The sequence below is a fragment of the Pongo pygmaeus genome, chromosome 11 (assembly GCF_028885625.2).
Source record: "Pongo pygmaeus isolate AG05252 chromosome 11, NHGRI_mPonPyg2-v2.0_pri, whole genome shotgun sequence".
Classification (NCBI taxonomy): domain Eukaryota; kingdom Metazoa; phylum Chordata; class Mammalia; order Primates; family Hominidae; genus Pongo; species Pongo pygmaeus.
This window is the reverse complement of record NC_072384.2, coordinates 55,204,781-55,276,869: the sequence shown is the minus strand read 5'-3', so window position 1 is coordinate 55,276,869 and position 72,089 is coordinate 55,204,781.

Here is a 72,089-nt window from a genome sequence, read left to right as displayed (position 1 = left end):
TCCTATGGGTCCCCAGCCAATCCCTGCCAGCCTCGTGCTTCCTTCTTTGTCTGTGCCCCAGCTTCTTCCTGTGAGTTTGTCATAGGCTCCAGCACTTTCCCCTTGATAACTTTTTTTTTTTCCTGAAGGAAACTGGTATCTGATGTTTCTAGTCAACCATCTTGAAAAGAGAAAGAAGGTTAATCTAATTTTGACAAAGATGCCAAAACCATTCAATGGGGGAAAAATTGTGTTTTAGGTGAATGGTATTGAGAAATTGGATATCCATGTACAAAAGAATCATATTAGATTATATCACATCATATATAAAAAGTAACTCAAAAGTTTTTCAAATACTTAAATGCTAGAGCTAAAACTGAAATTCTTAGAAGAAAGATAGGGCTACATCTGCACAAGTGCAGATATGACAATGGTTTGTTTACATATGGCATCAATATATGAGCAAAACAATATGAACAACAAAAGAAAAAGATAAATTGGACTTCATCAAAAATTTTTAAAAAGCCTTGCGTCAAACTATGCTAAATGCCTAAGCTCTTTGAATTTAATATGTAGTGTTTCTTCTGTCCTCCAGCATCTGGAAATCTGCAGACTTCGATGCACAAACAATTAGACATAAGACACAACATAATGAAGTATTTGTTTTCATAGAGGTTCATAGAAATTCATAAACAGAGGATGAAGAAACACAGAAGACAGAGGAAGGATTTAGTTTTGGGGACATGTGCTAATGGCCATGAAACAATTCTGAAATGTAAGTAACATTTCATAAAGCATAATTTTTTTGGCCCTTATTTTCTGCTTTTTTCAGTTTATAATGATGATAGAGAACATCAGTTATCATAAATAGCATTATAGAAGGGTTGTAGCTAGTTTATATCAGATAATGATTTTACTGTCTTTACTAAATCTAAAAATATATTAAATATATTAAAAGCAACAATGATTAGAATAACATTTTCCTGGTACAATGATAAAGAGATCCATGAATTCACGGTCCAGAAATATATTCAAGTACACTCAGGCAGTGCATAAAGATGTTTTGGTCAATGATAGATTGCATATAATGTGGTGATCCTGTAAGAAGATAAAGGAGCTGACAATTTCTATCTCCTAGTGATGGTGTAGTCATCATAATGTTATAGTTCAATTACTTTATTTTTAAATAAATTTAGTGTAGCCTAAATATACAATGTTTATGAAGTCTACAGTAGTGTTCAGTAATATTCTAGGCCTTCACATTCAATCACCATTCATTCACTGACTCAGCCAGACTCCTGCAGGCTCCATTTATGGTAAGTGCCTTATACAGGTATACCATTTTTAAAATCTTGTATACTGTATTTTATGTACTTTTCGTATGCTTAAAAATGTTTAGATACACAAATACTTACTATTTGTTAAAATTGCCTACAGTATTTAGTGCAGTAATATGCTTCACAGGTCTGTAGCTTAACAACAACAGGCTGTGCCATGTAGCCTAGGTGTAGGCTATACCATCTAGGTTTGTGTAATGCACTCTAGCATGTTTGCTCAATGATGAAATTGTCTAACAATGTATTTTGTAGAACATATCCCCATTGTTAAGTGACGAAAGACTGTACATATAGAAATAAAAGTTCTCACACCAGTGGGGAAGAGATAAATTTTTAAATAAATGATTGTTTGAATAAAAGCATTTTGCGTGAAAAACCCTTAAAATTTGATGTTCAATTTGTCCCTTACAAAATAGGTTCTCAGTGGATAAAAGATCTAAGTGTATAACATTCAATCCTAACGTAGGTAAATGTGGGAAAAAGACACTGAAATGTTATTTTACCTTTTACTCTAAAATAAGTTACCTAAATTAAATTGAAAATATATGTAAATAGTGTCTTTATACTTTTTTTTTTTTTTTTTTTTTGACGGGGTCTTTCTCTGTCTCTTAGGCTGGAGTGCAGTGGTGCAAACACAGCTCACTGCAGCCTTGACCTCCCAGACTCAAGTGATCCTCCCACTTCAGCCTCCCAAGTAGCTGAGACTATAGTCACATGTCACCACACTCAACAAATCGTTTTAAATTTTTTGTAGAGATAAAGTCTCACGGTGCTGCCCAGGCTGAACTTGAACTCCTGAAGCTCAAGTGATCATTCTGCCTCTGGGTCCCAAAGTGCTAAGATTACAGGTGTGAGCCACCATGCTTGGCTGTCTTTATATGTTTAATGAAAGTAAATTTTTTATAACTGTGTCCAAATGCCTAGAAGCTCTCAACATCTTTCTTACCTGGGCTATTGCAATTTCCTGATAAATGTTCTCTCTACTTCAGCTTTCATTCTTATCTCCTGTGGTCTATTCCTTGTGGTGCAGCCTGAATGATCCTTTGTAATGTAAGTCAGATAATGTCACCCCTTTGCTCGAAATCTTCCAGTGGCTTCTCACATCACAGCCTAGCACTCACGGATCCCCTCAGCCTTTGGCCTCTTTGCCGTTCTTCACATGCTCTTAGTAGGATCCTGCTTCATCTGTTGTTCCCCTATGTAGTTCACTTCCTTACTTTCTTTTAGAGTCTTATTAAGTATCATCCTCTTAGAGAGGCCTTTCTTGATTGCTTTATATAAAGGAGTAGCCCCCTCCCCCAAACACTTTTTTACTCTCTCTCTTGCTTATCCTCATCCTTTGCATGACATAGGAATCATATATATATATATTCCTATGTCTATATATATATTTAATTGAGACAGGGTCTCATTCTGTTGATGGTGTCTTTCTCTGTCTCTTAGGTTGGAGTGCAGTGGTGCAAACACAGCTCACTGCAGCCTCAACCTCTTTGGCTCAAGTGATTCTCCCATTTCAGCCTCCTGAGTACCTGGAACTACAGGTGCACACAACCATACTGGGATAATTTTTGGAGAGATGGAGTTTTGCCATGTTACTCAGGCTGGTCTCAGACTCTAGGACGCAAGTGGTCCACCTGCCTTGGCTTCCCCAAATGTTGGAACTACAGGTGTGAGCCACTGCTTCTGGCCTGTAAACATTGTTTTTAATCCTATATCTTTGCCTCCTAGGAAAGAGTATAGGTACTTAGTGATGAATAGATCTGGGAAAACTAGTAATTTTTGACTATATAAAACTTCTAAAATTGTTAAGAAAAGCAGCATAAGCAAAGTGAAAGGATCAATATTAAACTGGGTAATTTTTTTCAACCCCACTGATAGAAAAGGGAAATTGAATATAAAAAGAGCTCTTACACATCCTTTAGGAAAAAAATAATACATATATAAATAGATAGTGAAGATAAAAAACAATAATAATTGTCATAACATATAGGATAAGATCTGTAAACTCACTGGTAATCAGGGAAATGGAAGTAAAAATGCCATTTATCACCATTAAGTTTACAGAACAATGAAAAAGTATGCCAGTCTACGGGGCTGGCAAGGTTTTGGGAAAATAGAATACTTATACAGTCTTGGTGTCAGGTATTGAGGTACTTTAGTAAAACTAGACTGGAGGACAATTTGGAAATAGTTGTCAACATTTTAAATGTGTATCTAGTGTACTTTTAGAAATCTTCATGATGGAAAAACTCAGAAGTACACAGCATTCATTTGACATAGGACTGATCACTCAGTTCCTTGAAATAGTACAAATATGGAACCAATCTATATGTCCTAATGATAAATCCATTTCCTGGGACAGCATGCTCATGTATTTATTCAAGCCTCTGTTCAAATATCCCCTCCTACTTTCTTGATCACCCTATCTAATGTAAGCTCCAGATTTTGTTTTGTTTCACAATGTGTGTAGAGTACTCAAATATTTGTTAAAAGAAACCTATGAGCACTGTCATGAAAGGATAGTCATATGTTGTCGAGAAAAAAGCAAGTCATAGAATGATGTGTTTATATTCTTAATTTGTAGAAAAATCTGTGTGTATGAATGTATTTGTTTTTGTTTAGAAGATACCTGCAAAAATGTAAACCAATCTATCATCAGCAATGGTTCCTTCAAAGGAGTAGAATGGAGGATTTAGCTCTTTTACTTTACGTCCTACTGAACTGATTTATTTTTTAAGAAGAAGCATGTGTTTATTTGACATTTAAAAAATATCAAAGAACAACAAAATGCTGACTTAACTTTAAAATAGATGGCAAAACTTATAATTATTGATATCCTTTAACAGTTCCAAAAGAGAGTTGATGTTTGAGATTATAAATTTATTCCAGTAAATTTTCTCTCCAGGGAGTAAGTGAGTGAACTAGGGAGAAAATGTGCTCATGAGTGCAGTGGATACACTTGTGAGCATGCACAAAGGTGTATGCACGTGATATGTTGCTTCTTACTCTATTCCCACTTAAGAGGTGTGGGGCCTTTTGGGTCCAAAGACAGAGCAGTTGTAATATTCATAGGGAAGAAGGGCACCCTAACATTTTCAATTTTTATTCCTACACCCAGCATCTCCCCATCATCAAAAGAGCTGTATTTTTAATAGAAAAGGTGAGAATTGACAAGTGTTCAGTATTTCAGTAAGACTCTATTAATTTTCAGAACTGACATTACAATCTATGTTTTCTCCTATACTTTGCTTTCCTATACTTACCTATATGAAACTTATTTTGTGCCAATACATAGTATATTTTTAAGTCGGTTTAAAAATATTAAGGATTTAATGTGAAATTTTCATTCTCCTTGATATGTATTCATAATATATTCTCTGAATTTCTTACTAGAACTGAAAGAGAACCTTTGAAACACCCTTTAGGTTGAGAGCCTGGCTTGTAATCTATAACAACAAATGGTATTACAATGAGGTAGGAAGTCTACTACATCTGTTTCTATTATTAGGATTGCTACTGATACTAATAATTATCATTAGTATTGCTAACATTTATTGAGTGCTTGGAATATACCAGAAACTATTCCAAGTGATTCATGTAATGACTCAATATATGTGTAAAGATTTAGAACTGTGATTGATGCATATTAAATGCTCACAAATGTTAACTTTTATGTACAATAAGATTATTATGTACAATAAGATAAAAACTATTATTATTGTGCATAGGTGAAAACTAAGAATATTTAAGTAACTTTCCCAAGGTCGTGCTTCATGCTGCTAACAAATGACATTACTAAGATTTGAACCAAGTTTGTATGACTCCTGTCCATATTCTTAACATTAATTCCACACTTATTTTCAGCAAAATAAATATTACATGTTACATTGTGTCATGTAAATGATGCATATTATTTGAATCTTAAATTAAGATAGGAGCAGCAAGAACACTGAGAAAAAATTAGTTCTTTTGCTGTATTTTGCCAGAAAATTCCAAAAAAGTCAAAAAACTCATTCCTCTAAACATTTAAATAAATTATTTTAAAGCATACTTGAAAAGCATTCTCGTGTTTGGGGTAAGAAAGTATGCTTTAAGTGTAACAGAGCAGAGCCATATTACACAATAATCTGGGACTGAAAAGGAAAGGACAAGAATTTATTTAGGCTCGTGGATTGTAATTACCCTATTAGAATATTAATTCCATTTGTCTTCCTTTGAAGGATGTTTCATCTTTTGTTTTACTCCTTGGTGGTATATCCAATTACTGAAAACAGGATGTGCTTATAAAAAAATTCAATTCCCAGCATTGAGGAACAAATGCACATCTACTACTAATTGTTGTCATTGAAATTGAGTACCACAGAACACCAAAACAGCAAATGATGATGTTAATAATTTAAAAGAAAAAAAACCCTTACTATATTGTGTAACAAGAAAAACAGGGAGACCACATTTCAGGGTTTAAGTTTTCCTCTCTAGAACTAAAATGACTTAATTAGGAGAAACTTCGGAATTAGTTAGTTGTACTTGTCAGTTCCATTCCATCTAATCTTGCCAAATATACAGAGCTGAAAAAATGCTCGTATATTTACTGGACGTCGTTTCACTGAAAATGCTCAAGTTCACATACCCACTGCCCATCTGAATTACAGCAGCATTATTCACAATAAACAACTTCTTCCTTTTAAATGTTTCAATATAGACAGCCTAGAGTCCTTGATATAGAACTCAGTGTACCTATTGCAATCCATTGTCAAAAGAGGAAAAAAAGGAAGCCACTTTAGCATTTTTGAGTGAGGTATTATAAAATCAATCAAAAACAAAAAATCAAAGACTAAACGAGACAGTACCATGCTTTCAATGAGGTCTCTGTTTATATTCTATTGGACAGTAGAGAATATTATTAAGCTTATACACAAACAGATACCATGAGCTTTCTTATCATGGATTCCTATGACAATGTGTATAAGAGACATTATTTACTTAATGCACTTGTTGATGTTCTACATACTGTAGAGAAAATATTGCACTTTATTATTTCTATTGTGATCTTGCCTTTTTGAAGTAACAGGGCTGTCTCTGATGTTTTGTTTGGTGTTCCAACCCCCAAACAAAAACAAGCAAACAAAAACTCTGAATTTGTCATGCTTTAAGATCCCATTGTGTGACTCATCAGCCAGCCCTTTTCTAAGCTTTAGAGAATTTAGTTCTTTGCATGCCTAAGAATTGTGTATTTCATTGCAGTCATGTCCCTTAATGACAGGGATGCATTCTGAGAAATACATCATTAGGTGATTTTGTCATTGCGCAAACATCCTAGAGTGTACTTACACAAACCTAGATGGTATAGCCTACTGCACTCCTAGACTATATGGTATAGCCTGTTGCTTCTAGACTACAAATCTGTACATCATGTTACTGTAGTGAGTACTCTATGCAATTGTAACACAGTGATAAGTATTTGTTTGTGTAAACATATCTAACATAGAAAACCTACAGTAAAACTACCATATTGTAATCTATAGGACCACTGTCGTATATACGTATATACGTGGTCCATGGTTGACCAAAGCATTGTTAGGGAACTCATTACTGTATTTTAACTACATACATCTTTTCTTTGTAATGAGTGCAAAGGGGTATCTTAGATGTGAAGCTTCCCATATGCAGGGATTGTTTCTGTTATTTATTCTGTATATAAGCCCTCATGGTCCTTAATACATGTTTTTTTGTTGAAGATACTAAAGAGAGGAAAGAGGATGACATCAGATTAAATGTGGTGTCAACTATTCCGGAATGAAAGATAATTATTTCAGGTTTACTCCTGTTACATTAGGTAAGAGAAGCAGTTGAACTCATGGTGTGCAAATTAAGTAGTTGTAGTTGTTAAAGTTTAGAGCAGGATTTGGTAAAAACGAGCCTACTTTTTGTCTCATTTTAATTGATATTTGTTAGATTTATACTTATAGGTATCCTCAGATCTTATTTCTGAAATCCAATCTTTTTGATAACCCTCTAAACTTTGTGATATCTTGAAATTCAAGAAGTATGTCTCTTCTCATTTTCCAATAGACACAAATGCAAGTGAGAGACTAGTAATGGTAGGAGATGTGTGTGACATGCTTCTGAGTGGTATCAGTCCAGTCTTCTGTATTCACATTGGTTGTGACTGTTCAACCCACCCTCTATCCAAATGCTTTGGCAATCAGCCCCTATTGCTTTTACCTTAACCAATTGTTCCAATGTCAGTCAAGACAGGTCTTTTCTGTAAAGGCAAAAAGCCTCCAAATCTCAGCAGTTGTATTACATTTCTACTACAGTCCACAAATTATTACCAATTCATCAGCTCAAAGTGAAATACATTTATTATCTCACAGTGTTAATGAATCAGAAGTCTCAGCACAATTTACTAGAGTTTTCTGCTTAGAATGGCACAAAGCTACACACAAGAAGTTAACCAGGCTGTGTTCCTTTCTAGAGATTGAGGTCCTCTTCCAAGTTCACATAGTTGTTGGTATAATTCTGTTCTTTAAAATTTTAAGACTAAGGGTCCAGCTCTTTTGCTGTCTATTGGCTAGGGGATGCCCTCAGGACCTAGAGACATTCCACAGTTTCTTGCTGTGTGCCCTTTTCCTTGGGCAATTCATATCATAGCAGCTTCTAAGGGCACCAAGAGAGTCTTTCTCCTGTTGTCTGTAAGACAGAGTCTGTTGTAACAACATAATACAGTCATGGGTATGACATCCCATTATCTTTGCCATGTGACATAACCTATTCAAGGAGTTGACCATCCACTTACCTTTGCTATGTTCTCTTGGTAAGACCAAGTTATTGGTTTTGCCTACACTCAATGAGAATAGATTATATGAGGGCACAACTCATCGGGGTTCACTTTAGGACATGCCTTCTACAGTGGTTTATCAAAATAAGGGTTTATTTCTTGTGCCTGCAAAGTCTGCTGCAGTTTTGAGTCGCTGCAGGGTAGTTTTCCACCATGTAGAGACCCAGCTGGCTGGGCTGCCTCATGAGATCTTGTGAAACTTCATCTCAACTCAAGATCAGATCACTATGGCAGGAAAATAGAGTGCTGGAGAGCTTCACACAAAGAGTTAAAATGGTCACACAGAATCATGACCAATTGGCCAAAACTAGCCCCAAGTTCCTACCTAACTGCAAAAGGACAGGATGTCTAATCTGCCTCAAATGCCTAAGTGATGCTAAAGGTCTAACCCCAATATGAATATTTGGAGATAGGGCCTTTAAAGAGAAAACTAGGGTTAAATAAGTTCATAAGGTAGGGTGCTAATCCAATAACTGGTGTCCTTATGAGAAAATAAAGTGACATGGGATGTGAGCTTATAGACAAAAGGTCGTGTAAGTATAGAACATAAAGGTGGTTGTCTGCTAGCCAAGGAGAGGAGGGCCTCAGGAGAAACCAAACCTGCCAACACCTGAATTTTGGACTTTCAGCCTCCAGAACTGTGAGAAAATACATTTCTGTTGTTTAAGCCACTCAGTCTGGGTAGTTTGTTATGGCAGCCCTAGCAGACTAATATACCACCTAAGAAAAAGAAATGTAATTTAGCCTAATGTTTAAAGCTCTATAACTCCCTTTCATCCATTTGCTTATTTATTTTGATAGCCACCCTGTGAATTATGTTTTTGTTTTATTTTAGCTCCCATTTTACAGATCAGGAGAAAGAGACTCTCAAGAGGAAAAGTAACTTATGCAAAGTCACATAGTTAACAAGTGGATCAAACAGTCTGGTGGAGCCCCAGTACACTGCTTTGCATTCTAGGGTAATCCAGATTTTCACCAATGATTTGTCTCAGGCAAAATTGGTTACTTAAGTCTATAAACATTGGCCTTTGGCCATAGACAGATGGCTAAACTAAGCTTTCTACCTTGGGTTTACTAAGATTAGCCCCATAGAAACTTCAGTTTACTTGGAAGTCCCCAAGCAGCGTTAATTTAGCAACTGTTTACTAACTGTTAACTCAAATTTTCTGTGATCTTAGAAAACAATATTTGAGGCAACCAATTGTAGTAACAATATTTTCTAGTGCTACTATTATGGTACACATCTTAATGGCTAGATGTCTATGAGTAAAATACCAAAGGATCTCAGCTTGGAGAAGTTTTGTTAGTAGAATTATAATATAAATATGACTGGGGAAGTGAATGCTTCTGCAAAAAAGGAGATGATTATTTAAATAATAAAGAAATGCCTCCTATTCCCATTGAAGGTTTGGTCTTGTTAAGTGCATTCTTCCACAATGTGGGCAATCACTAGTTTCTGTGGTACATTTAACATAATTAATATAGGCATTTGTATTTGCAAGAATCTTTCCTCTTTCCTTTGTTCATGCCATGAACCTTATTCACCTTCATTTTTCTATTCTTAAAATATACTTTAGTTCATTAAATATTCAGAGCACCAAATTTGCTAAAATGCAGAGTTTATTCATGATTCATAAATAGCATTTTTCTCTCTTTTTCCTATTGTTTAAAGCAGTTTAATATATTCTTCCCAGTGTCTCTGTTTTAATACATTTAGCATTATTTGTCTATAGTTTTTATAAGATTTTCCAAAAACTTTTCAAACTTATGTCTTCTAATCCACACCACTGCATCCTAATAATATTATCTATAGGACATGTGTGGTATCTGTTTTGTCAGATTATGGTAGAAATTCATTTTCTATCCCCTATCACCATCATCACAATGAGCCATTCCAAGACTTTGATGTGTACTTGAAGATTCAATGAGCTGTATTCCATACCAGAAGATCATCTGGGACTACAGTCCAGTCTCATATAGGAACACCCATGAAAGCTGTCAGTTCTTGCTTCAGTCCAAACAGATTGCATTTTCCAAAATGCAGATGCACCTTAGGCAGTCCCCTAAAAACTCCGGAAAGTGGTCAATCACTATTTTCCAGCTGGGTCTGTGAGCGTTGGTGTATTGCTTTAGGTTAACAGATTGCTGCTATGTTAATGAAAACACATACAAACTGCACTTGCAGTCTTTTTTTTTCTTGAATAAGTGCCCATTAAAAATAACTATATGATAATTAATGAGGAAGGAAAATAGTACTGTGTAGATGGTTTGTCAATATTGTAGTTAGGTCATTCATCTGTGGAGCAGTGGTATTCACCTACTTTCTCCTTTGTTACAGAGATGTACAATTAATATTTCGCTTTGTATTTTAGACACTCTTGCAAGCATTATTTTAAACAGGCAAACAGGGACCACTTCCAAGATAAAGAAAGTCGCCATTCTTTTGATGATGAATTCATAATGAAGGGAATCCTCATTCCAAATGGACTTCTATAAGGCACCATTCCCCTGAAATTAATGTTCCTAGGTATGTGGGGAGAACTAGTTAATGAATGTTAAATTAAGTAGTAACATACTTAGAGGCAGGGTGATGTTTACGTGACACTAGTTTACTTTAAAACACTCCCTATTGACCTTTACAAAAATAATATGATAGCAATTTGAGATGAATATTTACAGTACGTGGAAATAGTTCTGAAGGGCTAATTCCCAAACCACTGTTTGCAAAATGTCTTGCTTCTTTGATCTACATTTTCATAGGCTTTTTAAGGCAGAGATTGGTGAGATTGCCAGTTCAACAAGAAAATTTCTTACTTGAGAACAGATGGTACCTGCAGCCTTTAAATGGCAGGAATCAAGTAGACCAGGTTACTGAAAAAAATCACTAATTTTGTGACATGATAACATGTACATCCAAACTACTAGCTACATTTCCAGAAAGCTTGGAAATATATAAATCCAAAGAGAATGTATCACTTTAAGTGAAAAATCTATAAATAGTTAATACTAGGTACTTTTACATTTAAAATGCTCCTTTAAAAACTATTTCTATTTATTGATGAATATTGTCTTTACAGCTGATAGCTCTTTTTTTGGGTCTTATGTATTTATAAGTTGGGGGAAAATATTTTAAATCAACGCTGTAATGTAAGCATAGTTAGAGAGCTAACATGAGGATTTTTACTTCATTTACATTCATTACATATTATCAGTTTAATTACCTTCCTCAAATAATACCAGTATGAAGGAAAGATGCTGAAGAAGGCGTACTTCTATGATGATTTTATTGATTGTGACTGATGGATGGCATCAACATTTCATAGTGAAGAATCATGGTTTTGTTACATCAGGAAAATTAAATTGGGAGAGTTATTTTCTTTCCCAGTGATAGTGGCAGTTAGAATATTTCACCTGTAATGAGATGTGTGCGTTATGTGCCATCGTGAACCACGGCTCAGCCATTAAATATATGTAAATGAAGAGAAACACAAGAGAGCCCCGGCATAATAACGTGCAGAACAGAGAAATGGATCCTGGAAAGTGATTAATTTATTTGATGATGCCTCAAGTGAGGAATTTTAGGTCACAAATGAAGTGACAGAATGACAAATTACCATTTTAAAGAATTTACTGGGCATCATTACTGAACAATTGTCAGGTAGTTTATGGTGGCTGAGAAGATGGTATAAATATAGATCTTTTCCTTATCTGAGATGAATTATTAATCACCTTTTTAAAAATCTTTGTGAGTGATGGTTGGCTGTCTGATTGGAAATAATGTGTTCTACAATTTTAACTAAATTCTAATATGATATGTAACAGGAATCTTTACAATTAAAGTCTCAGTGGAGAGTGGTAGGAGGTTTACAGTCAATTGCAGTTTTAATGTGATAGAAGAGGATGAATCCACTAACATATTTCAATAGATTTCCTTAGGTATATTATCCCTGCTGTGATGTTATTCAAATGTTTACAGTTTATTTTCATTCGAAAAATGACATTCAGATACTTAAATTGTTTTCCTTGGTTTATTAGTTAATGAAAATGAAATTCTGGTAATTACTATAGTTTTGCAGCCTGCCACATTATTTAAAGTGAAGTGACTGGCTTTGTCAGCTGCATTGTAAATGTGATCTTCCTGTGTTTTGTTCAATTTTTATTTGCGTTATCTGTGTCTTGTCCCTTATCTTTCTACATGTCTACGTGTCTAATACCAGTAACGACTAGAATGTGGAAGAAAAAAATCAGAATTTGAAATAAAAATGTTTTCTCATTTGTTTTTATGTTTGATAATAAAAGAATATACTAACCTACTCTGGAACAGCACTAACAATACCAAAGATAAAAACAAAACTCCTCAATATAAGGTGTACTAAAATTTCTAAACGTATTTTTAAATGCCTGGATGTGTCATGCTACTTAAAGCGGAGTTTATATGTCCACTCATGTTTGATCACATCAAATGTACCTCAAAGTTCCTTATTTTTGATGAGTAGAGAAAAGGGTGGTTTTTTAAAAAGTGTATGTTAGATATTTAACAGTAGAAATGTCTAGAGAACTATTTTTAACAAGCATGTTTCTAAAGCAAGCAAATATAGCAGTTGCTGTTTGCTTTCTGGATTCAAAGGACTTAAATGACTAATCTTTCACCTAGAAAAAAGCTTGAGATTTTGCTCCTTTTTATGCTATTATGTGCACCTCCTCATTTTAATCTTGATTCCTTTTAAGAGTATATGAACCACTTAAATAGGTATTCCCTGTGTTACCTATGATATCTAACATTGCTGAACTGGAAAGAAATTTAAATTTTGAATGTACATGCCACTTTTCAACTCATTTTGCTTTGATTTTTTTTCCTCAACCTGGATGGTAGAACATTACTGAAACTTTCTGTCATTTAAAGAAGAAAACAAAAAGATTTATTGTACTTTTGATTTCTTGGTCCAATTTATATGGTGTGCCCATAAAGGGCACACTGCATTTAAGGAACATTTTAGGGATGGCAGTGCTTCTTATGTGTGGTGTTTTCCTTTTACATAAAGGATGCTTAGGTTTGCCCTGATGCCCGGAACAGCACATTTCAGGTTAGTCTACACCAGCATTTCTCCGTTAGAGATGACTGTCACCTTTCGTTGGTTTTTCATCCTTGCTTGCCACAGAAAATGCAAACATGCAAACAAATGAATGAGGGCATGCCCCTCTAAGGAAAATTCAAATCCTGTATGAGGTACTATAGTGAGATTGGACTTGTTTAACCAGCATAGTTCAGAGTGATCAAGACTGTGTTGGAGGAGAAGATGATTGCTTTATGTGAACTGAGCCCTGCTGCCACACTTTAAATACTTTTCATCTTCTGCCAGTTTGCATCAGCTGTCAGAGGAACATGCAAAAAAGGAAATGAAAATGCATTTGACTCCAAAACATTTAGAGAGCAAAAGAAAAGATCCTTAAAGTGAAGAATAGATTTTACTTTATTTTATTTTATTTTTTATTTTTTCGACTTTTTAAAATTATTATTATACTTTAAGTTTTAGGGTACATGTGCACAATGTGCAGGTTAGTTACATATGTATACATGTGCCATGCTGGTGTGCTGCACCCATTAACTCGTCATTTAGCATTAGGTATATCTCCTAATGCTATCCCTCTCCCCTCCCCCCACCCCATAACAGTCCCCGGAGTGTGATGTTCCCCTTCTTGTGTCCATGTGTTCTCATTGTTCAATTCCCACCTATGAGTGAGAACATGCGGTGTTTGGTTTTTTATCCTTGCGATAGTTTACTGAGAATGATGATTTCCAGTTTCATCCATGTCCCTACAAAGGACATGAACTCATCATTTTTTATGGCTGCATAGTATTCCATGGTGTACATGTGCCACATTTTCTTAATCCAGTCTATCATTGTTGGACATTTGGGTTGGTTCCAAGTCTTTGCTATTGTGAATAGTGCCACAATAAACATACTTGTGCATGTGTCTTTATAGCAGCATGATTTATAATCCTTTGGGTATATACCCAGTAATGGGATTGCTGGGTCAAATGGTATTCTTAGTTCTAGATCCCTGAGGAATCGCCACACCGACTTCCAAAATGGTTGAACTAATTTACACTCCCTCCAACAGTGTAAAAGTGTTCCTATTTCTCCACATCCTCTCCAGCACCTGTTGTTTCCTGACTTTTTAATGATTGCTATTCTAACTGGTGTGAGATGGTATCTCATTGTGGTTTTGATTTGCATTTTTCTGATGGCCAGTGATGATGAGCATTTTTTCATGTGTCTTTTGGCTGCATAAATGTCTTCTTTTGAGAAGTGTCTGTTCATAGCCCTTGCCCACTTTTTGATGGGGTTGTTTGTTTTTTTCTTGTAAATTTGTTGGAGTTCATTGTAGATTCTGGATATTAGCCCTTTATCAGATGAGTAGGTTGCAAAAATTTTCTCCCATTTTGTAGGTTGCCTGTTCACTCTGATGAACAGGTAGTTTCTTTTGCTGTGCAGAAGCTCTTTAGTTTAATTAGATCCCATTTGTCAATTTTGGCTTTTGTTGCCATTGCTTTTGGTGTTTTAGACATGAAGTCCTTGCCCATGCCTATGTCCTGATTGGTATTGCCTAGGTTTTCTTCTAGGGTTTTTATGGTTTTAGGTCTAACATTTAAGTCTTTAATCCATCTTGAATTAATTTTTTATAAGGTGTAAGGAAGGGATCCAGTTTCAGCTTTCTACATATGGCTAGCCAGTTTTCCCAGCACCATATATTAAATAGGGACTCCTTTCCCCATTGCTTGTTTTTCTCAGGTTTGTCAAAGATCAGATGGTTGTAGATATGTGGCATTATTTCTGACAGCTCTGTTCTGTTCCTTTGACCTATATCTCTGTTTTGGTACCAGTACCATGCTGTTTTGGTTATGGTAGCCTTGTAGTATAGTTTGAAGTCAGGTAGCGTGATGCCTCCAGCTTTGTTCCTTTGGCTTAGGATTGACTTGGTGATGTGGGCTCTTTTTTGGTTCCATATGAACTTTAAAGTAGTTTTTTCCAATTCTGTGAAGAAAGTCATTGGTAGCTTGATGGGGATGGCATTGAATCTATAAATTACCTTGGGCAGTATGGCCATTTTCATGATATTGATTCTTCCTACCCATGAGCATGGAATTTTCTTCCATTTCTTTGTATCCTCTTTTATTTCATTGAGCAGTGGTTTGTGGTTCTTCTTGAAGAGGTCCTTCACATCCCTTGTAAGTTGGATTCCTAGGTATTTTATTCTCTTTGAAGCAATTGTGAATGGGAGTTCACTGATGATTTGGCTCTCTGTTTGTCTGTTATTGGTGTATAAGAATGCTTGTGATTTTAGTACATTGATTTTGTATCCTGAGACTTTGCTGAAGTTGCTTATCAGCTTAAGGAGATTTTGGGCTGAGACAATGGGGTTTTCTAGATATACAATCATGTCATCTGCAAACAGGGACAATTTGACTTCCTTTTTTCCTAATTGAATACCCTTTATTTCCTTCTCCTGCCTAATTGCCCTGGTCAGAACTTCCAACACTATGTTGAATAGGAGTGGTGAGGGGGGGCATCCCTGTCTAGTGCCAGTTTTCAAAGGGAATGCTTCCAGCTTTTGCCCATTCAGTATGATATTGGCTGTGGGTTTGTCATAGATAGCTCTTAGTATTTTGAGATATGTCCCATCAATACCTAATTTATTGAGTTTTTAGCATGAAGGGTTGTTGAATTTTGTCAAAGGCCTTTTCTGCATCTATTGAGATAATCATGTGATTTTTGTCTTTGGTTCTGTTTATATGCTGGATTACATTTATTGATTTGCATATATTGAACCAGCATTGCATCCCAGGGATGAAGCCAACTTGATCATGTTGGATAAGCTTTTTGATGTGCTGCTGGATTTGGTTTGCCAGTATTTTATTGAGGATTTTTGCATCAATGTTCATCAAGGATATTGGTCTAAAATTCTCTTTTTTGGTTGTGTCTCTGCCCGGCTTTGGTATCAGGGTGATGCTGGGCTCATAAAATGAGTTAGGGAGGATTCCCTCTTTTTCTATTGATTGGAATAGTTTCAGAAGGAATGGTACCAGTTCCTCCTTGTACCTCTGGTAGAATTCGGCTGTGAATCCATCTGATCCTGGACTCTTTTTGGTTGGTAAGCTATTGATTATTGCCACAGTTTCAGATCCTGTTATTGGTCTATTCAGAGATTCAACTTCTTCCTGGTTTAGTCTTGGGAGGGTGTATGTGTCAAGGAATTTATCCATTTCTTCTAGATTTTCTAGTTTATTTGCATAGAGGTGTTTGTAGTATTCTCTGATGGTAGTTTGTATTTCTGTGGGATTGTTGGTGATATCCCCTTTATCATTTTTTATTGCATCTATTTGATTCTTCTCTCTTTTTTTCTTTATTACTCTTGCTAGCAGTCTATCAATTTTGTTGATCCTTTCAAAAAACCAGCTCCTGGATTCCTTAATTTTTTGGAGGGTTTTTTTTGTCTCTAGTTCCTTCAGTTCTGCTCTGATTTTAGTTATTTCTTGCCTTCTGCTAGCTTTTGAATGTGTTTGCTCTTGCCTTTCTAGTTCTTTTAATTGTGATGTTAGTCTGCCAATTTTGGATGTTTCCTCCTTTCTCTTGTGGGCCTTTAGTGCTATAAATTTCCCTCTACACACTGCTTTGAATGCATCCCAGAGATTCTGGTATGTTGTGTCTTGGTTCTCGTTGGTTTCAGAGAACATCTTTATTTCTGCCTTCATTTTGTTATGTACCCAGTAGTCATTCAGGAGCAGGTTGTTCAGTTTCCATATAGTTGAACGGTTTTGAGTGAGTTTCTTAATCCTGAGTTCTAGTTTGATTGCACTGTGGTCTGAGAGACAGTTTGTTCTAATTTCTGTTCTTTTACATTTGCTGAGGAGAGCTTCACTTCCATCTATGTGGTCAATTTTGGAATAGGTGTGGTGTGGTGCTGAAAAAAATGTATATTCTGTTGATTTGGGGTGGAGAGTTCTGTAGATGTCTATGAGGTCTGCTTGGTGCAGAGCTGAGTTCAATTCCTGACTATCCTTGTTAATTTTCTGTCTTGTTGATCTGTCTAATGTTGACAGTGGGGTGTTAAAGTCTCCCATTATTATTGTGTGGGAGTCTAAGTCTCTTTGTAGGTCACTCAGGACTTGCTTTATGAATCTGGGTGCTCCTGTATTGGGTGCATATATATTTAGGATAGTTAGCTCTTCTTGTTGAATTGATCCCTTTACCATTATGTAATGGCCTTCTTTGTCTCTTTTGATCTTTGTTGGTTTAAAGTCTGTTTTACCAGAGACTAGGATTGCAACCCCTGCCTTTTTTTGTTTTCCATTTGCTTGGTAGATCTTCCTCCATCCTTTTATTTTGAGCCTATGTGTGTCTCTGCAAGTGAGATGGGTTTCGTGAATACAGCACACTGATGGGTCTTGACTCTTTATCCAATTTGTCAGTCTGTGTCTTTTAATTTGAGCATTTAGTCCATTTACATTTAAAGTTAATATTGTTATGTGTGAATTTGATCCTGTCATTATGATGTTAGCTGGTTATTTTGCTCATTAGTTGATGCAGTTTCTTCCTAGTCTCGATGGTCTTTACATTTTGGCATGATTTTGCAGCAGCTGGTACCGGTTTCTCCTTTCCATGTTTAGTGCTTCCTTCAGGAGCTCTTTTAGGGCAGGCCTAGTGGTGACAAAATCTCTCAGCATTTGCTTGTCTGTAAAGTATTTTATTTCTCCTTCACTTATGAAGCTTAGTTTTGCTGGATATGAAATTCTGGGTTGAAAATTCTTTTCTTTGAGAATGTTAAATATTGGCCCCCACTCTCTTCTGGCTTGTAGAGTTTCTGCTGAGAGATCTGCTGTTAGTCTGATGGGCTTCCCTTTGTGGGTAACCTGACATTTCTCTCTGGCTGCCCTTAACATTTTTTCCTTCATTTCAACTTTGGTGAATCTGACAATTACGTGTCTTGGAGTTGCTCTTCTCGAGGAGTATCTTTGTGGCGTTCTCTGTATTTCCTGAATCTGAATGTTGGCCTGCCTTGCTAGATTGGGGAAGTTCTCCTGGATAATATCTTGCAGAGTGTTTTCCAACTTGTTTCCATTCTCCCCGTCACTTTGAGGTACACCAATCAGACGTAGATTTGGTCTTTTCACATAGTCCCATATTTCTTGGAGGCTTCTTTTGTTTCTTTTTATTCTTTTTTCTCTAAACTTCCCTTCTCGCTTCCATTTCATTCATTTCGTCTTCTATCACTGATACCCTTTCTTCCAGTTGATCGCATCGGCTTCTGAGGCTTCTGCATTCTTCACGTAGTTCTCGAGCCTTGGCTTTCAGCTCCATCAGCTCCTTTAAGCACTTCTCTGTATTGGTTATTCTAATTACACATTCATCTAAAATTTTTTCAAAGTTTTTAACTTCTTTGCCTTTGATTTGAATTTCCTCCTGTAGCTCGGAGTAGTTTGATCGTCTGAAGCCTTCTTCTCTCAGCTCGTCAAAGTCATTCTCCGTCCAGCTTTGTTCCTTTGCTGGTGAGGAACTGCGTTCCTTTGGAGGAGGAGAGGCGCTCTGCTTTTCAGAGTTTCCAGTTTTTCTGCTCTGTTTTTTCCCCATCTTTGTGGTTTTGTCTACTTTTGGTCTTTGATGATGGTGATATACAGATGGGTTTTTGGTGTGGATGTCCTTTCTGCTTGTTAGTTTTCCTTCTAACAGACAGGACCCTCAGCTGCAGGTCTGTTGGAGTTTGCTAGAGGTCCACTCCAGACCCTGTTTGCCTGGGTATCAGCAGCGGTGGCTGCAGATCAGCGGATTTTCATGAACCGCGAATGCTGCTGTCTGATCGTTCCTCTGGAAGTTTTGTGTCAGAGGAGTACCTGGCCATGTGAGGTGTCAGTCTGCCCCTACTGGGGGGTCCCTCCCAGTTAGGCTGCTCGGGGGTCGGGGGTCAGGGACCCACTTAAGGAGGCAGTCTGCCCATTCTCAGATCTCCAGCTGCGTGCTGGGGGAACCACTGCTCTCTTCAGAGCTGTCAGACAGGGACATTTAAGTCTGCAGAAGTTACTGCTGTCTTTTTGTTTGTCTGTGCCCTGCCCCCAGAGTTGGAGCCTACAGAGGCAGGCAGGCCTCCTTGAGCTGTGGTGGGCTCCACCCAGTTCGAGCTTCCCTGTTGCTTTGTTTACCTAAGCAAGTCTGGGCAATGGGGGGCGCCCTCCCCCAGCCTCGCTGCTGCCTTGCAGTTTGATCTCAGAGTGCTGTGCTAGCAATCAGCGAGACTCCGTGGGCGTAGGACCCTCCAAGCCAGGTGCGGGATATAATCTCCTGGTGCACCGTTTTTTAAGCCCATCGGAAAAGCGCAGTATTAGGGTGGGAGTAACCCGATTTTCCAGGTGCCATCTGTCTCCCCTTTCTTTGACTAGGAAAGGGAACTCCCTGACCCCTTGCACTTCCCGAGTGAGGCAGTGCCTCGCCCTGCTTCAGCTCACGTACGGTGCGCTGCACCCACTGTCCTGCACCCACTGTCTGGCACTCTCTAGTGAGATGAACCCGGTACCTCAAATGGAAATGCAGAAATCACCCATCTTCTGCGTCACTCACGCTGGGAGCTGTAGACAGGAGCTGTTCCTATTCGGCCATCTTGGCTGCCCTCCGCCGAAGAATAGATTTTAAATTCACTGAAAGACATGGAAAAGAAGATTCTCTATGCAGTTGCAAGATCATGATTTGTGGCCATTTGCATAGTTCAGGAATATGATAGAAGAAGAAGAGGAGCACTTGATTAATTGAAATGTCATTGCATGGTCACCACAGGTCAAGTGTACAGAGAAAAATATATGTTGGCTACACCCTTAAGAATATTACAAACTGGTGAGAAGTTGGGTAATAAAAAATGTGCAAAAATTTCTTATAATTTTGCCATTGGGTTTTCTGAAAAGTTTTACCCTACATAAGTGACTTAATTATGTCCATTTCTTCTTTTTCAGTCAGTGTTGGTTCATTTCACGATCAGCACTTCTCTGAATCCTTTTTTTCCATCCAAACCCTTGCAGTGGCAAAAAAAAAAAAAAAAAAAAGTCCAACCAAAAAGCTCCAGACACTAATCTCCTTACTGTCTATTTTCCCAATATTTTGTGATAAAAAATTTCAAACAGATTCAAGGTGAACATCTATGTGGCCTCCACCTAAATTCTACCATTGATATTTTACTATAAACATTTCATCACATATCCAATTATCTAGCCATCAATCCAACTTATAATTTTTAATGCATTTCTAAGAAATTGCAGACAACATTACACTTTCCCTAAATACATCAGCATGCCTATAATTAACTAGAGGTTAATATATGTTTACCATATTTTTTTCTCTTCAAGTACATTTTACATACACAAGAAATATATACTTGCTGAGTTCTGATGAATGCATACATTTGTATAACCCAACCCCCTATCAAGATATAGGTCTCTACCTGTATCCCAGAAAATTCCCCCATCCTGTTTCTAATCAATATTTTACGTCCACCCCAAGAGAGGAAGCTGCTGTTCTGTTTCTTCAATACAGATTAGTTTTGCTTGTTTTAGAACTTCATATACAATGGAATAATACAGTATGTACTCCTTTGTGGGTGGCTTCTTTTGCTCTGCAAATCATTTTTTGAGATCCATCCATGCTAAATGTATCAGTAGTTTGTTTCTTTTTATGGCTGAATAGTATTACATTCTCTGAATACAGTGTAGTTTGTTTATCTATTCTCATATTAATGGGCACTTGGGCTTTTTCTAGTTTTTAGGTATTATAAATAAAACTTCTATGAACATTCTTTGTTATTTATGATTTCAGTTTCAACAGTTTTGAGAGTACAGGTGGCTTTTTCTTACATGGATAAGTTGGTTAGTGGTAATTTCTGAGATTGTGGTGCATCTGTTACCTAAGCAGTGTACACTCTACCCAAGATGTAGTCTTTTATCCGTCACCCCCCTTGAACATTCTTTTCATGGACATATGATTATATTTCCTTTGGAAAAATATCTGAGTGGAATTGCTGATAATAGAGTAGGTATATTGCTACTTTTATAAGAAACCGATGGGCCTTTTAACAAAATTAACACTCCCCTTTATATTCCCACCAACATTAAATTAAAATTCTGGTTGTCTCACCTCCTTGACAACATCCGTTATTGTCAGGATTTTTATTTTAGGTTCCCTTGCATTTTTACCTCTCTAGATTTTTCCTCATTTCTCGTCTTCACTCTCTTGCTCCAGAATTCTTTTTATCAACCTTCAAACATGCTCTTGTACTTTCCTCCTTAAAAAACAAAACAAAACAAAACAAAAATTTTGACCAATGTCCCCCTTCAGCTACCAAATTATTTCTCTACTCTGCTTAACAAGTATGTTTCTTCACCTTATCAATTAAGTTACCTCCACTTTATCACTTGAAATGTCCTGATGTCTAGATGCTGGGATTCCTTAGACTATGGTCCTGGGCCCTCTTATGTTCTAATCATTCACTCTCTCCCCAGAAGATCATATTAATTCCTGGGGGTTTTAAATACATCTCTATGCCAACAACTTTTAAACTTATATTTTGGGCCTGTATTTCCCTCTGAGTTCTATCTGCCTTCTTTACATTTCCATTTGTCCAGGATTCTGATATTTCAAGTCACAATATCTGACTTTGAACTAAAACTCTTCCAAGTATTCTGTTCCTCCAGGATTCTTCATCTTTCTTAGGATAGTGTATTTCCTTTTCTTCATGTCTAGGAAAAAACTGAATAATATTCAAACCCAAGTTAACTTAAAAGATATAGTTTAGAAGAAATAAAAGTGGTCTTAAAAAGAACATCTCAAGAATCTACTATCTAAAATAAAATTAGACAATATTTAAAAATCAATGAAAAATTCATATATCAATACTTAGTGGATATAGCTAAAGTTAACAGTAAAAAAACTGTGGCCTTAAGATATTTATATTACAATAGGGCAAACATAAATAAGTTATGCAATCAAATTCCAATAATGAGAACAGAACAAACAATCCTAAATAGAAGAATTTAAAAAATAAAGACTAGAAAATATTAAAATAAAATTGATGTCAGAAATGAAACATTTAGCATGATCAAAAAAGCCAGAATATGTTGTTTGAATAGACTAACAAAACTGTTAAATATTCAGCAAGACTTTTTAAAATAAAAAGAATGTAGGCTCAAATAAGCACATTTCCAATTAAGAAAGCAGGAGTAAATACAGTAAAGATTTAGATGATGTTAAAAAATATTATGAACAACATTTATGCCAGTGAATTAGAAATTTGAAAATGCAGACTAATTGTCATATTCCCAGCAAAATTTAGCTTTCTAATTGAGCTTCAAGAAGATATAGAATACTTATATGGTTCTATAACTCCTAAAGATATTAAAATAGTAATTGAAATCAGGACATAAAGAAAGCTAGAAAGTTTTACAGGGTGGTTCAACCAAATAATAATTAAACAATACCAAATGTAGTTAATAGCAAAAATAAACAAATAATTGTGAAGACAGTACAAGAAAGGGCACTTCCCAAAACAAACACACATGAAATATGTGTGTGGCTGATATAATATTAAAACCAAAATCAAACAAGAAACATATAAGAAAGAAAAATCATAGGCCAATATCAATCATAATCCCAGATGCACAAACCAGTAAAGATGAGCAAATGAAATCCATCAAAGTATAAAATGTGTAAACCATGTAGGATTTGTCCCAGAAATGCAAATGGATTTAGCATTAGAAAAGTCATCAACTTAATTATCTATTTGAACAATTTTAAAAGCAAAAGAAGAACTTAATTAATAAAAGATGCAGAGGAAAACATTTTGACAAAGTAAATACCAACTTATGGTAAATGAGCAAAACAGAAACCACATATTAGAAAACCAGGGAAAGAAGAGAAATTATTTAATCTGAAAAATGTATGTATTCAAATCCTGTATCAAATAGTATAGCAATGTTGAAATGTTAAATTCATTTCCATTAAGGTAGGAGTAAGACAAGAATACTCACATTTACCCATTTGTGTTCTTTATTTTATTGCATTTTGACATCAACATAGTAACCCAAAAACAAAAATAAAAATAAATGGTACAAATGTGTGGAAAATATAAAAACTGTCATTATTTGTAAATATTGTCTAGATAGACTACCAAAAACAATACAAATTACTAAAATAATAGTTTTGTAAGTATATATGTATATATATACACACAGAATAATACAAATAGTGTATATAGATATATAGATATTACATGAATACATGAAAGAAACCTTTATAGCCATGTTAATATCAATCAGAATAGACTTAGGCAAAAAGTATTATGCAATTGTTTTAAGAATCAATTAGGAAAAAATTCCCAAAGTAATCAAAAAAGAGAAAGGACATTAATAGACATTTTACACAAAAGGAAACATAAACAGTTAAAAAACATGAAAAGATGCTCAAAATTCTAGATACATACCCTAGTGAAACCTTGCATGTTACATAGGGAGATATATGAAAGAATGTTATTAGAAACATTGTTTATAACAACAAACACAAAAATTTGGTTAACATTTGAATGCAGAAATAAATGGAAATATATGTTTATAGTGAAAAGACATCATGCAGATACAGAGATGCAACTCTAAATGGAAGACTACTGATATGGTTTGGCTCTGTGTCCCCACCTATATCTCACCTTGAACTTTAATAATTCCAGTTGTCAAGGGCCGGACCAGGTGGAGATAATAGAATCATGTGGGCTGTCTCCCCCATACCTTTGTCGTGATAGTGAGTTCTCACAAGATATGATACTTATATAAGGGGCTTCCCACTTTGCTCGGCACTCTTTCTCTCTCCTGCCGCCCTGTGAAGAGGTGCTTTCCACTGTAATTGTAAGTTTCCTGAGGCCTCCTCAGCCATGTGGAACAGGAGTCAATTAAACTTCTTTTTCTTATAAATTACCCAGTCTCAGGGTTTCTCCATAGCAGTGTAAAAATGAACTAATACAGTAAATTGGTACTGCAGAGTGGGGTGCTGCTATAAAGATACCTGAAAATTTGGAAGTGACTTAGGAACTGGGTCACAGGCAGAGGTTAGAATAGTTTTGAGGGCTCAGAAGAAGACAGAAAAATGTGGGAAAGTTTGGAACTTCCTGGAGACTTGGAGGGCTTAGAAGACAGAAATTGGTGGGAAAGATTGGAACTTCCTAGAGACAAGATGAATGGCTTTGACCAAAATGCTGATAGTAATATGCACCATGAAGTCCAGGCTGAGGTGATCTCAGATGGAGATGATAAACTTGTAGGGAACTGGAGTAAAGGTGACTCTTGCTATGCTTTAGCAAAGAGACTGGTGGCTTTTTACCTCTGCCCTAGATATCTGTGGAACTTTGAACTTGAGAGAGATGATTTAGGATATCTGGTGGAAGAAATTTCTAAGCAGCAAAGCATTCAAGAGGTGACTTGTGTTCTCTTAAAAGCATTCAGTTTTAGCATTCACAAAGATATGGTTTGGAATTGGAACTTAAGTTTAAAAGGGAAGCAGAGCATAAAAGTTTGGAAAATTTTCAGCCTGATGATGCAATAGAAAAGAAAAACTCATTTTCTGAGGAGAAATTAAAGCAGCCTGCAGAAATTTGCATAAGTAAAAGGAGCTGAATGTTAGTCATCAAGACAATGAAGATTATGTCTCCAGGGCATGTCAGAGACCTTCACAGCAGACCCTCCCATCACAGGCTCTTAGGCCTAGGAGGGAAAAATGTTTTCTTGGGCCGGGTCCAGGCCCCTCTGCTCTGTGCAGACTTGAGATGTGGTGCCCTTCAGTACAGCTGCTTCAGCTTCAGCCATGCTAAAAGGGGCCAAGGTACAACTCAGGCCATTGCTCTTCAGAGAACAGAGAATGCAAGCCCCAAGACTTGGTGACTTACACATGGTGTTGGGGCTGTGGGTACACAGAAGTCAAGAATCTAGGTTTGGGAATCTCCATCTAGAATTCAGAAGATATATGAAAAGGCCTGGATGTCCATGCAGAAGTCTGCTGCAGGGTGGAGCCCTCATGGAGAACCTCTGCTAGAGCAGAGTGGAAGGGAAATGTGAGATTGGAGAACCCATACATAGTCCCCATTTGGGCTATGCCTAGTAGAGCTGTGAGAAGAGGGCCACCATCCTCCACACCCCAGAATGGTAGATCCATTGACAGCTCATACTGCGTGCCTGGTAAAGCCACAGGCACTCAACACCAGCCTGTGAAAGCAGCTGGGAGGGGGGCTGTAACCTGCAAAGCCACAGGGGTGGAGCTGTCCAAGTCTGTGGGAGCCTACCTCTTGCATCAGTGTGACCTGGTTGTGAGACACAGAGTCAAAGGAGATCATTTTGGAACTTTAAAGTTTAATTACTGTCCTGTTGGATCTCAGACTTGCCTGGACCTGTACCAGCTTTGGTTTGGCCAATTTCTCCCATTTGGAATGGATGTATTTACCAAAGTGCCTGTACTCCCATTGTATCTAGGAAGTAACTAAGTTGCTTTTGGTTTTACAGGCTCATAGGTGGAAGATACTTGCCTTGTCTCAGATGAGATTTTGGACTTGGACTTTTGGGTTAATGCTGAAATGAGTGAAGATTTTGGGGGACTGTTGGAAGGGAATGACTGCATTTTGAAATATAAGGACCTGATATTTGGGAAGTGCCAGTGGGGCAATAATGTGGTTTGGCTCTGTGTCACCACCCAAATCCCACCTTGAGTTGTAAGAATCACCTTGCTTCAAGGATAGGACCAGGCGGAGATAATTGAATCATGGGGGTGGTTTCTCCCATGCTGTTTTCATGATAGTGAGTAAGTTCTCACATGATCTTATGGTTTTATAAGGGGCTTCCTGCTTTGCTTGACACTCATTCTCTCTCCTGCTTCCCTGTGAAGAGGTGCTTTCTGCCATGATTGCAAATTTCCTGAGGCCTTCCCATCCATGTGGAACTGTGAGTCAATTAAACATTTTTCCTTATAAATTACCCAGTGTCGAGTGTTTCTTCATAGCAATGTGAAAACAAACTAATATAACTACTACAAATATAAGATTTAGTAAAAATAGTAGATAGCAGCATACTGAACTTATAATGTTTCCATTCATATAAAGTTAAAAACTATGCAAAAATACACCATATTTATTTAGAAATGCATCCATATGTTGTTAAAATGTTTAAAGGCAAATTAATTGTGAATACTATATTCAGAATAGTGCTTTTCTCAGGGAATGCAATTTTATTACAATGTCTTCCAATCCAATGTACTATTACTGTTATAATTCTTGAACAAGGTGTTTGTTGTATGAATATTTAGCACAATATCATTCTCTGTATTTCATATGAACATTATATATTTTGATATGCATGAATTTTGCATAATAAAATTATTTCTAAAACAAAACCAAAAAGAATACTTAGTCTAAAGTATTCTTTTTGCATTTGAATAGTCTAAAGATTAAAAAAAGATATTGTTTTATATAAGATTGATATAAATATACTCTATGGAGACATATTCATTACTTTCATTTCTTATATTTAAGAACTGAAAAATTATACACATCTACTGGAAATAAAAATAAAGATAACATGAAAAACCAAATATATGATGCCATTGGCCTTTTCTTTGTAACTAAATTTATTTAGACAAAAATATAAATACTATCTGTGGGGAAATGTTTAGCAATTCTATATCTAATTATGTTATTGTCATATGTAAACACAATGAAAAGACATTATAAACTAGGTTAAGTGTTAGAAACTATAGTGTTTTCTAGGGGGGTAGGACACACCTTAAATTACCACTATGAAACCAGCAATTTAAATGTGCAATATTGGCCTGATAACTGGATTTAGGCTCTGATAATTGGTACTATATTGGTCACATAAATTCTGTTTCACTTTATCTTGTTTTGGACTCCATCTAGAGTTGAAGATTTCCTTCATCAATTTTCTTTTTGGTCTCTCTTAGAGTACACCCTGTGTTTTCAAATGTACTCTGCTTGCTTATTAAATACAGATTAAGCTTGGTTTCCAATGTGGAAAAACAAATTCTGGAATAAAAGTTCACTAATCAATAGAATGGCCTTTTCACATCTACCCCCTCCCCAACAATAATCCCATAGCTTTGCATAGGACCAATATGAAAACAAAATGAAATGGTGCCAGGATAAAAGCCTCAATATTTACTAATTTGCCACTAGAATAGTATACTTACCAGTCTGACTGGTGGAGATTTTAAATAAATTAAGTATTGTTATTCAGTCTGAATTCTAAAAACAGTGGAAAGCAATGAAAAAAAATAAAGAAAGTTACTTACAACATATTATACAGCTGATCTTTGAACAGCATTAGGAACAGCCAACCCTCTACACAGCTGAAAATCTATGTAACTTTTGACTCCTCCAAAACGTAACTGCTAGTTGCTTACTGTTGACCTGGAAGCCTTATAGATATCGTGAACAGTCAATTAACACATATTTTGGATGTTATAGGTACTATATACTGTATTCCTATAATAAAGTAAACTAGAGAAAAGAAAATGTTATTTAAAAATCATTTGTAAAATATACTTGTCATCTCAGGTATGGCAAAGGACAAAGAAAATTCATGTATAGATGAACTCACATGGGTCAAATCCATGTTGTATAAGGGTCACTTGTACTTCTTGAATCTGAGTATTCAACTCTTTCAAATACTTTAGTAAATTCTCACCTGTTACCCAGAAGCATTGCCTCCCACCATTCTCTGTGTTTTCCCTTTATACTTTTAGACATATATTGGATTTCTGTTTGACGTATATTATTTTTTCTTATTTTGTCATCCATGACTCTTCTATATTTTAAATTCTTTATTTTTTAATTTATACTGGGTAATTTCTTCGAATGTATCTTCCAGTTAACAAATTCTCTCTTCAGCTGTGTCTAATCTGATTTCTAGCACATAAAATGAGTTTTTAATTTCTATCCTCATATTTTTATTTCTAGAAATTCTATATGATTCTTTATAAAAATACTTCCTGTTCTTATTTTCCTGGTGTATTGTTATTTCCACATATATTGTATATATTTTTTATCTTTGTAATCATTTTAAACAGGCTTTATTAATGCTATCATATGAATAGATTATAAGGATACAAGAGGAAGATAAAGAGATTCTTGTCCTAATGAAGATATCATTATAGTATAAAAGTTATTTTATTTCCGTCACCTATTGTTCTTCTATATTCCAAAATTAGAGAGTGTTGATGTAAGCCTATTGCTTTTTATATTTGTTGACTCTTATTTATATTGCAAAATTTTATTTTCTATATGACACCAGAGATCTCTCTGAATGCATGTAGAAAAGGTCATATGAGCACATAGAAAAATCGTGACCACCTACTAACTAAGGAAAAAGCCCTCAGAATGAAACCTACCTTGCTGGCAGCTTGATCTTGAACTTCTTGGCCTCCAAAACTGTGAGAAATAAATCTATGTTTCTTAAGCCACCCAGTCTAAGGAATTTTCTTATGGCAACCCAAGAAGATCAATACAGGGAGGAAAGAGGGAGATATTTTAATTGTTACTGGGTGAAGAAGAATGATTTAGATATGAAATAATTTAACTGCCAGGGGAGAGGGAAAATATCAGAAAGTACACTGAAATGATTTTTCCTGTTTAATGTCTGTATCTAGGAAATAATTTAAAGGTGCCCCCTGAAATGTCTCTGAAACAGAGAAGCCATAGTAAAGTCATCTCAGAAGTTTGTAAATAATAACTGCAACAACTAAACAAGGTAGTTACAAAATCTTTGGAAGAATTTTAGAGGGTGTGAGTGAGAGAATCAGTTAAGCATTAGTAAATAAGGTATCAAGAGATTTTGAGTGAGGAGTACAGTTTTGATAGGTAAGGAGATGTTTAAAATACCATATACAATTAAAGACAGAACTAATAATCTAAGATGTCCATCTCTTAATCTTAAGAATCTGTAACCTTATATGTAAAAAACAAAAAAGAACTTTGCAGATGTGATTAAGATTATGGACCTTGAGCTAGGGGAATTGACTTGGATTATCCATGTGGGTTCAACCTAATTACATGAATCCTTAAAATGAAGAACTTTTCTTGGCTGTAGTCAGTGAAAGAGATGTGATGACAGAATTGTCATTAAGGAGGAATAACAGAGACCACGAACCAAGAAAGAGAGGCAACTTCTAGAAACTGAAAAACTCAGGAAAATAGATTCTTCCCTTCAGCCTCCAGAAAAGAAGACAGCCCTGTTGATACCTTGATTTTGGTTCAGTGTGACTCATGTCAGAATACTGAACTGCAAAACTTTTTAGATAATAAATTTGTGTTTTTTAAGTCAGTAAGTTTGCAGTCATTTGTAATGGCAGCAATAAAAACCTACGCAAATTAGATTCTACAAATTTGGACCACAGGACATAACGTATGGACACATCAAGTAGTATACACAGTCAAAACTTGCCATAGCCTATAAATAAAATATTAGTCCAACCACACTAAGGAAAACAATATAAGGAAGGTGAGGCTGGGTGCAGTGGCTCACACCAGTAATCCCACAGCTTTGGGAGGCTGAGGTGAGCAGATCACTTGAGGTCCGGAGTTCGAGACCAACCTGGCCAACATGGTGAAACCCCATCTCTACTGAAACAAAAACAACAAAACAAAAAGAAACGGAAGGTGAACACTAAGATACCTAAAATACCTATTGGTTTACATATACAGATATATTTGTATAAGAATTTAACATTAGAAAATAAAATCAATCACTTTAATACATCTCAGAGTAAAATAATAAACACATTTAGCACTTCCTATGGGACAGGTATGGTTTTAAGTGCTTAGATGACAGATTGATAGGTGCAGCAAACCACCATGGCACTTGTATACTTATGTAACAAACCTGCATGTTCAGCACATGTATCCCAGAACTTAAAGTGAAATAAAATTAAATAAAAATATATATTATATATATAAATATATATAACATATTTTATATATATTATACGTAAATATATATAACATATTATATACACACACACACACACACAGCCTTAATTCTCACAACAATCCTGTGAGGTAGGTACTTTTATGATCATTCTATTTTCAGACATGCAAATAATGACAAAAGGAGGGTAAGCAAACTACACAAGGTCACACAAGTGACAAAGTGATGCAGCTAGGATTTAAACCCAGGTATTTTGGCTCCAGAGAAGCTTCTCTTAAAATGTATGCTAGAAAAATTGAAATATCAATAGATGCTGCTGTAGTTCAAGGATTTTAAATAACCTTCATGAACTATAGGTGAAATAGTATAGCCCTTGATCAATTAAGAACATCCAATATATTACTGCATACTTTTAATTCATCTATAAATAATATTTATTTAATTACTTAATATTATGTTAATAATAAGAGAATAGAGCCATTCTTATTAAAAGCATAAGCCAAATACAAAGAACTACCCCATATTAATTAGCTTTCTTCCTTTCCCTTTTTTTTTTTTTTTTTTCAGATGGAGTCTTACTGTCTAGAATGCAGTGGCATGATCTCAGCTCACTGCAACCTCCACCTCCCAGGTTCAAGCGATTCTCTTGCCTCAGTGTCCCAAGTAGCTGGGATTACAGGCGCCCACCACCACGGCTGGCTAATTTTTGTATTTTTAGTAGAGACAGGGTTTCATCATCTTGGCCAGGGTGGTCTTGAAATCCTGACCTCGTGATCCACCCGCCTTGGCCTCCCAAAGTGCTGGGATTACAGGCATGAGCCACCACGCCCAGCCTGGTTAGCTTTCTTATGGACTGTTTGCTTATTGCTCTAAAGCATGGTGATTTAAAAATTTAAAAAAGATGAAAATATCATTATCTGTCTGTACAAATTTAGATTTCTAAAAGGAAACTTACGGTAAATAAGAAATTAAAGAGATAGCAGAATAAAAAGTAAGTTCAAAATAACAATTTATTAGTGTCTATGCTGTATCTACTAAGTATACATAGATTGAAGACATCTCAAATTTATTTTAATAAGATGGTATGGCTCCTCTACTAAATGATAGACAATAAAGGCAACTACATGCCAATTTTACTTACAAAATAGATAAAATGCTAAATAGCATACTAGCCATTTCAGTGTAATAGATTATTCAAAATAATCCAAAATAACCAAATATATTCATTTAAGGAATGTTAAGAAATATTATATTAGGTAACTGATTAATGTAACACAACATATTAATTATTTAAAAGCGATAAACCACATTATGTTCTCCAGAAATACCAAAGTAAAATTTTGGATTTATTTAGTATACACCCTTAATATCATTTGATCATGGAAACTCCCTCCTCCTATAATCATATGCTAATATTAACCAGAACACCAATCTTTTTTTTCTAATTTGTGTAACTTCTAAGTTTCTCCCACTATGTTTTCCTTCTTCTACTATTGTTGGAGAAAGGAGAGTTAACATATTTTTAACAGTGAGATGCTGGCATAAGCATAGTAAAATACTAATATAATGCATTAAAATGTCATGTATAATTTGGAGTATTTAAAAAATTAGTGAAGAAGAAGTCTTTTGTAATAAACATTATTTGGACTACTGATTTAGCAGTTTGGAAAATGATATAGCTATATTGTCATATTACGCCATTTAGCCAAAGAAGTCTTAGATATATTAAACATATATTAATAAAATAAGAATTAAATAATAACATTAGGAGGAAACATTTAATATTTAAATGCAACTCCTTGCATTTAAATATGCAAGGAGTGATAAAAAGCCTAAGGAAAAATATTAGAAGTTTGGATAGCATAAACATAAAAAAGAAAGTATATGTCCATATCAAAATAAAAATATGATAATGTTGGGCTACATTATAGCACATCTTATACATAAACTATTGATCATCTTAATAGCTAAAAGACTTTTACACTACATCTAACAGGAGAAAAAGTTTTTCTTTTTTTTTTTTTGTTTTTGTTTTTGAGATGGAGTCTCACTCTGTCACCCAGGCTGGAGTGCAGTGGCACGATCTTGGCTCACTGCAAGCTCCGCCTCCCAGGTGGTTCACATCATTCTCCTGCCTCAGCCTCCCGAGTAGCTGGGACTACAGGCGCCCACAACCATGCCCGGCTAATTTTTGTATTTTTAGTAGAGATGGGGTTTCACCATGTTAGCCAGGATGGTCTTGATCTCCTGACCTCGTGATCCGCCCATCTCAGCCTCCCAAAGCGCTGGGATTACAGGCGTGAGCCACTGCACCCAGCAGAGAAAAAGTTTTTCTTTGCAAGGCAATTCATTAAAGAAAAAATATAGATATACAGATGGTCTATAAACATGCAAACATTGTTCAAAGGAATGCACCTCAAATTCACATTGAGACTTTTTTTTGTTGTTTTACCTCAATTTGGCTAATTTAAGAAAAGAAAAAGCATCTAGTACCTAGTGAAGCTTGAGTGCCCTAGGAGGCAAACTTATGCACCCGGCTAAAGTGTGAAATAATGCAACATTCGTAGGCCAAAGGAAAATTTGCAAGTGTAAACTAAAGGGTCCTAAAAATATCCATTATCTCACTGACCAATCTCAATTAAGGAAAACACTTGAAATATATGTTACAGTAATTCCTATTTTAGCAATAATCGAGCTACGTGATGACATTCATTTTTGAACATGCTTACTAATTTAGAATTTATAATACTTAAAATTGTATTACTAATAGCTAAAATTGTATTGCTATGATCAAATCGTATTTAGGTTAAATACATTGTGAAAATTCTGTAATGTCATACCATGCAATAATTAAATTTAGTCTACTTTAAGATGCTGTAAGACTTTGGGAAATTCCAGCAATATATTTTTACAAAGGAAACTATAGAATTTATCCCATAGTTAACAGGAATCAGAAAGATATGCATAAATTGTACATACATACAGACTCCTGCACAGAGAAGCCCCTCTTCCATTCTACACGATATTTTCCTTACTATGTTGCTTGACTTTCTCCTTCTTTTTATTTTTTTTTTGGATAAATTTTTCCTTCTCATTTTCTCTCCATCTATTCCCATCATTTTCTCCTCTGCATCTCTCTTTTTCTTTTTCCCTGCTACTGGGTACAAACTTTGAATTCCTCTAATTTTTTAATGCAGAACATTTCAGTCCTCAGCCCTCCTTTTTCGTGCTCCTTTTCTTCAAGAGCTTTGCCTTTTATCTACATACAACCTGCCAGATGATTTTCTCCCCCAACAAGTCAACTTATTTTATCTAAACTATGCACCTTTCTAAATATAAAAAGCAGATGAAGTGTCAGGATTTCATAAAACATTTGAAAACATTTTTTTCTATTGTTTTTATATAAAAGACTATTCAAAGCAGAAGTCACAATGGGAAAGGGACATTTACTTATAAAGATGTTCAGTGGTGCACACATGTAGTCCTAGCTACTTGGGAAGCTGAGGCGGGATGATTGCTTGGGCCCAGGAGGTTGAGGTGCAGTGATTGGACCACTGCACTCCAGCCTGGGTGACAGAGTGAGACTCTGTCTCAAAAAAAGAAGTTTGTCAGTGTTATTCATAATACATTTTAATTATATGAAATAATTCAAATGTCCTTCACTTAGTAAGCACATTTTATAGCTTGCCATAAAATGCATATTTACATGATATACTGTTACAACATATATTATGTTGCATATAAATATATATTACAATGTATACTTGTGTGGTATAAGTAAAAGCACATTATTAGTACATATAACATTACAGATATAGATATACACACACATATACACATAAACACATCATTCACACATACACTGGTTGGGATGGGTAATTCAAACAGACCAATCAGCTGGTCTTGAATGAGACCTGGGAGTTTCTAAACTTTTTAGTATTTAATGTGTAACCCAGATTATTATTATCATCAGCCAAGTTAAACAAACATTAAATTAGTTTGGTAAAGTTAACTTGTATCTAATATGTAAATGAGGTTAACTGTTCTGAGAGATGTAGTTTCCAAATTTGGAAAAGGGGTGAGGTAGGCAATTTTAAATTACAGGGGATGGAGGATTTGACTTAGGAAGTGACTTAGAGCAAAGTTAGCATATTGGGTACTTGCATACACAAAGAAAATGATACTGTGAAGTGAAAAATTATACAGAATAGGTTAATATGTACCAACAATGTTTCACATATTTTATTTTATTCTTTTTGCTTATATTATTCCCCTTTTGTCCTCTGTTGTCTGTAACGTCAGGATTTCAAACCAGTACTGCAAGATTTATAAACTGATCCCATTTTGGTTTAAATAATCTACTGTGGGATATCTTGGTATCTTATCTATAATCATAAAAGTATTCTACATAAGTATTTCCTAAAGTTTGAAGAGTTCTATCAACATTTGAAGCACAGCTTTTTAAAGTTGATACCAACTAAAACTGTATTTCTACCATATAATCGATTTTACTATGATTTTTTTCCTTTTAAAATTTGGGAATATCCAAATACATCCATTCAGTACATGCAGTTCTTTAGCATTCAACATGTGTGTGTATATATATATATATATATATATATATATATATATATATATATATATGCTCTTAATCACAAGTGTCATAAATGACATGATGTGTAACAGTATTTCCTTGTCATTTCTCTGATAGGCAGGGAAGTTATTTGAGTTTAATGTCTGTTTAAATTTTACATTTCCCCAAGGGATGTAATGGCTGATTGGAAGGCAGAATGACTAAATTAGAAAGAGTGTAACAGAATGTCATAAAATCTAGTGGAAATTTTCAAATTTGGACTTTCCACATAAAAGCAAAGTAAGCTCAAAAAGCCAAGTGTCTTAGGATTTGTCGACAACCTGTTAAATGAGCTTAACCCTTCTCTGAAGAAAATGTAAAGTGATCTGTATTCAATTTAAATTTCTATATCATGATTCTACACCAAGAAAGACAAAATCATGATTTCAATTTTTTTAATCAATCTTTATGCCAGTTTATATTAAATAATTAACTTCAACCAAGCAATATAATTCATTTAACCAAGGAGTGTAATTCCTTGTGTTTTCTCCTAAGGCAGTAGGCAAGTAGGCAAATATGACTTTACAAATGTTCTTTGTAACACTGGTTATAATAAAAACAGAAATGTTATAGAATAACTCACTATTTCTAATAGCTTACTTTAAACCCCATTTGTAATTAATTTTTAATATAATGTACTATAAAATAATTCTATGTGCACATTTATTGGTTCCCCCAAATAGTAGACAATTATTTAAAACTCTGTGATGATTCCATTTCTAGGTTTTGCTAATTTTTTGGTTGTAACATTGTATCTCACTTCAATACTTAGTAACCTCCAGTTTATTACCCTCTCTTTTACTATTAATGTAGGAATAAAGCCAGTATCTGCTCTTTATACTTTTTTAACATTAGATGTTAATGTTAAACACTCATTTCTGTTTTTCCTTAGTGTTTAATTCATATCTGTCTCTCATGCTAGTGAAAACAGAAACATTTAGTTCAAAATCAGTAAGTTACTTTCAGTAGTTTAATAGTACTCATTTCTGTGATAATATCTGCTTCTGAGTATTATTTCCTCTACAGATTAGATGTCTTGTTCTGACATACTTGTTCTTTTTAATACATTTTTTGTTAACTTTATTAAAAGAGAAAACTCTTCAGTTTATTTGTGAATTCTCAATTGAGCCCTTTTAATTTTTTTTTTTTTACTTTTTATTTTAAGTTCATGGGTACATGTGCAGGTTTGTTACATAGATAAACTTGTGTCATGAGGGTTTGTTGTACAGATTATTTTATCACCCAGGCATTAAGCCCAGTACCTATTATTTTTCCTGATTCTCTTCCTCCCTCACCTTCACCATCCAGTACGCTCCAGTATGTGTTGTTCCGCTTTATGTGTCCGTGTGTTCTCATCATTTAGCTCCCACTTATATGTGAGGACATTTGGTATTTGGTTTTCTATTTGTGCATTAGCTTGCTAAAAAAAAATGGTCTCCAGCTCCATCTATGTCCCTGCAAGAGACACTATCTGGTTCTTTCTTATAGCTGCATAGTAATGTATGGTGTATATGTACCACATTTTCGTTATCCAGCCTACCATTGATGGGCAGTTATGTTGATTCTATGTCTGTGCTATTGTGAATAGTGCCGCAAGGAATAAACATGTGCATATGTCTTTATAATAAAATGATTTATATTCTTTTGGGTATATAACCAGTAATGGGATTTCTGGGTCAAATGGTATTTATTTATTTAGGTCTTTAAGGAATTGCCACACTGTCTTCCACAATGGTTGAACTAATTTACACTCCTACCAACACTGTATAAGTCTTCTTTTTTCTCTACAACCTCACCAGCTTATTATATTTTGACTTTTTAGTAATAATTATTCTGACTGGTGTTAGATGGTATCTTATTGTGGTTTTGATTTGCATTTCTCTAATGATAAGTGATATTGAGCTTTTTTTCATGTTTGTTGGCCACATGTGTCTTCTTTGGAAAAGTGTCTGTTCATGTACTTCGAACACTGTTTAATAGAGTATTTTTTTTCTTGTAGGGAAAAAACAGGGGCATAGATGGAGCCATTATCCTTATCAAGCTAATGCAGAAATTTGTTTAAATTCCTTATAGATGCTGGGTATTAGACCTTTGTCAGATGCATAGTTTGCAAAAATTTTCTACCATTCTGTAGGTTGTCTGTTCGTTCTGTTGATAGCTTCTTTTGCTGTGCAGAAGCTCTTTAGTTTGATTAGATCCCATTTGTCAATTTTTGCTTTTATTGTAATTGCTTTTGGCATCTTTGTCATAAAATCTTTGCCCATGTATTCTAAATGGTATTGCTTAGGTTGTCTTCCCAGATTTTTATAATTTTGGGTTATACATTTAAGTTTTAATCCATCTTGAGTTAATTTTTGTATATGATGTAAGGGAGGGAATCAGTTTCAATCTTCTGCATATGGCTTGCCAGTTATCCCAGCACCACTTACTAAATAGGAAATTTTTCCCCATTGCTTGTTTTTGTCAGATTTGCCAATGATCAGATAGTTGTAGGTGTGCAGGGTTATTTCTGGGTTTTCTGTTCTGTTCCATTGGTCTATGTGTCTGTTCTTGTACCAGTACCATGCTGTTTTGGTTACTGTAGTCCTTTAGTATAGTTTGGAGTCAGGTAGCATGTTGCCTCCAGCTGTATTCTTTTTGCTTAGGATTGCCTTGGCTATTTAGACTCTTTTTTGGTTCCCCAGGAATTTTAAACTAGTTTTCCTTAGTTCTGTGAAGAATGCCAATGGTAATTTAATAGGAATAGCACTGAAACTATAAATTGCTTTGGGTAGTATGTCTATTTTTATGATATTGATTCTTCCTATCCATGAGCATGGAATGTTTTTCCATTTGTTTGGGTTATCTCTGATTTCTTTGAGCAGTGTTTTGTAGTTTTCCTTGTAGAGATCTTTCACCTCCCTTGTTAGCTGTACTTCTAGGTATTTTATTCTTTTTTTGGCAGTTGTGAATGGGAGTTCATTCCTGATTTAGCTCTTGGCTTGACTGTTGTTGGTATATAGAAATGCTAATGCTTTTTTTACATTAATTTTGTACCCTGAAACTGCTGAAATTGTTTATCAACTTTAGAAGATTTTGGGTGGAGACTATGGGGTTTTCTAGATACAGGATCATGTCATCTGCAAATTGGGATAGTTTGACTTCCCCTCTTCCTATTTGAATGTCCTTTATTTCTTTCTCTTGCTTGAGTGCCCCAGCCAGTGCTTCCAATACTATTTTGAATAGGAGTTGTGAGAGATGGCATCCTTGTTTTGTGCCAGTTTTCAAGGGGAATGCTTTCAGCTTTTGTCCATTCAGTATTATGTTGACTGTGTGTCGATTGTATATGACTCTTATTATTTTCAACTCCTAGTTTATTGAGAGTTTTTAACATGAAGAGATGTTGAATTTTATCAAAAATCTTTTCCTTATCTATTGAGATAATCATGTGGTTTTTGTCTTTAGTTGTCTTTATGTCATGAATCACATTTATTGATTTGCATATGCTGAACCAACCTTGCATCCTGGAGATAAAACCTACTTGGTTGTGGTGGATAAGCTTTACCAGTATTTTGTTAAAAATTTTTGCATCGAGTTTCATCAGGGATATTGGCCTGCAGCTTTCTTTTCCGCTGTATCTCTGCCAGGTTTTGGTATCGGGATGATGCTGGCCTCATAGAATGAGTTAGGGAGGAGTCCCTCCTTCTCAATTGTTTTGGAATAGTTTCTGCAGGAATGGTACCAGCTCTTCTTTGTACATCTGGTAGAATTCAGCTGTGAATCTGTCTAGTCTTGGGCTCTTTTTGGTTGGTAAGCTATTTATTACTGCCTCAGTTTCAGAGCTTGTTATTGGTCTGTTCAGGGATTCATTTTCTTCCTAATTCAGTCTTGGGAGGGTATATGTGTCCTGAAATTAATTCATTTCTTCTAGACTTTCTAGTTTATATGCATAGAGGTGTTTGTAATATTCTCTGATGGTCGTTTGTATGTCTATGGGGTCAGTGGTAATATCCCCCTTATCGTTTCTGTGTTTATTTGAATCATCTATTTTTTCTTCTTTATGAATCTAGCTATTGGTCTATTTTATTAATTTTTTTCAGAAAACCAGCTCCTGAATTCGTTGATCTTTTGAATGGTTTTTCATGTCTCTATCACCTTCAGTTCAGCTCTGATTTTGGTTATTTCTTCTCTTCTGGTAGCTTTGGGATTGGTTTGCTCTTGGTTCTCTAGTTCTTTCAGTTGTGATGTTAGATTGTTAACTTGAGATCTTTCTAACTTTTTGTTGTGGGCATTTAGTGCTATAAATTTTCCTCTTAACCCTGCCTTAGCTGCATCCCAGAGATTCTGGTATGTTGTATCTTTGTTCTCGTTAGTTTCAAACAAATTCTTGATTTTTTCCTTAATTTCATCATTTACCCAAAAGTCTTGAGGAACAGGTTATTCAATCTCCATGTAATTTTATGGTTTTGAGTGAATTTCTTTGTGTTGATTTCTAATTTGATTGTGCTGTGGTCCAAGAGTCTGTTATGATTTCAGTTCTTTTGCATTTGCTGAGGAGTGTTTTACTTCTGATTATATAATCAATTTTAGAGTATGTTCCATGTGGTAGTAAGGATGTGTATTCTGTTGCATTTGGGTGCAGAGTTCTATAGAAGTCTTTAGGTCTATTTGTTCCAGTGCTAAGTTCTGGTCCTGAATATCTTTGTTACTTTTCTGCCTCGATGATTCATCTAATAATATCAGTGCAGTTTTGAAGTCTCCCACTATTATTGTGGTCTCCTTGGAGGTCTCTAAGAACTTGCTTTATGAATCTGGGTGCTCTTGTGTTTGGTGCATATATATTTAGGATAGTTAGATCTTCTTGTTGAATTGAACCCTTTACCATTATATAATGCTTTTCTTTGTCTTTTTTTATCTTTGTTGGAAACACAATTCTTACGATTTTTAACTCAATAACCATTCCTCTATATAATTAAAAAATCACAGCAATTTAGAATTTACTCTACAATACGGTACAAATTGTGTAGCTTCTCTACTTTATTTTCTCTATCTGTAAAATGAGATAGAGATTTAGAAATTTCCTTTTAAAGTGTCTTTAATAAATAGAGTGATACTTTACATATTTTATTTGTACCTGCCTCAATTACACTGGGTCAGTTAATTGAAAGGACTCACAAGACTCCACAGGATAAGATGGAATAAAGTCCTTAAGGAAGGTAAAGTATACACTCAACAGGAGAAACAAGGAGCAGAAAGTCTCAGAGATGTCTCAGACTTACAGCTGCAACCCTTCAGGATCCTTCTCAGCCACATAGGACTTGCTTCACATTCAGATTCTGAAATGCTCAGATCAGTGTGAGGTAGATCAGTTTCCAGGAAGTCCAACCACAGAACTACAGAGCAGTCATTTTTTCCTATGTATCACACAGCTAAAGACAGGCTGGGAAACCATTTAAACCAAATACGGAACATTTATTTATATATCCCAAAGAACGTAGACAAGCTATTAATAGTATATGATTTCTCTAGTGGTGTTTCCAGCTTTAAAAGGGATATGATAATCACTATCTATTGCATCTACACTTCATTTTTTTTCTGACCAAGGATCTGTACCAGACTTCCAGGTATCCCTGAAAATAAGGATAAGTTTCCCTATTCCAAGTGAAAAATAACACTATTCTTATACAGGGTCTCCCTGCCACCCTACCTTGCCAGTCTCAAATGTTTTTGTTATTGTGTGAGTACTAAAAATCTTTGTGGTAAGAGATTATTCACATATAGTTTTTGGTTTAGGGAAATAAAAAAAGAGAGAAGGACATATTATTAGATGATATCATAAATGGAACATAATGACCAGAGTGACTCACAGGATAACATGTAGATTTCCTTGGTTTACCATTAAAAATGGGATGGAAGGATGTAGGGATGGTATAAATATCTTCTTTCCTCTACTTAATTCTTGATAAAAAAGTAATAAGGAAATAATAAGAAATTTCCAGTGTTTATTTATATATCAACAAAAATTTTATTCCCAAACTGAGATTACCCAAGTGAGCAAATGAAGGAGAGATAAAATTTTTGAATCAGTAAAGGAGACTGGTTAAACTGATGAGGAAAGATCTTAATACCCTTCCCCCATACATATGTAGATAGGTAGGATCAAGCAGAAACTAATATGTACTTAGCTGAATTTGAATCCCAGGAAAGAGAATTCCAGGTTGCCTTATAAGAAGAAGGGCCTAAATGGAAGAGCTGTGAGCAAATGTTAAATCTAGAAAGCTCACGGGGGTTTTTGCTTCTGGATGTTTTTAAGCTTAGGCCCTAATGCTTATACTGGGAGAAAAATCCAATAGGCCTGCTTTGGTGTACTTGGGAGGTAATTTGAGTTACTTGCAAAAAATTGAACATGAAAAATCAAATAAAAGTTACCAGTCTCCAGTTTGAAGAAAGATATTATTTTTTGTTGAGTAGAATAAGAAACATAAATTTGCACCTAAGTTGCATTATAGAGAACTGAGAACATGAAAAATAAAGAAAATCATTAAAGAGGCAAGAAACAAGAGATAGACTATAAGGAAAAATCATTGGATTCTTGGCAGATTCATTACCAACAAAATAAATAATAAAAATATCAGAATTATATTTTGAGGATGCTGAAGGTAAACATCTCCCAGAATTTTCTACTTATGATTCAAATATAAGAACAAAATGAAGGTATTCCCTGGCCTAGACAGAGGAGGATTACAATTCACAAACCTACATTAGAGGAACACTAAGTATAAATATCATCAAAATAGAAATTAATCTTAGAAGAAAGAGGAGAATGCAACAAAAATAATGTGCAAAACATTGTCAAACACATTTGTAAATCCAAGTACAGGCCCACCTGTGACATTAGCAGGGTATAGAGTGGGAGTAGAGATAGAAACCTAGACATCATATCTCTAAATATTTAAAAATTATATATTATGGTAACAAACTGTTAAATAAAATCTGACTTAATCTGTTCCCCTGAAAAAGGTCCTTCACAATTGTCTAGACCCCTGGGTCATTTAGAACTGAATAATTTAAGGGTATACATTTTCCTCTTAGTAACACATCAGTCATGTTCCATTATTAATGCTTAAAGAAATTAGGGCCCATGAAGGGGCAAGGGATAACAAAAAGGAATAAAGTAAGACATGTGCAAGTTAGAATTATATGGAGCACTAAGCAAAATTCCTTCTGAATGTCTTAGATGTGTAAGAGGGGAGAAATTTTAAACATTCATTTATTATAGTCTTTGATATGTTTTGTCTAATGTCTATCTAACATTGTAATTGGTAACTGATATGTTTGGTTTTATATCTGTTATTAGAGTCAAAGTTTTCTATTTCTATTTTATTATTGTTTTACTTTTATTCTACTATTCTGCTTTTCTTAGACATAGAAAAAATTAAGGCTATATAATAATCAGTAGGTACGGCTTTTCTTCAAATAAGACAAGACCTTCTTCTTCAACTTGACTATTGCCCATCCCTTCTCTTAAATCTTCTGCAACTTTATTTTCACATTGCTAATAAATGTTTTCCATTGTGTTTCTTCTATTTCAGAAATCTCCATTTGAAAGAAAATATATACAATCATAATAGCAACAATTATATTAATTATACATTTTATTAGTAGATATTAACTCATTTTTCTTGTATTCTATGGCTTCGGTGTTTGGTATTACTTTGTATTTTGTTGGCGTATACTGCTGCAATTATTTTGTTCAGAAATGGTTTCTAGGTTTATGTGAATAACATAATTTCTGAGTTTGCGTATTTTAAAAACGTGTAACAGTATTTAAAGATAGGTCTGTTGATTATAAAAACAAGATTTTAAAATCCTTTCCTTCAGATTTTTGCGATTATTATTCTATAGATTCACATGTGCAAGTGTATGGAAATCTGATCCTACTGATTTGTAGGTTATCCCTGTTTTCTTTCTGGAGGTTTGGAGAATTTTCCTCTTGATTCTTAGTATTCTTAAATTTCATCAAGATCGTTGAGTAAGAAATACTCTTTCCCAGTTTTTTCACTAAATGTAGAGTGGCCCGTTTTTCTGTTGTTGTTGTTTTTGGTTTTAGACATCAGTATTTGTTCAAGGATATTTCCTTCTCTTTTTCTCTCTAAAGACGCCACTTCCACTGTGTTCAGTATCAGGCTTGAAATTTTACACTTGCCTCAAGAATTTTTCTCTGTCCATCTTCCAGTTCACAAACTCAGACTTCAGCTATATGTATTATGCATTCTATTAATTATTATTACTTTTGCAACTTTGTTAATTATGTATTTAATTCTCAGAAACTTCTTACAGTAATCTGTTCTTGTTTTATGCATGTGTTTTTTTAGAGCTCTTTTAAATTGCGTAATACAAATTTTTGAGTTCTGTTGTTTTCCTTATTACTTTCATATCCTTTGGGATTACCTTCCCATCCCCTTTTATTTTTCAGCTTTTTAATTCTTAAATGTTTGGTATTGTTTTCTGATGGAATGAACTGTTCAAGGTCACACTGCTACTAAATAAAACTGGTATTTTGACAAAAGGGTTTTTAATTTCAAAACCTATTATTTTTTATCGTAACCTATTCAGTTTTCTTATTGTGTCATAGAAGCCACAATTATCTCTAAATGAATACTTCATATTTACCTAATAACAAAGCAATATAGCACAGAGGTAAAGAGGACAGACTCAGGAATTAGATAGCCTGGATTTAACACCTGCACTTTCTATTGGTGTGACCTGGTACAAGTTAGCTAACTTTGTATATTTAAATTTCCTCATTTCTAAAATTGAGATAATAGTATCTGCCAAATATAGTGTTGAAATGAGATTAACTGAGTTAATGCATATAAAAAACAATGTAATGGTTTCTATTGGTAAGTACTAGAAAAATGTTAACATATTTGTTATAGTCATCTAGAATATTTTATAAAGGAAGATGAAGTCAGAAATTAGATCTTCATAAAACAGTATTTATTAAAACATATAATTATAAGACATTTAGATTATAATGGAAAAATTTTTAAAGTCATATAAAAATGGAATTTTTTGTGTGTCAGATAGAAGGAGAAAAAGCCTCCAGATGTGATGAAAGAAGAGTCAGCCATTGAGAATAGAATAAATGAAAGCTGAGGTGAAGACATCAGTGCAAAGACTAAGTCCCTTGGAGAGCAGAGACAAGTAGGGACCAACTGAATATGTATAGGGAATACCCATGAAATTATAGCGTAGCATCCTCTGAGATGTCAAAAAGAAAAAGAGAGAAAATAAAGCTAAATGGAAAGGTAAAAGTAGAGCCTAAGAAAATAAAAGTAACGCACACTGGAAAATACATTATCTTTTTTTTTAGTGGGTGAGTAATTCTTTTTATTTTATTTTTTAAATTATACTTTAAGTTCTTGGATACCTGTTCGGAATGTGCAGGTTTGTTACATAGGTATACATGTGCCATGGTGGTTTGCTGCATCCATCAACCCATCATTTACATTAGGTATTTCTCCTAATGCTATCCCTCCTCTAACCCCCTACCCTCCAACAGGCCCCTGTGTGTGATGTTCCCTTCCCTGTGTCCATGTGTTCTCATTGTTCAGCTCCCACTTACGAGTGAGAACATACGGTGTTTGGTTTTCTGTTCTTGTGTTAGTTTGCTGAGAATGATGGTTTACAGCTTCATCCATGCCCCTCCAGAGGGCATGAACTCATCCTTTTTTATGGCTGCATAGTATTCCAAAACTTTTGAGTTCTGTGCTAGAGACATAGATTTGGCAATGGTCAATATTTAGAATCTATATTTCAGTTGAGACTTGAAGCCACTGATATAAATGGTGTGCTTGAAGTATATGTAGAGTGAAAGGAAAACTTGAAAAAGAAAAGCTTCATTTATACCAAGAGATGGCATAAGTATCCAAGACAAGTTTGGGAATACGCAGGTATTTGCTACCACTGGAATACCAGTGCTATCTTGGATGGCATTATAAGGTGGATGATTCACTGCTCCAACTTTTCTGTTTATATAATTGCTTCTTCTGAATAAAAAAATGTAAAACAATATTTACGTGTTGTAATTTCATCTACCTAAACAGCTTGAATTTATTTATGGACGGATAGAAGTATTTGTTACAATATAGGAAAACTGTATTTAAGACTAATGAAAGAGAAGGCAACTGCATGAAGAAAGCAAAATAAAATTGTCTTTTATATATATATGTAAAGTGTTGGGAAGATTCACGCATAATTTTGCATGTTTTCAACAGAACATTGAGATTCTACATATTTTCTGAATGTCCCAGGTAAGAAGTAATGTTGCCAAAAATATCTTGCTCAGCCTTTGAAAATTCATTAAAATTGTCTTAATTTCAGTGAAGTTTGGGGAAAGCAAGGCTATCTTTAATTCACCAAATGAGGTGCTTTCTGGAATATTTCGTGGCACGGTTATATTCTGAGGTCATATTAGAAGAGGACTAGAAAAATACAACTTCAGTCTCTCCTTTTTCAAAGCATGTAAAATGCTTAGGGACTTCAAACTTGATCTTTGCTTGGGCAAACTCACCTGAGAGCAGAAGAACAGATGAAGAGACTGTAAACTATGTTATCAACAACCATTTTATATTAAATCTTGTCCCTGAAGAGACTCAGGAACTGAAGGTGTCCACGTTACTATAATTGTGCAATATTTATAATTTTCCATCAAAGGTGTGATAGCTGTGTGTAGATTACTGTGATCACTGAAGGCTGTGAGTGGTAGAGGTGGGGGAGAACTTTGAAGCCAGAAAGTTTTGGGATCAAATTCCATTTGCTACTTAACTGTTGATGTGACCAAGACCAAATTACTTAGCTTCTATAAGACTCAGGGGCCTCATGTGTATCAAAAATATAATAAAACTCACCTTACAGTATTGTGAATTTTAAGCAAGCATTCATACCGAACTTGAACAGCTGAAATTAGAAATTTTAAACACAGTATCATTTACATTAGTGCCCTCCAAAATGAAATACTTAGGAATTCCACAAATACATATACAGAATAAGTACAAAATATATATGAAGAAAATTGCAACGCTCTGATGAAAAGTATTAAAGAAGAGCAAAACAAATTAAGAGAAGTTTCATGTTCATGGATAGGAAGACTCAGTATTATCAACATGTCCATGGATTTAAAGCAATCACAATCAAAATCCCAGCAAAATATTTTGAAGATGTTGACAAATTGAGTCTAAGGTTTATATGAAGAGGAGAAAAGCCCAGAATAGGCAACACAATATTGAATGAGAAAAGTAGTCAAAGGACTGACACTATCAAACCTTAAAACTTACTGTACAGCTACAGTAATCAAGACAGTATGGTAGTGGACAGAAGAATACACAAATAGATCCATGGAACAGGATAGATAGCTCAGAAACAGACCTATACAAATAATGTAAACTGATCTTTGATAAGAAATAAAGGCAAAGAAACAAAGAAATGGTAGTTTTTTCGACAAATGGTGCTTGGAACAACTGGATACAGTATCTACATGATAAAAAACGAATCTAGATACAGACCTTATACCCTTTACAAAAGTTAACTCTAAAGGGATTTTACACATAAATGGAAACTATAAAACTGTTAGACTATAACATAGAAGAAAATCTCCTATGCAAAAATGCATAAAAATAAAGTGTAGGTGGAGAGACTGAGAATTCTTTGCTATTTGTATTTGCTATTGTATTGAATGACATTTTAGATGCAACATCAAAGGTCATATCCATGAGTTTGAGTGATAATTATGTGTCCGTGTATGCCTACTGATTGTAACAAATTTACCACTCTGTGTAAGATATTGGTAGTGGACAAGGCTGTGCTTCTGTGGGTACAGGGGTCATATGGGAACTCCATGTACTTTCTGCTCTGTTTTGCTATAAACCTAAAATTGCTATGAATTTTTTTGAAAAAGGTAATATCTAGGTAAAAAAATGAACATAGGAATATAGAGTGGATAAACAAAAATGAAGCAACAGAAATTAAATATGTCTATCAAATAATGAAATAATTGAATCTTTATACTCTCCTCATATTCAGTATCCTGCAAGAGAATTCTCTATTTTTAAAGATTTAATTTTATTTTAGATTCAGTGGGTACATGTGCATGTTTGTTACATGGATATACCACATACTGGTGGGAATTGGGCTTCTAGTGTACCCATCATCCAAAGAGTAAACATTGTTCCTAATAAATAATTTTTCATCCCTGGTCTCCCTGTTTTGGAGTCTCCAGTATTTATTATTCCATCTTATGTCCATGTGTAACCATTGTTTAGCCTTCACTTATAAGTGCAAACATGCAATATTTGGCTTTCTATTTTTGAGTTACTTCACTTAGGACAATGTCCTCCAGCTCCATCTACGTTGCTGCAAAAGATATGATTTCATTCTTTTAATGGCTGCATAGTATTCCATGGTATAAGTATACCACATAGAAACTTTTCATTCTAAAGAAATGATAATTTTAAGCTCTTTACATCATTAGTAGAAAATATTATGGTATATTTGTTATAATTCTTCAAACTTAGATCCCAGAGAGTATAAATGGGATTTTATACTTTGTCTTCATTTTTTTAAAACAATTATTGTCTTCCAAGGAAGAAAGCAGGTTTTAGTTACAATCTTTATTTGCACATTATTGACATAAAGTACATTTAAACATAATTATTGTGAATACATTTGCAATATTTTTGATTTTATGTAAGAATGGAAGATGGCCAGTCTTGGAAGGCAGAAATGCCATGATTTTAGTGGAAACAGATACAAACTGGAAAACTCCTGCTTTGTTCTTGCTGCATTAAATTTTGAGAGTGAAGTATCCCCTTATAAGGAGTATATCAAACTCTATCTACCTTCCAGGTTTGATAGTTCCTACTTACCTTCTGGACCATTTGCCTACTGAAGATTCCTAGGCATCACTGGCAATCTCATCTCCTAATGCTTGTGGCTGAATATGGCTTTCCTAGTGTCTACCTGGAGGGGACAGCTAACTAACTTAAAATAGGCAGGGAATTTTGGTCAGTGAGAGACAGAAGGCAACAAGGAACCAGCAATGGTTGTTCTAAGGCATGATGACTCCATATGGCCAGTCCAGTGGTACCTGGTGTTGTTGAGCATTCAGCTACATGTCATTATGAGGCCTGACTGGCTTAGTGGAGTACCACCTTAGGATAGCATTTCCTCTTTCTCTGTTTTAATCTCCTTTTACCCATATTCTTGTTGCCCTGGGATTGCAAATCTTTTTCATCCTCTTGCTCCACAAAAATATGTTAGCATATAAACTTTGCCTCAAACTAAAGGAGCCTGGACAAGACAAGTCATATTTTTTCAGTGGGTGAGAACATTTAACTTACTGATATAAATATGAAATATGTACCGTGAATTGCTAGTTCTGTTATGTATCATTACATATCTGTTACATATCTTTGAAGGCCTCTGCAGCCAACAGAGTCTGAAAATGTTGGGTAAACAAGTTTAGTTAAGTTTGTTGTTGTGATTTTTTTTTCCTTAGAGCATCCACTGAGACTAGTATATCCAGAACACTTCATGAAAAGTAATATTTAAAGAAGATAAATGGTAGAAAATTCAAATCCCAGAGGATCCAGGGAAGTAATGTAAATAAGCAAAACAACCTGGTAGCAGACTGTGATAAGTGGAGTATGCTCTCCCCACCTCGACAGGAGCATCTTTAGTGGAGGGTGGTATGTGTGAGTGTAGATCTTTTGTGGCTGCACCTACCAATTTTTTGGATTAAAGCAAAACATAAAATTTCCCAATGTTAAAAGTATTGGCACCTAATTCTAGTTCTTAAAAGTCACTGCATGATCCAAAGAAAGTAAGTCTGTGATCCGGGCCAGAACCAGTGATTTGTAACAATGGTTACACTATCCTTAGGGTATGCTGATCAATTGACCATGTTCTAGGCACCAAAAGGTGAAGGGAAAAGAAAAAAAAAAGAATCAAAGAAATGTGCCTACCTTCAAGGATCTCACAACATATTTTGGGAAAGAAGTCATAGCATATACATTTCAATTTGGGCAGTTTCATTTAACAGCAATGTATTTAGGATCCAGTATTAGACAGGCAATGAATACTACCTTTGATAAACTCCCAGTATGGTAGAGGTGATGGGTCCATAAACATGTGATAATGTATTAGTTTGAAGTTTACACTAATTTTAGCCTATACCATATGCTATAAGATACACAAGAAAAAAAGTCTTGACCTCTGTAAACATATAACATTTTATAAATAATCTAGCCCTCATGCATACGTTTGTATTTATCATAAACTTATGTATAAATTAAATTTTATGTAGTTTTGTAGGCCAGCCCATAAACAGTCCTTCATGTAACTATTCAGAAACTAAATTTTTTTTCTTGGATTGAACCATCATTGCTAATTGGATTATTCCTATTTGAAAATGCCTTTCATTAGCCTTTAAGAAAATGATGAGAGAATTAGATTTAGCATGTGGGTTTTTTTTAATCTTCTTTCTATTTTGAGCACTGAAGGAGAAAGAAAAACTAAATTTGTGTTAGGAAAAAGGAGACTTTTTAAAATTACACAAATTTCTTTATAATAGGCGAAATACCACCTACCCTTGGTAAATACTTAAAAAATCTTTACTTTTTGTATGTCTGTAAGAATAATTTTAGGTTATTTGCAATTATGCAAATAACTTTCAAAAGCCTCAAAACATAAGAATTTTGGGGGACCTAAACCTTAGCCATTAAAGTCATTTGAATTAAAAAATGGCATAATCAGTGGTACTGCAAACAAATTCTTAGATCATGGTTTCACTAATTTGTCTTTTATTCTTGTACTACATTAATAAAGAGGAATGGGGGGATTTATGGAAAAGGTTTAGGATTAAGAGGGATGGTAAATTTAGACATTTATCTTTCACCATTGGAAGTCTCATTCCAGAATCGTTCTAAGCCTCAGTTAAGTTCTAACTAAAAGTAAACCTCATCATATTTCATATTGCCTGCACAGCTCGCATAACTCTGTATTTAAGCATTTACACTAAAGGACTGTATTTCCCAAGAGGTCTGGTTCTCATGAAAGTTAGCATTAGGAATGTTAGCAAGAATTTCTTATCATTTTATGTCTAGTTTGCAGAGGTATGTACAGTGCATTTTAAAATTCATCCCAGAATATTCATCTGTCTTAAAGAATTTGATGTTCTTGATCAGTCTGAAGACATGATTCTAAAAATGCATCAATTCTACTTTTTGATGTATTAAACCACTGGTAAGTTGTTTACTCCTTTTTGTTTTTTCATTTTGAAATTGGTATGTTAGACAAACATTTATACTTATGTATTATACCTAGATATGCTCTTGTATGTAACTGAAGTAAATCCTTATGTAGGTGGTGTCACTTCACAGGAAGGATTTTTTTTTTTTTTTTTTTTTTTTTTTAAGATGCAGTCTTGCTCTGTCACCCAGATTGGAGTGCAGTGGCACGATCTTGGCTCACTGCAACTTCCACCTCCCAGGCTCAAGCAATTCTCCTTCCTCAGCCTCCCAAGTAGCTGGGATTACAGGCACTAGCAGACTTTTTTGTTTAAGAAGTTGTGTTGAAAACACAATTTCACCACCATGTTTTACCAACTTTTACAACCTGGGGAAGTGTAACAAAATGATGATGATGATGTTGGTGATGATGATGACAATGATGACTGATAATGCTTCTCAAAATTCATTCACATGTGATGTGATAATAATTGAGCAATAACAGAGTTGCATGTAAGTTTTTCAATTACCAGCATAGAATTCATCAAGGTGCCTTCTTATTTTACAAACCAGTTTTGAGGACTTTTAATTTTAGCTCCTAAATGTACAGTGATGGAAAATCATTACTTCTGTCTCTAAAACAAGAATAAGTCTAAAGAAACGGAATCAATGACTATTTTTGGATCCATCAAAGAATTGAGAACACAAGGAAAATCACTATTTTGAAATCTGAAAAGAGAGATTAGTATAGAGAAGCACAGCTGAGATTACCTTACTGGAGCTGAAGCCATCTGAGCCATAAACTGGAAGGGACACAAATAGTATTTGTGATAAACTTCTGGATGCTGGGTATGAGCTAGCCTGAGAGTGAGACGCTCCTGGGCATTCAGTCTTAGAGAGTCTTCACACTTCCATGGGTTTTACCTCCAGGAGCTCCTTCAGGTAGTCATTGTGAAGAGCCAAGAAAAAACATCTTTAGTCATTGGCAGAGAAGGAAAGAAGTGAACACTTGAAATATGCCCAATGTATTTTATATAACAAAGGCATATAATCTAGCGAAGAAGATTTTATGAGAAATTTATCTTATCTATTCTGCAAAAGGGCAATTACTCAACTCTAGCCAAGTCTAGCCTTCCTACCTCACCTCAGAAGGAGGAAAGGGAAACAAACAACAAAACGACATAAGAAACACTTATAAAGGTCACAGCACAGGGACATAGGCCACTAAAAGACTGAGATTTAATCATAACATCGTAGAACACTCACACTCAGGGCTCTGGTATAGTAACAGTTGATTAGAGCTGGAGGAGCTGCAAGGTACAGACTGTAGTTTAGAAGGAATCCTTAGGGAACCAAAATATAACAAAGGAGGGTAAAACAACAGCCATAGGGGAAATTAGAAAATCTTGACATCTATAACTGTGGCAACCTTCAATCACAGCTCAACTCTCAGCCAAATTAGCAGAAAATCAGAAACTTTATGTAAATCAGAAACTCAGATTTACATAAACAGTTTTGGAGAAAAAGCAAATGAAGGTAAAATATATTTATTATTTTTCTTATTATCCATTGACTTAGATAATTGTTCAAAGTAATAATGGTAGCAATGTATTGTGTGATTATAACAGATAGATAAATGAATGAATAACTGCAATGTTCTCTTTAAGAACCGGAAGGAGGAATAGAGTATACTCTGTTATATGTACTTGCACTAGTTGAGAAGTGCTGGTGTTAATTCAAACAGGAATTACATTACTTTTACAATCATATTGCAAACTTTAGGAAACACATTTGTTTTTTTCTTGAGACACGGTCTTGCTCTGTCACTCAGGCTGGAGTGCAGTGGCATGATCGCAGCTCGATGCGGCCTTGAACTCCTGGGCTCAAGTGATCCTCCTGCCTCAGCCTCCCAAAGTGCTGAGATTAGAAGTGTGAGCCACCATGCCTGGACAACAATTTTTTAAAGTATAATTGATATGTTAGAAAAGGAGAGAAAAATGGAAGTACATAAAATTCTCAATTAAAACCAGAAAAGGCAGGAAAAGAGAGGTAAAAAGAAGCAAGGAGCAAGCGCAAAAAATTAGAAAATAGTTACAAACATGGTAGATATTAACCCTACTCTATCAATGATTACTTTAAATGTGAATGGTCTAAATACATCAAAGTAAGTTAAAAATCTCTTTTTCACTTGATAGACCAAGTGGGTAGAACATCAGTAAAAATATATATGAAATGACTAGCATCACTAATCAGCTGAATCCAACTGACGTTTATAGAATGCTACATCCAGGGACAGCAGAATAATTATTCTTTTTAAGCTTGGAATCTTCACCAGGATAGACCACATTCTGGGCCATAAAACACACTTTAACAAATTTAAAAGAATAAAAAGTATGCTTTTAGAGCACAACAAAATTAAATTGGAAATCAATTGAATTACATTACATTACATTAAACAACACACTTCTAAATAATGCATAGCTTAACAAAGTCCCCAGGAATTTTATTGTATTTTATCTTTTTTTGAGACAGGGTCTGGCTTTGTCACCCAGGCTGGGGTGAGTTGCATGATCTCAGCTCACTGCAACCTCCACCTGCTGGGCTCAAGCAATCCTCCCACTTTAGCCTCCCAAGTAGCTGGAACTACAGCACATCACCTTGCCCAGCTAATTTTTTTTTTTTTTTGGTAGTGATGGGTTTGGCTATGTTGCACAGGCTTGTCTTAAACTCTTTGAGTTCAAGAAATCTGCCCACCTTGGCCTCCCAAAGTGCAGGAATTACAACTGTGAGCCATTCTTAATGGCCTCAGAGCAAGTTAAGCAAATATTTTTTAATAAATAAATGTGAAACTACAACTTACCAAATTTGATATAGCCAAAGAAGTACTCAGATGAAAATGTATAGAATTGAGTGAATATTTTTGAAAAGAAATATCTAACATCAATAATCTAAGTTTCTATCATAGAAAACTAGAGAAGGAAGAGAAATCTAAGCTTAAAACATCCACAAGAAAATAAGCAAAACTTGAGTTGACTGGCAAGATGGCCAAATGGGAACAGCTCCGGTCTGTAGCTCCCAGTGAGATTGATGCACAAGGTGCGTGATTTCTGCGTTTCCAACTGAGGTACCCAGTTCATCTCACTGGGACTGGTTGGACAGTGGATGCAGCTCAAGGAGGGTGAGCCGAAGCAGGGTGGGGTTTCATTTCACCAGGGAAGCGCAAGGAGTTGGGGAACTCCCTCTCCCAGCCAAGGGAAGCCATTAGGGACTGTATCATGCTCTCCAGCCCAGATACTGTGCTTTTCTCATGATCTTCGCAACCCACAGACCAGGAGATTCCTTCCAGTGCCTACACCACCAGGGCCCTGGGTTTCCAACACAAAACTGGGTGGCTGTTTGGGCAGACATCAAGCTAGTCGCAGTTTTTTTTGTACCCCAGTGGCATCTGGAACACCAGTGAGACAGAACCATTTACTCCCCTGGAAAGGGGGCTGAAGACAGGGAGCAAAGTGGTCTGGCTAGGTGGGTCCCCCCCTTCCCACAAAACCCAGCAAGCTAAGATTCACCGGCTTGAAATTCTCACACCAGCACAGCAGTCTGAGATCAACCTGTGACGCTCGAGCTTGGTTGGGGGAGGGGCGGTTGCTGAAGCTCGAGTAGGTGGTTTCACCTTCACAGTGTAAACAAAGCTGCAAGGAAGTTCTAACTGGTGGACCCCAGCTCAGCAAGGCCGTTGCGGTCAGAAGGCCTCCTTTCTGGGCAAGGCATCTCTAAAAAAACGGTAGCAGCCCCAGTCAGGGAATTATAGACAAAACCCCCAACTACATGGGGCAGAGCAGCTGGGGGAAGGGGCTGCTGTGGGTGCAGCTTCAGCAGACCTAAACGTCCCTACCTGGCAGCTCTGAAGAGAGCAGCAGATCGACCAGCACAGCATTCAAGCTCTGAAAAGGGACAGACTGCCTCCTCAAGTGGGTCCTTGATGCCCGTGCCTCCTGAGTTGGAGACACCTCTCAGTAGGGGCCAACATACAGGAGAGCTCTGGCTGGCATCTGGCAGGTGCCCCTCTGGGCTGAAGCTTCCAGAAGAAGGGACAGGCAGCAATCTTTGGTGGTCTGCAGTCTCCTCCAGTGATAGCCAGGCAAACAGGGTCTGGAGCAGACCTCCAGCAAACTCCAGCATACCTGCAGTAGAGAGGTCTGACTGTTAGAAGGAAAACTAACAAACAGAAAGGAATAGTATCAACATCAACAAAAAGGATGTTCATTCAGACACCCCATCCAAAGGTCACCAATTTCAAAGACCGAAGGTAGATAAATCCATGAGGATGGGGAGAAACCAGCGCAAAAAGGCTAAAAATTCCAAAAACCAGAACGCTTCTTTTCTTCCAAGGGATCACACCTCCTTGCCAGCAAGGGAACAAAACTGGATGGAGAATGAGTTTGACAGATTAACAGAATTAGGCTTCAGAAGGTGGGTAATAACAAACTCCTTTGAGATAAAGGAGCATGTTCTAACCCAATGCAAGGAAGCTAAGAACCTTGAAAAAAGGTTAGGGGAATTGCTAACTGGAATAACAAGTTTAGAGAAGAACAAAAATGACCTGATGGAGCTGAAAAACACAGCAAGAGAACTTTGTGAAGCATACAAAAGTATCAATAGCTGAATCAATCAAGTAGAAGAAAGGATATCAGAGATGGAAGACCAACTCAATGAAATAAAGCAAGAAAACAAGATTAGAGAAAAAAGAGTGAAAAGAAATGAACAAAGACTCCAAGAAGTATGGGACTATGTGAAAAAACCAAACCTATGTTTGGTGTACCTGAAAGTGATAGGGAGAATGGAGCCAAGCTGGAAAACACTCTTCAGGATATTATTTCCTCAACATAGCAAGGCAGGCCAACATTCAAATTCAGGAAATACAGAGAACACCACAAAGATATTCCTTGAGAATAGCAACCCCAAGACACATAATCATCAAATTCACCAAGGTTGAAATGAAAGAAAAAATGTTAAGGGCAGCCAGAGAGAAAGGTCAGGTTACCCACAAAAAGAAGCCCATCAGACTAAGAGCAGAACTCTCAGCAGAAAGCCTACAAGCCAAAAGAGAGTGGCGGCAAATATTCAACATTCTTAAAGAAAAGAATTTTCAACCCAGAATTTCACATCCAGCCAAACTAAGCTTCATAAGTGAAGGAGAAATAAAATACTTTACAGACAAGCAAATGCTGAGAGATTATTTTTGCCACCAGGTTTGCCCTACAAGAGTTCCTGAAGGAAGCACTAAACATGGAAAGGAACAAACAGTACCAGCCACTGCAAAAACATACCAAATGGTAAAGACCATCGATGCTATGAAGACACTGCATCAACTAATGAGTAAAATAACAAGCTAGAATCACAATGGTAAGATCAAATTCACACACAAATTTATTAACCTTAAATGTAAATGGGCTAAATGCCCATATTAAAATATACAGACTGGCAAATTGGATAAAGAGTCAAGACCCATTGGTGTGCTGTATTCAGGAGACCCATCTCATGTGCAGAGACACACTTTGGCTCAAAATAAAAGAATGGAGGAATATTTACCAAGAAAATGGAAAGCCAAAAAAAAGCAGGGGTTGCAATCCTAGTCTCTGATAAAACAGACTTTAAACCAACAAACTCAAAGGAGACAAAGAAGGGCATTACAAAATGGTAAAGGGATAAATGTAACAAGAAGAGCTAACTATCTTAAATATATATGCACCCAATTCAGGAGCACCCAAGTTCATAAAACAAGTTCTTAGAGACCTACAAAGAGACTTAGACTCCCACACAATAATAGTGGGAGATTTTAACACCCTACTGTCAATATTAGACAAATCAATGAGACAGAAAATTAACAAGGATATCCAGGACTTGAACTCAGCTCTGCACCAAGCAGACCTAATAGACATCTACAGAATTCTCCACCCCAAATCAATGGAATATAGATTCTTCTCAGCACCACATCGCACTTATTCTAAAATTGGCCACAAAATTGGAAGTAAAACACATCTCAGCAAATGCAAAAAACAGAAATCATAACAGTCTCTCAGACAGTGAAATCAAATTAGAACTCAGGATTAAGAAACTCACTCAAAACTGCACGACTAGAAGGAAACTGAACAACCTGCTCCTGAATGACTACTGGGTAAATAACAAAATTAAGGCAGAAATAAAGATGTTCTTTGGGACCAATGAGAACAAAGACACATGTACCAGAATCTCTGGGACACATTTAAAGCAATATGTAGAGGGAAATTTATAGCACTAAATGCCCACAAGAGAAAGCAGGAAAGATCTAAAATCAACACCCTAACATCACAATTAAAAGAACTATAGAAGCAAGAGCAAACAAATTCAAAACTAGCAGAATACTAGAAATAACTCAGATCAGAGCAGAACTGAAGAAGATAGAGACATGAAAAACCCTTCAAGAAATCTATGAATCAAGGAGGTATTTTCTTGAAAAGATCAATAAATAGATAGACCACTAGCCAGACTAATTAAGAAAAAAAGACAGAAGAATCAAATAGATGCAATAAAAAATGATAAAAAGGATATCACCCCCAATCCCACAGAAACACTACCCTCAGATAATACTATAAATACTTCTATGCAAATAAACTAGAAAATCTAGAAGAAATGGATAAATTCCTGGACACATACACCATCCCAAGACTAAACCAGGAAGAAGTCGAATCCCTGAATAGACCAATAACAAGTCTGAAATTGAGGCAACAATTAATAGCCTACCAACCAAAAAATGTCCAGGACCAGATGGATTCACAGCCAAATTCTACCACAGGTACAAGGAGGAGCTGGTACCGTTACTTCTGAAAGTATTCCAAACAATAGAAAAAGAGAAACTCCTCCCTAACTCATTTTATGCGGCCAGCATCATCCTGATACCAAAACCTTGCAGAGATACAACAAAAAAAGAAAATTTCAGAATAATATCCCTGATGAACATTGATGCAAAAATAATAAAATACTGGCAAACTGAAGCCAACAGCACATCAAAAAGCTTATGCACCATAATCAAGTTGGCTTCATCCCTGGGATGCAAGGCTGGTTCAATGTATGCAAATCAATAAATGTAATCCATCACATAAACAGAACTAATGACAAAAACCACATGATTATCTCAATAACTGCAGAAAAGGCCTTCGACAAAATTCAACAGCCCTTCATGCTAAAAACTCTCAATAAGCTAGACATTGATGAAACATACTTCAAAATAATAATTGCTGTTTATGACAGGCCCACAGCCAACATCATACTGAATGGGCAAAAACTGGAAGCATTCCCTTTGAAAACTGGCACAAGACAAGAATGCCCTCTTTCACCACTCCTATCCAACATACTATTGGAAGTTCTGGTCAGGGCAATCAAGCAAGAAAGAGCAATAAAGCGTATTCAATTAGGAATAGAGCAAGTCAAATTGTCTCTGTTTGCAGATGACATTATTGTATATTTAGAAAACCCCATCATCTCAGCCAAAAATCTCCTTAATCTGATAAGCAACTTCGGCAAATTGTCAAGATACAAAATCAATGTGCAAAAATCACAAGCATTCCTATACACCAAAAACAGACAAATCATGAGTGAACTCCAATTCACAATTGCTACAAAGAGAATGAACTACCTAGGAATACAACTTACAAGAGACGTGAAGGACCTCTTCAAGGGGAATTACAAACCACTGCTCAAGGAAATAAGAGAGGACACAAACAAATGGAAAAACTTTCCATGCTCATGGATAGGAAGAATCAATATCTTGAAAATGGCCATACTGCCCAAAGTAATTTACAGATTCAGTGCTATCCCAATATAGCACTGAATTTTTTTCCAATTTCTTGACAGAATTGGAAAAACTACTTTAAATTTCATATGAAATCAAAAAAGAGCCTGCATAGCCAAGACAATCCTAAGCAAAAAGAACAAAGCTGGAGGCATCACGCTACCTGACTTCAAACTATACTACAAGGTGACAGTAACCAAAACAGCATGGTACTGGTACCAAAACATATATAGAGACCAGGGGAACATAACAGAAGTCTCAGAAATAACACCACACACCTACAACCATCTGATCTTTAACAAACCTGACACAAACAAGCAATGAAGAAAGGATTCCCTATTTAATAAATGGTGTTGGGAAAACTGGCTAACCATATGTAGAAAGCTGAAACTGGACCCTTTCCTTACACCTTATATGAAAATTAACTCAAGATGGATTAAACACTTAAATGTAAGACCTAAAACCATAAAAACCCTAGAAGAAAACCTAGGCAATGCCATTCAGGACATAGGCATGGGCAAAGACTTCATGACTAAAACAGCAATAGCAATGGCAACCAACTCTAAAATAGACAAATGGGTTTTGATTAAACTAAAGAGCTTCTGCACAGCAAAAGAAACTATTATCAGAGTGAACAGGCAAACTACAGAATGGGAGAAATTTTTTGCAATCTATTCATCTGACAAAGGGCTAATATCTAGAATTTACAAATAACTTCAACAAATTTACAAGAAAAACACAGACAACCCCATCAAAAAGTGGGCAAAGCATATGAACAGACACTTCTAAAAAGAAGACATTTATGCAGCCAAGAAATATATGAAAAAACGCTCATCATCACAGGTCTTAAGAGAAATGCAAATCAAAACCACAATGAGATAGCATCTCATGTCAGTTAGAATGGCGATCATTAAAATGTCAGGAAACAGCAGATGCTGCAGAGGATGTGGAGAAATAGGAACACTTTTACACTGTTGGAGGGAGTGTAAATTAGTTCAACCATTGTGGAAGATAGTGAGGTGATTCCTCAAGGGTCTAGATCTAGAAATACCATTTGACCCAGCAATCCCATTACTGGGTATATACCCAAAGGATTATAATTCATTCTACTATAAAGACACATGCACACGTATGTTTATTGTGGCACTGTTCATAATAGCAAAGACGTGGAACCAACCCAAATGCCCATCAGGGATTGCCTGGATAAAGAAAATGTGGCATGTATACACCATGGAATACTATGAAGCCATATAAAAGGATGAGTTCATGTCCTTTGCAGGGACATGGATGATGCTGGAAACCATCATTCTCAGCAAATTAACACAAGGACAGAAAACCACACACTGCATGTTCTCACTCATAAGTGGGAGTTGAACAATGAGAACACATGGACACGAGGAGGGGGATATCACACACTAGGGCCTATGTGGGGTGGGAGGCTAGGAGAGGGATAGCATTGGGAGAAATACCTAATGTAGATGATGGGTTGATGGGTGCAGCAAACCACCATGGCACATGTATGCCTATATATCAAACCTGCACATTCTGCACATGTACCTCAGAATTTAAAGTATATAAAAAAAAGAAAATAAGCAAAACCTTAGCAAAACTTTTAACAGAAATCAATAAAACTGAAAACAGGAAATTAACAACAAAATTATATGTAAACAAAAGCTGGTTCTTTGCAAAAAATCAATAAAATTATATCCTTTAGCCAGGCTAACCAACAACAAAATAAGATATAAAGTAGTGATTTCAAAGTTGAATAAATAATTATGAATATTGATTTCATGAATATTAAAGAATAGCAAATATTATGAACATATCTATTTCTAAAAACTTAATAACTTAGTTGAAATGGGTCAATTATTTGAAAGATGCAAACTATCAAAACCTGCCCAAGGACAAACAGATATTCCTAATAGGCCTGTAACCATTAAATAGATTGAATTGATAATTAATAATCTTCCAAAAAAGAAATCACCATGTCCAGGCAGTTTCACATGAGAATTCTATCAAACACTGAAGGAAGAGGTGATAGCAATTCTACATAATTTCTTCCAACAAATAAAATCAGAGAGAATACTTTGAAACTAATTCTATAAGTCCAGCATTACTCTAATTTTACTAAAACCAAATAAAGACATTTCAAGAACAGAAAACTAATCTTATAGACAAAGACAAAAAATTCTCAATAAAAAATTATCAAATTAAATCTGACAATGTAAAAAGAGGAATTATATGGCACAACAGAGTAAGATTTATTCCAGTTGTGTAAAGCAGTTTCAACATTTAAAAATCAATTAATATATTCTTCCACATCAAAACGCCAAACAAGAAAAATTATATGATGATATCAATTGACGGAGAAAACATTTGACAAAATCTAGCATATTCATGATTAGAACTCTGAACAGATTAGGAATTGAAACTCGATAAAACTGGATATATAAATTTTCACCCCCAATCCACAGCTTTTCTACAGCTTTAATCATACCTAATGATGAGAAACTGGACACTTTTCCTCAAAGACCAGAAACAAGGCAAGGATGGCCATTCCCACCACTGTTTTTCAATATTGTACTGGAAACCTTAACAATTGCAATAAGACAAGAAAAGAAAATGAAACGTTTATTGATTGTAAAGGGAAATAAAACTGTCTTTGTTCAAAGATGACATGATTGTCTTATAGAAATTCTCCACAAATCTAAAAAACAAACAAACTTTTGAAACTAATAAGCAATTATAGCAAGGTCACATGCTATGAGGTTAGTAAACAAAAGTCAATTGTTTTACATCCATACTGAAAGATTTGATTTTGTAATAAGAACCATAATACTAGTTATGATAGCATAAACATAAATACATATGTGTAAATCTAATTATTTATAGAAATTCAATATAGAAAATTATAAGTCTAGAGAAAAAATTTAAAGAGGGGACAATTAAATAAAAGATATTCCATATTTATTGATTGGAAGATGCCATAATGTTAAGATGTTAATTCTTTCCAGCTTGATCTACAGATTTGTCACAATTCTAATGAAAGTACCAGCAAGCTATTTTATGTATATGAGCAAACTAATTCTAAAATTTACAGAGAAAGGTAAAAAACAAACTAGAAGAGAAGAAATAATACTGAAAAACAAGAATGAAGTTAGAGGACTTACATTTTCTGAAAACAAATGATACAATTAGATAATCAAACTATTTGTACAGACAGCTCACCAAAGAAGACATATATGTGTCAAATAATATGAAAATCTTCTCACATCATTTGTCATTTGAAATTGGAAGTTAAAAACAACAAGGTATCAGTGCACACTTAGTAGAAAAGCTAAAATAAAATTTTTAAAAACCCTAACAGTTTAATATGCTGATGAGAATTGCAGAGCAAAGGGACCTATATTTATTGTTGGTGAGATTCAAAATGAGACAGCCATTTTGGAAGACAATTCATCAGTATCTTATAAAACTAATAGAGTTGAAGGTTTATTTCTACACAATCAAGTTCAAAAGTTATTTCTACACTACAACATGCAAACTGTATTTGTGTTAGTCCATTCTCACCCTCCTACAAAGAATTACCTGAGACTGGGTAATTTATAAAAAAAAAAGAGGTTTAATTGACTCACAGTTCCATGGGATGTATAGGAAGCATGGCTGAGGAAGCCTGAAGAAACTTACAATGATGGCAAAAGGTGAAGGGGAAGCAAGCATGTCCTACATAGCTGGAGCAAGAGAAAGAGTGAATGGGGAGGTGGTACACACTTTTATCCAACCAGATCTCATGAGAACCCACTCACTCTCACAAGAACAGTGAGGATATCTGCCATCATGATTAGTCATCTCTTACCAGGGCCCTCCTCCAACACTGGGAATTACAACTTAACATGAGATTTGTGCAGACACACAAATCCAAACCATATCATTCTGCCCCTGGCCCTTGCAAATTTTGTGTCCTTCTCACATTGCAAAATACGATATTCTCTTCTCAAGAGTCCCACAAGTCTTAACTCACTTCAGCATTAATTCAAAAATCAACAGTCCAAAGTCTCATTTGAGACAAGGCAAGTCCCTTCCACTTAAGAGCCTGTAAAATAAAACAAGTTAGTTACTTCCAAGATAAAATGGGAGTACAGACATTGGGTAAATACTCCCATTCAAAAAAGGAGAAATCAGACAAAACAACGGGGCTACAGGCCCCATGAAAATTTAAAACCCAGCAGGACAGTCATTAAATCTTAAAGCTCCAAAATAATCTCTTTTGACTCCTTGTCTCACATCCAGGCCATGCTGATGCAAGAGGTGGGTTCCCAGGACCTGGAACATCTAAACCCCTGTGGCTCTGCAAGGTACATCCCCCCTCAGCTCCTTTCATGGCCTGCCATTGAGTGCCTGTGGCTTTTCCAGGTGCACATCGAAACCTGTCAATGGATCTACCATTCTGGAGTCTAAAGGACCATGGCCCTCTTCTCACAGTTCGACTAGGCAGTGTCCCAGGAGGGACTGTGTGGGGGCTCCAATCCCACATTTACTCTTTGTACTGCCCTAGTAGAAGTTCTCCATGAGGGCTCCCCCAATGGAGCAGACTTCTTCCTGTACATCCAGGGATTTCAATACATCCTCTGAAATCTAGTCAGAGGCTCCCAAGCCTCAACTCTTGCTCTCTGTACACCTGGATGCTTAACACGACATGGAAGCCACCAAGGCTATGACTTGTACCATCTGAGGAGCAGCCTGAGGTTTATCTGGGGCCCTTTTAGCCACAACTGGAGCTGGAGCAGCTGAGGTACAAGGAGCAGCATTCCAAGGTTTTGCTGTTATCATGGTCCTGGGCCCACCCATGAAACCATTCTTCCCTTCTAGCCCTCAGAGCTGTAATGGAGGGGCCGCTGCAAAGGTCTGAAATGACTTCAAAGCACTTTGCCTATTTTCTTGGCTATTAACATTTGGCTCTTTTTACTTATGCAAATTTCTGCAGCCAGATTGAATTCCTCCCCAGGAATTTTTTTTTTTTTTTCTACCACATGTTGAGGCTGGAACATTTCCAAGCCTTTATGTGCTGCTTCCCTATTAAATAAAAGTTCCAATTTAAGATCATCTCTTTGCTCATGAATATAAGCATAGATTGCTAGAAGTAGTCAAGCAACATCTTGAATGTTTTGCTGCTTAGAAATTTCTTCTGCCAGATAACCTAAATTATCACTAAATTATCACAAGTTCCAAGTTCCACAGATCTCTAGAACAGGGGCACAATTCCTCCAACCATTTTGGTAAAGCATAACAAAAGTGACCTTTGGTCCCATTTTTAATAAATTCCTCATCTCCGAGACCCCCCTCAGCCGGGACTTTATTGTCCATATCACTATCAGCATTTTGGTCACAATAATTTAACAAGTCTAGAAAGTTCCAAATTTTCCCTCATCTTTCTGTCCTCCTCTGAGCACTCCAATCTGTTCCAACCTCTGTCCATTACCGAATTTCAAAGTCACTTCCACATTTTCAGTGTATGTCTGTGAGGGTGTTTTCAGAAGAAATTAGCATTTGAATCACCTGACTGAATAAAGATGACTTACCAATGTAGGAGAGCATCATTAAATTCATTGAGGGCCCAAATGTAACCCTGAATTCTCTCTCTTTTCTTGGGCTGGGATATTCATCTTCTCCTGTCCTTAGACATTGAAGGTCTTGATCCTCAGGCTTTTGAACTTTAGTACTTTCCTTACCCTCCCTCCAGACCAATTCTGCACCCCACCTATATTTTCTCAGGTCTCAGACTTAGACTGGGAGTTTTACCATCAGCTCCCCTGGTTCTTAGGTTGTCAGATAGAGATTGAATTACACTACTGGTTTACCTCATTCTCCAGCTTACAGATAGCAGGTGGGACTTCTTGGCCTCTATAATCATGTGAGCAAATTCCCATAAAAAGTCTCTCTCTCTCTCTCTCTCTCTCTCTCTATGTGTGTGTGTGTATATATATATATATATATGCACACGTATTAATATGTATATATGTGTGTTAATATATTTGTGTGTATCCATATGCATACATACACATATGCATATATATATGTATGTATATATCCACATATATACCTCCTGTTGGTTCTAATATACATGACATTAAGCATTTGTCAAAACCTATAGAACTTTACAACACAAAGAGTGAATATGAATGTATGTAAAATCCAAGGATCTTCTTATTATTCCATGCTTGTGCTCTATGAGGATATCTCAATAAAAGATAACAGGAGATGTGACATTGAGAATCTGTAAGGTTTCATATGGTACATAAATTGAGCTATTTACTTTTTTCCCTGGAACATAGTATCCACTATAACAGAACATGAATGGAAGGAGGTGTTTGGCATAAAAAGCTAAGGCTGTGATGTTGACTTGAAAGTTAGTGGATGAAATGAATCACTTCATTCCACTGAATTGTAAAAGGTCAGTTACCAGACAGAAAAAGATCAACTGAGGCTTAGATTTAGTATAGCAATGCTTTAGCTGGTATTGGATAACTAGGTTAATGAACTTGCCTTAGTGGCTTTCTTGTGTCATTTATTTTTCTGAAAGTCCATATTAAATTCAATATATTTTAATTAAGAGAAAAAGTATCGTTTTTGTTGAGAAATGTGAAAGCCAGGGAAAAAAGAGTTAGAAGAGAATCACTGCAAATTAAAACAAGAAAAGACATGACAAGCATTTTTTTAAGCATTTAGGTTAGCAAAATTTGAAACTATAACAGAATTTGGGGGCCCTGACCTTTAAAATAAAAATAATCAATAGCAAATAATGCATATTCTGTGTTTGAGACTATAACAGGAGCAAAATTACTAAAACTAGTCTCAAATTTTGTTCTTTGTCACTGTTGCAACTAGAAGCAAATATTACTGATGCCTAGTGAATAGGTGATAGCTGGCAGTGCATCCAGAATTGTTCACATGCAATCAGTAGGCGCAATGCCGTATGTGGCAGCTCTTCATTTAGGTTAATTTACTGTAACTCACATGTATTAATATCCTAGTAAGCTCCCTGGTGTCCCATTTCTGGCAGTGTGTGTGTCTCTTCTTCTCTGTATGGGATTCCCTTGTGAAATATTTGGGAATTCTATCATGGAAAGCATCGAGCAGAGACTGTTGTTTGGAGGAGTAGTTTTTTCTATGATTAAGTAATCTGTTGGAACATGATAAAAACATGTAGTTTGGGTAAATTGTCTCAATATTCATTGAAAACATTGTAATGGTATTTTTATTGAAAAGAAAACCGTTGAGTGAATATAATACCACTTGCTTTTCTTACTATATTTTATTCCCAAATTTTACAGATGTTTATTATGTTCATATGAGGTATAAGCCACAGTGGTATATATTTAGCAATCCAATTTGATTGTAAGAAATTCTCTTTTCACCAGTATAATAAAACAGATACATCCTTCTAAAAACAGCTATGAATGTTTGATAAACTCTACAGAGTTTTCTATTTATTTGTTTATTTATTTTCATTAGGATTGCTCATGGATTTATATTTTGTGCAATGTGTTCCATAAATATCATTGTTTATTTTTGGTTCCCAGTGTATATTACATTTGTTCAGTGAAACTGTCTTAAATCTGGAATTTATGTCTTTTTGATGTGTCTCCATCATTCTTTGAGTATTTTGTTATTTAACACAGTAGAAGATATTTCAGGCTCATTTATTAACTTTCATATCTCAAGCTTGGAGTCAGCTTTTTCTTCATAAAACCCTGGCAAACTTTAATGGAAAATGGTATTTAGAAACCAATATCAGTGTACTAGGTGTGCTCATTTTCTCCCTCTGTCATTGCTCCTAGGTCCTCTTTCTTAGTGGGCAGAGAAACGGAATATGACATATGTCATATCATTTCTTCATCTATTTGTTTATGTCTATCTGTCTTAAAAACTACGAGTTCATATTGATATTTCAAATTCCCAAATGTGAGAAACTGGGGTTTCATTATTTTCAAAATTTTTATTAATTTGTTCAAGCCTATAACACACAGAAAGTAGTTTCAAAATTACCAAAATATTACTACAAAAAAGAAATTTGATATTTATTTACTATTATGTCGTTTATTTGGATAAAATTTACAAAGTATGAAATGCATTAATGAAGCCTTTAATTCAATTTTGTCAAAAGCAAACAGCCATGTAATCCCCATCCCTATTAATATATAGAGCATTTTTATTACTTCAGAGAATTTTTTCATGCTCCTTTCCTGTTGTTCTCTTTTCTAAAAACTTTTACTTTAAGTTTAGGGGTACAAGTGCAGGTTTATTACGTAGGCAAACTTGTGTCATGGTGGTTTTTTTTTAAATTATACTTTAAGTTCTGGGGTACATGTGCAGAATGTGCAGTTTTGTTACATAGGTATACACGTACCATGATGGTTTGCTGCACCCATCAACCAGTCACCTACATTAGGTATCTCTCCCCATGCTATCCCTCCCCTAGCTCCCTTTCCCCCAAGAGGCCCAGTGTGTGATGTTTCCCCACCCTGTGTCCACGTGTTCTCATTGTTCAACTCCCACTTGTGAGTGAGAACATGCGGTATTTGGTTATCTGTTCTTGTGTTAGTTTGCTGAGAATGACGGTTTCCAGTGGCATCCATGTCCCTTCAAAGGACATTAACTCATCAACAAAATACTGAACAGACAGCTCTTTCAGTACTTTAAATGTTTCATTTTACTGTCTCCTGGCCTGTCTGGTTTATCACAGTTATATAAAACAATGTGGACCATTAACATGCCATTTTTCTCTGGATGCTTCCAATAATTTTTCTTCATTTGTGGATTTTAGTGTTTTGAATCCACTGTGTCTAGGAATGGCTTTCCTTGAGTTTATTCTGTTTAAGATGGCTGAGCTTGTTAAATTTATAAATTTATGTCTTTCACCAAATTTGAAAAGGTTTTGGTCACCATTTTATTAAATATACTTTCCACACTAATCTCTTGCCTCTCTTTCTGGGATAAATGCTATTATTTTTTGATGTTTTATAAGTTTCAGGGACTGTTATTTTTCAAGTTTTTCTTTTTATTATTAAGCTTGTATAATTTCTATTGATCTATCTTCAAGTGCATAGACTCTTTATTCTGTCATCTTGATCCAATCAAATGAATGCATTTTAAATTCAGATATTATTAATATATTTTTGTACCAAAATTTATATTTTAATACAGGTTTTGTCAGAAGAGTACTTAAATTTTTCTGTTCATTTCAAGTGTTTTCGTTTACCTCAAGGAGCATTGTTATAATAGGTGCTTTAAAGTTGTTGACTAATAATTTCAACCTTTAAGCTATCTTGAAATCGACATTATTTTTACCATTTGTAATTTGTCACATTGTTCTAGTTCTTAGTATGTCAAGTAATTTTGGATGTATCTATGAAATTTTGAAAAGTATAGTGTGGGGTTATTGCTGGTGTTAATACTCACTTCAAAGTTATTTTTTTTTGTTTTTGCAGACAATAAGCTTGGTTAGGTTTGATCAGTCTTGTATGTCAACTTCTGTGGGCAATGGTTCTAATATAAGTTCAATTTTCACAGCTTTTTCTAAATGACTGAGCTCTATATTGCCCATGTTCCTTTTAGTGGTTAGTCTTGGATTTGGGCTGTAGCTGACTTTATAGTTAGTTCTCAGCATGTTCTGTGTTGTTTTGGTTTTATCTTGCGCAAGTTCCATTTGGGGATTAACCCAAGAGTTTTATCAGTTAATATGCACATTTAGTGCATCCTTTTCTCCAGATCACTTAATGGAGATTTTCTCTATGTTACACTTTCCAGTTCTTGGTTCTCTGGCTAGAAAAATAGATTTTATTCTCAGAAACTTTGTTTCTCACTATTACTGAGTTTCACTCTCTTGGGATCACCCTCAGGACTAAGCAACAAGATAAAAAGGCATAAAAAGTTAATAAAGACTTCCTTCAGCATTTTAACCACAAGTTCTTCTTTTCCTATTCTCTCTGACCAGAAAAATAAATGTCCTGTCAAGGCATTCCTTCAATGACATCTTGTCATACAAGTCTATATCCAAGGCTGCCTACAAAGTGGAAAAATGGGGAAAATGTGAGTTCTCTCAAATCCTTAGTTTATTTTTCTTTGATAACTCTTACTAAGATTTTTACAAATTGTATATTTTCAAAAAACAGATTTTTGTCTTTGTTAATTTTCTTAAATATTTTTCTTTCAAAGTGTTCTGCTCTTATTTTTGTTATAGCATAAATGTTCTTTATGCATCCCTAAAATTTTGATATGATGTATTTTATTATGACTCACTTCAAAATATTTTTAAATTTTCTTTATAATTTTTCTTTGACTTATATGTTTATTCAACTGTATGTTGATTAATTTCCTTATTTGCAATATGTCTCAATATAATATTGCCTTTTTAAAAATTACTTTTTTATCCTATGGCAATATTGTCATCTTTGCATTTTATGTTTACATATTTTCTAATGTTCTTTAAAAATAATTGGTTTTATAATAAGAACTGTATATATTTAAGGTGTACATGTGATGATTTGATATATGTATACATTATGTAATGATTAGCACAATGAAATTAACTAACACATCTTTCCCTACCCATGGCAAAAATTAGATCCCCAGAACTTTTTCATCTTATAACTGAAAGTTTGTATCCTTAAACTAACGTCTTCCCATTTCCCTCATACTCCAGTCCCAGGCAACTACCATACTATTCTCTCCTTCTATAAGTGTAAGTTTTAATTTTTATTATTTTTTTTAACAGTGTCTCACTCTGTCACCCTTGCTGGAGTGTAGTGGTGTGATCATGGTTTACTGCAACCTTATCTCCTGGGATTGATTGATCTTTTCACGCCTCCTGAGTGGCTGGGACTACAGGCGTGCACCACCATGTACCACTATTTTTTTTTTTTTTTGTATTTTTCTGTAGAGATGAGGTTTTGCCGTGTTGCCCAGGCTGGTCTTGAACTCCTGGAATCAAGCAATCTACTCACTTCAGCTTCCCAGAGTGCTGGCATTATAAGTGTCAGCCACTGTGCCTGGCTCGAGTTTAACTTTTACAGAACTTACATCTACATGTATGTGAAAGCATGCAGTATTTGTTTTTCTGTGTCCAGATTATTTCACTTAACAGAATGTGATCCAGTTTCATCCATGTTGAAACAGAACAGACTCATAATAATTGCTTCAAATTCATTGTTAAATTTTACATCTGGGTAATCTCTAGGTTAGTTTCTATTCATCTCTTTTTTATTAAAATTCTCATGTATATTATTTTCATTTCAAGTAATTTTTGAGTAATTACTGAGCATTTTTATAACATAGAATCTCTTTTTCCTATGCCCTCTGCATATAAGGATCATGTTAAAAATAGCTAAATTTCTGATCTCCAGCCTCTTTTTGTTGCTCCCAATTTGATTAGATTTAGGTTATATAATCATGTTATTTTGAAATGACCTTATATTCCTCATTGATATAGAGTCCCATCAAAATCAAGCAAAAAGAAAATACAAACGGAAAGAAAGCATTTTCAGAATTAATTTATTATATAACATTTATAAAAACTTTGATTTAACTAATGCTTAGTGTGCAGACAAAAATTTAATTTACTGTTTTGTTTTTTTGTTTTTAGTAAAATACTTAAAGTATGGTTATATCTTCTTTTAAGGTATTAAGAATTTTCTTAACTAAGTATAAAAACAAAATTTGCTACAAAACTATAAGAAATTTTATATCAAATTTTTGTTTGTCAAGCAGAATAAAGCCATTGACCCCAAAAAATTATTAGTAGAATTTACCGATAAATAATAAATAGCAAGAGATGAAGATTTACCAATGACAAGAAGCCTAGAAGATATTTTTTATATGAAACATCATATGGTAAATATAAAACAGATAAAGTAGTTTTTTAAACTCTTGAATATTAAGAAATAAAGTAAATAGCAATAAAGAATTATTAATTGGGTTTAAATGAATATAGTCCCCCTTTAATATTTTGTTATGACTTTTGTAATTTTTCATCAGTGGTATTTTTATAAATACTCATCTGAAAATTCAGAAGGAAACAGACAAGATGATATTTTGTTATTGTCCACCTCTGCCTTAGAGTTAATGCATAATGTCATACTAATTTAAATGAATATAACAAATATCTTAGTGGTTTGAAAATGGCCAGAATTAGTTGTACATATTTTTATTCATTTGTTTTAATTTATAAACTGCAACCCATGGCCTCTGAGTTCATGTGCATGATAAAATTATCAGAAAACAAATTATAAATAGTAATCAGTGACCTCTTTCTTAGCCACCGAACTTTACCAATGGCCTGACCCAAGATCCCAGGCCTGAAGCCCAATCAACTTGTCAGTTCATAAGGCAAAGAAAATTTTAAATACAATCCCCTACACGAGGAATTGCCAACCAATAGTTTGATAAAGCTGAGTGAGATTCACTGGCTGCTGTCTGTAGTAGCCAGATAGCAAATTTTAACTGTGAAATATAGAAGCAAAATTTACCACAGTGATCTTATAGAAACTATTATTAGTTCATGTATTCAATTCATTTTTTCTAAATCAATTTACACCAACAAATACAATTGAATAATTTAGAATGTCTGTCCTGAAAATGTTTATTTCAAGAAATATGATTTCATTTTTAAAAAGGTCTTCATGTTGACAAAATGAACCCAATAGCAGTTGGCCTGAAACCTATAGTAAAGCTTTAATTTCTTAGCTTTTACATGTTCCACATTTCAATATAGTGACTAGATCTCTGAAAACAAAGCAGTTACTTAAAATTTTGAAATGAAAGGAAATACTTGCTTTTACCTGTAATGTTTGATAATTGCAGCTATTTTCTTTTCTTCCTACTTTCATCCATGTGGTTAAGATCTTTGTAAAACTTTAATGTCATTTAAAAAGTAAAAAAAAAAAAAAAAAAAAAAAAAAAAAAAGTGAAGGGCTTGCTCATCTAAGGCCCCACTCTCAAGAATTATTGAGAAAAAATGTGATATGAGATGAGGTGGTGGGGGGTGGTAGTGAGAGAAAGAAAGGCCAGCAAGAGAGAGACTCAGAAAAAAAAGTTCTTGAAAACTATTCAAGTACAAAGTAGGATCTCCTGAATTCAATCAAAGCAACCTAGAAAATAGGAAAAATTCGACAAAAACCCAAGGTTTAAGAAGAGTACTATAAGTATTCGGAATGTGTACTACATGCAAGAAGAAATTTTGGCTTGTATCAAAGTCAGAATTTTTTGGACTAGGCAATGAAGATAGTCTATTCTAAGACAACCATGAAAAATAAACAATGTAGAAAGAACTATCAGCAGCATATTTAGTAATATCATACCAAAGTGTTCAGAAAAACTTTGCTTTGATTTGACATCAAAGGCAGGGAAAAAATGTTAGTATCCAGTTCCAATTTCTATTAGAAATTAAGATACTTCATTAAGATTTTAGTGCAATTAACCCATCTGGAAGTGCCACATAGCAATCTCTTTTCACCTGGTTTTATTTTCCACTCAATTATAAGTCGGTTCGATTGCTACTAATTACTTTAGTCAAGTGGATTTTTTTTTGGAATGTATTATATCTGCAGGGAAGTTTGACAATTTCTATATATTTAATTTTTGTGTGTATAATATAGTTTTTCTTTTCCCAAAATTGAGATTTTATTCCTTCAGTTTATTTTTTAAAAATTGAAGCATGGGTAACACAATACAAACTGAGACACTTTGAATCTACTTTAAGTTTGGTGGTATTGCTTATTAGTAAGATCATAAGGATGCAAACATTAATAAATTATCAAACAGGCCAATATGTCTGAATGTAACGGTTTAAAAGCATTAAAAGAGAGATATTCTCTTTATTGCAAAAACAATAAATCAAAAAAATTTAAACTGAACATGAAGGCTTTATAAAATTCCAAAGATGAGGAAGCTACAATTTTTCTCATACCATACCTCATAAATTTGACTTAAACTACAGAGATCATTTGGTAGCAATATCCTTAATGGTAAATTCTAATTGCCAACATTAAAGTGAAAGAAAAAAAAGTGCTGAGGTAAGCAAAGTGTAACATTCTTATTTCAGTATATAGTTTTCTTCTGTAAATGTAGGAAGAATTTTTATATTGGCATAATAACCTCTATCAAGAATCATTGTTCAGCCCCAAGTGTCATTAGAAAGGTTATAAA